Source organism: Notamacropus eugenii, chromosome 5, assembly GCF_028372415.1.
Source record: "Notamacropus eugenii isolate mMacEug1 chromosome 5, mMacEug1.pri_v2, whole genome shotgun sequence".
Taxonomy (NCBI): Eukaryota; Metazoa; Chordata; class Mammalia; order Diprotodontia; family Macropodidae; genus Notamacropus; species Notamacropus eugenii.
The window spans coordinates 335842156-335914244 of NC_092876.1; the positions used below are offsets into that span (position 1 = coordinate 335842156).

The 72089-nt window shown below is 38.8% G+C and overlaps 1 protein-coding gene across 2 annotated transcripts; it reads left to right on the top strand.

The window, feature by feature from the left end:
• Positions 1–6768: 6768 nt before the first annotated feature.
• Positions 6769–31597, top strand: RNF168 (ring finger protein 168). Of its 2 annotated transcripts, XM_072613661.1 has the most exons (8): positions 6774–7064; positions 7256–7380; positions 7600–7933; positions 14481–14557; positions 22876–23052; positions 24875–24996; positions 27508–27595; positions 28461–31597. In XM_072613661.1, the coding sequence occupies exons 2-8, from the start codon at positions 7318–7320 to the stop codon at positions 29403–29405; spliced, it is 1806 nt and encodes a 601-aa protein (XP_072469762.1). In that variant the 5' UTR covers positions 6774–7064; positions 7256–7317; the 3' UTR covers positions 29406–31597. The 2 variants fall into 2 exon arrangements, with proteins under 2 accessions (XP_072469763.1, XP_072469762.1); XM_072613662.1 differs by lacking the exon at positions 7256–7380 and having other exon boundaries at positions 6769–7064.
• The last annotated feature ends 40492 nt before the right edge of the window (positions 31598–72089 follow it).

The window sequence follows — 72089 nt, forward strand, 5'->3', positions numbered from 1 at the left end:
TGCTCATAGCTCCACCAACAATGAATTAGTGTTCCAACTCTCCCACATCTTCTCCAACATTTATCATTTTCCTGTTTTGTCATGTTAGCCAAAGAATGTTTTTTTAAAGAGCAAAAAACAAAATTATTTTAAAAACCCAATGAGAGCAGTAGAAGAAAAAAATCAGAAAAAAGAACTATATGGAAAAATTATGAAAAGAGAATTGACAGCTTGGTAAAAATGATAGGAAAAAACCTTACTGAAGAAAATAACTCCTTGAAAATTGGTATTGGCCAAAGAGAAGCTAATGACTCCATGAGACATCAAGAAACAATAAAACAAAATGAAATGACTGAAAAAAATAGAAGAAAAATATAAAATATCTCATGGGGAAAACAATTGACCTGAAAACAGATTGAGGAGAACTAATTTGAGTATCACTGCACTACTGAAAGCCATGAACATAAAAAAGAACCGAGATATCATAGTTCAAGAACTTGTAAAAGAAAACTGCCCCAATATCTTAGTACCAGAGGGCAAAGTAGAAATTGAAAGAATCTACTAGTAACCTACTGAAAGAAATTTTAAAATGAAAACTCTGAGAAATATATTATAGGTAAAATCTAGAGCTCCTAGGCCAAGGAAAAAATATCAGAAGCAGCCAGAAAGAAATTATTAAAATATTAAGGAGTCACTGTCAGGATCACACAATTTAGCAGGCAATACTATAAAAAGGTGGAGAACTTGGAATAGGTTATTCCAAAAGGTAAATGATCTAGGATTACAACTAAGAATAACTAAGAGCAACGCTGAGGGGAAAAAAATAGATCTCTAATGAAATAGAGGACTTTTAAGCATTCCTGATGAAAAGACAAGAGCTGAGTAGAAAAGCTGACAATCAAACGCAGGATTTGAGAAACATAAAAGAAATAAACATAAGTGAGAAATCACAAGAGACTAAACAAGATTAAACTTTTTAGATTCTTATATGAGAAGATGATGCATATAAGTCCTTAGAAATTTGTCATCACTAAGGTTCTTAGAGGGTATTTAATTAAACAGAAAGCCTGGGTATAATTCTGTTGTATGTGGATGACCTAAAAAGGAGAGTAGATGGGTGGGGAGGTAGAATGCTCTGGGAAAGGGGGGAAAGGAGGGGAAGAATGGAGAAAATTGTCTCATATAAATGGGATGAATGAACAAGAGTTATACAATAGAAGGGACAAAAGGGGAAGAACTGATGACACTCAAACCTTATTCTTATCTGATTTGGCTAACAGATGTAAGAAGATACATATACACACAGTTGAATACAAAAATTCATTTTACCCAACAGGAAAGTAGAAGGGAAAGGGGTTAAGTGAAAGAAAGCAGTTAGACTATGGTAGATAACTGTCAGAAGCAAAAAAGACTTTTAAAGAGGGGTCAGGGAAAAAAGAGAATAAAAAATACAAAAGAATAGGATGGAGAGAAATATACAGTTTAACAAACATAATTCTGAATGTGAATGAAATGAACTAACCTATAAAACAGAAGGATAGCAGAACTGATTAGAAACTAGAATCCAACAATATGTTATTTATAAGCACACTTCAACAGATACACAGAAAAATAAAGTTAAAATAAAAGGCTGAAACAGAATCAATTATGCTTTGCTTGAAGTAAAAAGAAGGGTAGCAAACATGATCTCAGACAAAACAAGAATGAAAACAGACATAATTTTAAAAATTGAACAGGAAACTACACTGTGCTAAAAGGTACCATAGATAATGAATTCATATCAATACTGAACATATATGTATGGCATAGCATCTAAATTAATAAAGGAAAAGCAAATGAGTTACAGGAGGAAATAGGTAGAAAAACTATAATAATGGGGGACCTCAATTTACCCCCATCAGGCCTAGATAAATCTAACCACAAGGTATACAAGAAGTTAAAGAGAGGAAGAAAACTGAATGGAAATAGAAGGGAGTATACTTATTTCTCAGCTTTATGTAGCACCTTCAAAAAACATGGTCATGTATTAGGGAATAAAAACCTCATAAAGAAATGCAGAAAAGCAGAGATATTAAGTGCATTCTTTTCAGACCATAATTCAATGAAGATTATATTCAATAATCTATGCTTTGAAGCATAGATTAAAAATTGGAAACTAAATAACTTACTCCTAAAGAATAGATGGGTGAAAGAACAAATCGTTGAAACAAACAATAATTACACAAAAGGTAATGACAACAATGAGACAAAGTACTAAAATTTGTATTTAGTGGAAAATGTATATCTCTAAGCATTTACATCAATAAAAAAGGACACATCGATGAACTGGACATGCAACTTCAAGAAACTAGAAAACCAACTGTTAAAAATATGCTTGATACACAAAAAAGTATCAAGGAAAATTTATTACAGCAGAGTTCAGAGGAACTGAATGCCTTGGCCAAAAGCGGACTCCTTCCCTCTTCAGGAGGAGGGAGTGCTGGATACAGAAGCTAGAGCATACTTATACTGTTAGTTCATGACAGATCCTCCCATCAGAGGACAGATTGGTCCATTTTCTTTTGGGTCACAATCTTTTGACACACCTATTACATAACCATCTTTGGTGTGTTTCCCCCTCCCAAACATGCCTCAACATACGACCCATGATCAGAGAATGGAAGGATAATTTTATGTGGGGTGCGTCCGCTTATATGCATGAGGTTCATTAAGCAAGTGCAATTGGAACTTTAGGTGTCCTGTCATTAACCCCCAGCTGGTTTAAGGTGGACTAATCCTTATCTTCTTGGATTTTTCTCAAAGCCCTAAGAGTTTTCTGATTGGTCAGGGACACCTGCAGTTTGCTAAATTTCTTATCTGACTTATTCAGCAACCTTAGCAACTAATAACTTTTGTGGACACTTAACTCTTTGCTCTCTCTTACAAGTTTCTGACCTTTTTACCTGACCATGCTAGGTCACAACTCTGATTAACTGCTACCACTCAAGGCTGAGAGAAGTTTTAACTCTGTGGAAACAGAATTCCTCCCTTTGTTTCCCACAACAACAAATTTAAAAAACCAATTAAACATCAAAACAGAAATCTTGAAAACTGAAGAAGATTAACAAAGCTGGAAGTCAAAACAACCATTGAACTAATAAATAAAACTAGAACCTGGCTTTCTAGAAAAGTAAAATAAAATAAACAAGACATTTTCTGATTTAATTTTTAACAAAGGAAGAAAACAAAATGATCATTATCAAAAATGTAAAAGAATTCACAGCCAATGAAGAAATAAAAACAATTATTCAGAGCTATTTTGCCCAGCTATATGCTAATAAAGCTGACAATCTAAATGAAATGCATCAATTTTTTCCAAACAACATAAATTGCCCAAAATAGAACAGGAAATAAAACTCTTAAATAACTCAACCTTAGAGACGGAAACTGAAGAAACCATAAGTAAATTCCTAAAAGGAAAAAAAATAAAAGAACAAGATGAAATTACTAATTCTATCAAACATTTAAAGAAAAATTAATTCTAATACTACATAAACTACTTGAAAAAATAGGTAAAGGACTCATAACAAATTCTTTCTATGGCAAAATATGGTCTTGATACCTAACTCTGAGACAATTGAAATAAAGAATACCATACATGAATTTTTCTAATAAATATTGATGCAAAAATTTTAAATAATATACCAGTAAGGAGATTACAACAATATATCACATAGGTCATATACCATTCTTCTTCTTGTTGCTGTTGCTGTTTGTTCTTCATTCTCCAAGAGGACCATGACATGAAGGAGGTGATACTATGACATGCAAGTGAATTGGGCTGTGGGCTGAGGGAGGGCTGTGCAAAGTCACTAGCCTTACTTTCTCCCCTGGAGTCATCTGGATCCAGTGGCCAGATATAGATCAGGATGAGTGGAAATGGCCCAGAATGCAATGGGAGATCTTGGCCTTTTTAAGCTAAGGTCATTATTTAACAGGTCTCAGTTTGACTGAGGCAACATCCAATCAGTGACTAGTCTAGGTAAGAAATGAGGTAGAGAGTGGCCTCTTTTACCTAGTCAAAAAAAAAAAAAGATTCTATCTGGAAGGGGAAAACTTTCAGATTTCTGGCCAAAACAGAAACAAATGCTATTTGCATTCACTCTAAGTCAATTAGGACCCAAACAATTGACCAAGTGGGGCTTGGAATGAGAGTCAGAGTGATTTGGGTTGTTAAGATGTGGTCCTTCAGAAGGACCTGTTAACCCCAAGCCAACTTCCAAGGTTTTGATGGGATACAGAGTCTGGGAACCTCCTTGAATTTTCCTTGAATCTTCCCACTTAATCTGGCTTTTCATACCCAAATCTGTTACCCTTAACCTAGCCTGGCCCTCCGTTATCTGTAATCTCAGGAATAGTCCCACCTGCTTCCCACTGAAGCCCTCCATTGTCGAATACCTCCCAATTGTCTCCAGCTGTTTCCCACCCTTTATTACATCACGAGTTACCCCAATCTCATCAAGATCCTCCTCAGGCCCTCCTCCCAGATCCTTCCCACAGTTCTTTCTGTATATAAGTTCCACCTCCTTGAAGGTGCTCAGGTTCAATCCATCTGTGATTCTGTCTATCCCAGATTCTATCTGGCCCAGACTAGGGTCACAAATGGTTAGACTTCTTAAGAGGAAGATCTTTAATAAACTTTGTTTTACTTTGGCTGAAAGAAAGCTTGGGTTGAATTCGTTCAGCAGGACGTGGTGTGTTGGTATTTTGGGGTCCTGAGCACCCCAGACCTCAACATTTATGGCTCCCTGACCTCATCAGTTTTAGTGATCAAAATTTACCTTTGTTTATGCAGTGGCAAGACAAAAATCAAGGTCAGAGTTTAGTGGATGACCTTTGCATGTTCCATATCTGACCCTGCTCTCAGTGCTCCACAGACCCTACAGTGACCTTGGCCTTTGGAACAAATCGTTCTCATCTGTTCATTCCACTGGGGAAAGTCTTCACATGCTTGGGGTAGACATGCCCCTAACTCACCAAAAAGTTTGAGGTCCAATACTCCCTCAATAAATGCACGTTGACTTAAGGGGGGGTGTTACAGAAGTAATTTGTGACCCTTTTGAAAATCTCTCAGATCCAAGCCTTTTCTACTTACAACTCAATCAGCAACTAGCACTTACATAATGCTTTTGGACCTGCCAAGTCTTACTTAATGGTACCTCATTTGGTACCTACAGTAACCTTCTGGGGTAAGTGATATTTGTATATCCATTTTACAGATGGGGAAACTGACACTTAAAAGAGTTTAAAGCCTTGCCCAGAGCACCACCATAAGTATCTCAGGCAGGATCTGAACCCAGCTCTCCCTGACCCCAAGCCCAGGGCAGTCTATTATGCCTAAGTACTCTTCCACTTGGTTTCCACAGTACCAAGGGCAGCTTTTACTGGAAACTTAAATATTATCCACACCACTGCTTCCACATATTATTCTAATCTTTAAATGTTGCCACTGTCAAAGTCTGAATAACTGATTACTCAATTTAAAAAAAAAATGGTTAAGCACTCATCAAATGAAAGGTATTATATGCTAAAACTGGTAAAAATCAATCAAAAAAAATTTTTTACGTCCCTAGTCCCTAAAAGACCTTACAGCATATACATATATAAGTAGGGATGTGCTGATCCATTTAACAAGCTGGGTCTCTCTCCAAATGCAGACATTTTATACTTTTCAGTTTAAGATGCATTATTGACCTTTTGTCTGTCATTCATTCAATAAACACTGATTAAGCACTTACTAGGTGCTACCACAGTGTTAAGTACCAGGGACTCAAAAAGGAGGCAAGAGACAGTCAAGGCCCTCTAGCAACTTAGAATCAATTAACATGTATAAAGAACTTACTTTGTGTCAAGCACCAAGTAAAGCATTGGGGGATACAAAAAAAAAGGCAAAACACTGGAGCTTAGTCTAAAGTGAGACAACAAGCAAAAATTAACGTTTCAGTCTCGAGGCCACGTGTGGCCCTCTAGGTCCTCAAGTGAGGCCCTTTGATTGAGCAGGTTCCCCACCCCGGGAGACAATCAACCAAACAATAAATGGAGCCATAATTTGCAGCTTTCATCAATTTCCTAAGTGGAAACTGAATATGCTCAGTAAGAACTAGCTCTAGGACGCCTCCATAAAGTAAATTCTTAGCAACTTGCTGTTCTGCGTGACCCTATTTGGGCTTTCCTTCTCCGGTTCATTTTACAGATCAGGAAACCGAGGCACACAGGGTTCAGTGACTTGCCCAGGGCCACACAACTATTAGTGCCCGAGGTGGCTTTATGAGCTCAGATCTTCCAGACTCCAGGCATGGCGCTCTGCAAAGAGCACCACCTAGCTGCCCACTCAGTAACCACACAATAAATATTTAATTCGTCAATACTTAATAAGCACCTTGAGGAGATCCCGAAAGGAATCTCGTAGTTGGTGGGAGGTGAACTTGAAGGAGGATCGCAGCTTCACTTAACATTCACAACATCCTTCTACAGAAGAACCTGTGCTAGTTTAACGCGGAAGCAGAAGTAATTTTGAAATTGACGGAGGGGGCGGGGCAATGACGTAATGGCGGGAAAGTCTCAGGCGCGGCCCCAGGTATTCTTCCAAGGCGCCCGCTGATTGGCTGGCGGGAATAGGCCTCTTGGAGCGCGAAGAAGGCGGAATCTTCGGAGGGGCAGAGCTTTAGCTCCACCCTGCTAAGCCGCTGCCAGCGAGATGGTTGGAGAATGCTGGGTCCGCAGGACGTGACGTCACATCCACCTGAGACTGCTAAGGCTTATTCCGGGGTGGGGAAGAGAAGGAGAAAAGGCGCGTTGGGCCATGTGGGAGGGGCGCGCGGGACGGCGTCGGCGGCGCCTGCAGCTGCGGCAGAGGCGGTGGCTGGAGGTCCACCGCTGAGCGCGGGCGTCTCCGCGAACGCTGCGGCAGGATTCGGAGAGCGGCCGCTCCGGCTACTGCGCCGCTTTCGCGGGGGAAAGGCGGCTGAAGCCGCGGCTCGGGGCCTCGCTAGCGAGGAGGGAGCAGGAGCCGCCCTGGCCGGGCCGCCGAGGGGACCTCCCGCTGTGTAAGTGCCCGAGCCCGGGCCCGGGCCGGGGGCGGGGGTCGCCGAGCCCTGGGGCTTGGCGGGGAGCCTTCTGCACCCTTCCCGGGAGCTCTCTCCCAGCATCGGTTCGGTTCCGATCCGGATGCCCCTCCTCGGGCCTACAAGCCCCTGCCTGTGGCTGCCACCCGCGACGGGCATTTCATTCATTGCAGGTCTGTCTGTCGCATTCAGTCTGAGACCAAAGCAGTGGCCACATAGATCTAATGACCGGTCCATGCAGGCATCCTCCCAACCGGAGAAGAGCCCGGCTCGGGAGGATGAAACGAGGCGCCCCGTGGTGAGCTTCTGAGGACCAAGCCGTGCGGGCAGGGGCTAGGATCCCCATTACCAGACGCGTCGTTTAGAACTAACATTTTTTTTCAGTTCAATTACCTACATTTGTTGACTGTCTTCGCGGTGTCTGGGGGAGGGGCGCGAAAGAGGAGGAGCGCTTGGAGAACGCGGGCCCGCGTCAGTGTGCTCCCCCGGGTCTAAGGTGTCTCAATGTTCCCTTTAGGCCTCGGAGCTGAGGTCGGCCGTCAGCCCCAGCATGGCCTCGCCGCCGGAGGCCGCGCTGCCCCTGTCCGAGTGCCTGTGCCAGATCTGCACCGACATCCTCATCGAGCCCGTGACGCTGCCCTGCGGCCACACGCTGTGCCACGCCTGCTTCCAGCTGACGGTGGAGAAGGCCAGTCTGTGCTGCCCCTTCTGCCGGCGCAGGGTGTCCTCGTGGGCCCGGCGGCACGCCCGAGAAAACACGCTGGTCAACCTGGAGCTGTGGGAGAGGATCCAGAGGAGTCACCCGGACAAGTGCCGGCGGAGCACGGCCGAGCCGGGCGAGGATGATGACAGTGAGTGGGGCGGGGGGCACGGCCGTCACTGCGCAGGGTCTCTGCTGCCGAAGCAGCCCTGCAGCTCTGGAGAAGGCAGAATACTGCAGGGAAGTGGGGGAGACTCGTGTGGGCTTCCACCTCTGCCCTCCTCCATTTTAGCTGTGCTTTCGTCTCCCTTGATTCTTTAACTCGCTGAACTGACAGGGCTACCTTGTTTCCAGCTCTCAGATACAAAGTATTTCTCTGAGGTTACTTTGTTTTGTTGTGTGTTCTTAAGTCTACTCTGACTCCTCATGACCTCATTGGAAGTTCTCTCGCAGAGATACTGGAATGGTTGCCCTTTCCTTCTCCAGCTCACTTTTACATGTGAGGAACCTTGGGCAAAATGGGATAAGTGACTTGCCCAAAGTCACTTAAATGTCTAGGTCAGATTTTACTTTGGGAATATGAGACATCCTGACTGCAGCACTGTATCCGCTACACCGCCTAGCTGCCTCAGAAAAAGCCCAAGCTCTTCCAAAACATGACAGTGCGCAGTGCTCAAGAAGTGTGGACTAATGAATTACAGGCCCTTCACAGTTTGTACTGAACAATCTAACATTTTCCTCCTGTCCTTCCCAACGTGAAACTCCTTAGTTCGACAGGGCCAGGCATGGTAGAGCACAATACCACCACATAGTAGGCACTATATAAATGCTTATTTCATTCCAGTTCAGGAGATAATCTTTTGCATGAATCCTTCCATTATGATTACAGCCCATACTGCTGTTTTATTGCATGTATTGTCCATGCCAGTGTTAGTAAACCAAAGCACCCACTGCCTATTTTTATGCAACTCCCAACTAAATAGATTTTAAATAAAATTTTGTTGTATTTTAAAATGTAAAAATCATTAGCTAGCAGGCCTGATGGAGAGGACCCCTGGTCTGTGCCACACAGTTTAGCATTTGATTGTATTTTGTCTTCGGTATTCATACATATAACAACAGGGACCCCTTTTGGGAGGGGAATCTTTCACAGCAACTTATCATAACTCATCAACTCAACAAGCATTTAAGTAGCTCCTAAGTATGAGGTACTGTGCTGGATGAAGATAAAGACAAAAGGAAAGGGCTTCTCAAGGAAATTAAAACTATAAAATTGAGAAGGGAGAATTATAACTAAGGAAATTAAGAAAAATGTATCTTGTGAGTTAGAGGCAGTTTAAAAAAAAAAGACTTGTTTTGAAGACTTGCAACTCTCATCATTCAGCCTTTAATTCAGTTCAATAAACATTAAGTGCCTACAGTATGCAAACTTTGAAGTTTACAATAAAATGTAGAAGGGGAGGTTGAACCATTCCTAGATTAAAAAGTGCAGTACCATATGATAATGATGACTTGGAAAGAAAGAATATCAGTGGAAAAATCCTTAGCATTTAAAAAAAATTTTAATTCTGCACTTAACACTGAAGAGGAAGAAAATTAGTGTATCCATATACACAGAGGAACTGAAAAAAAATGGTTGTATGTGAGTATGAATCCCTACTAACTACATCTTGCTTTTTTAAGATATATAGTAAGTGTACTATTTCAAATCTATTATCTTTTTCCTTCCATCCTCTTTTAAGTGCTGTCATGAACTTTTTTTTCCCCCTTTTTGAGTGGGCAACATTATCCCTAACTCCTCCAAAAAATTTTAAAGAAAATCAAAATTCTTCAAGCAAATAAGCATAATCAGGAAAAAGTTAATTCATGAATTGGCCAAATCCAAAGTGTCTCTCACACTGAATCTGTCACCTGTCTGTCCAGGTGATGATTAGCTTGGTCTATCACTGTATATTCTCAAGTCGTGACTGGTCATTCATTAAATTGATCAGAGTTCTTAAGTCTTTTAGATTTGTTTCTCTGTACAGTGGTGGTATTGTGGAAATTGTTCTCCAGGTTTTTTTCCTTTACTCATTTTTTAGGAGATGATATTCCATTGCATACATATACCATGATGTATTCAGCCATTTTCCAATTGTTAGGCATCTAATTTGTTTCCATTTCTTTCCTACAACAAAAATAGCTGCTGTAAATATTTTTGTACATATGGATCTTTTTCCTCCTTTAATTTCTTTTTGGTATAAGCATAGTAGTATAGCTGGATCAAAGGGTATATATGGTTTAGTGACTCATTGGCAGAGTTCCAATTGCTTTCCATCATGGTTGCACTATTTTATAGTTCCACCAATAGTACATTAGTATTCATCTGATAGGCATGAGGTAGAACCTCAGAGTTCTTTCATATTGAGTTGGATTGATAGTTTAGAGATTTCACTCTTCATAGACTTTGACCTATTGGAGAATGGTTCATCTTCTGGATTTCAGTAAGCTCTCTCTATATCTTTATCAAAGAAATTTGTTGGAAACCTGCTGCAAAGATTTTTCCCTTTAACTATTTCCCTTCTGATTTTAATTGCATTGATTTTGTTTGTGCCAAAACTTTAAAATTTTATGTAATCAAAATTGTTCATTTTTTCTTGTGTGATCCTCTCTATCCCGTGGTTTGTCTCAAACTCTTCCTCTATTTGTATTTGTGAAAGGTAATTCCTCCCAGGCTTCCCTGACTTTTCTATCTGGTTCAGTTTTCCCTCTGAAGTTTGTGATAGGAGATAATCCAAACCCAATTTTATGCCAGCCTGCTGTTCAGCTTTCCCAGCAGTTATTGTCAGATAGTAAATCATTACCCCAGTAGTTGGATCCCTGGCCTTTTCCAGGGCACAATATCTAAGAAACGGAGTAATAAAGCTTGCGTTCACATCCCTCAGAGTACAAATGAGTGGGAAAAGCATTTATTACTGTTGTTCCTGACCTTCCTTTTCTCGGAGGCAAGTCTGGACTTGCCCATGAAGCAGATTTCACTAAGTCTTCAGCCTCACTTTCTCTTCCAAAGTTATCAGAGTTTAAAGGCAAAACGAGTCAGGACAACTGGCTGTGGCCCAGAATGCATTCGGTGAGTGACCTTGTGTTTGTGGATATAAATACAAAAGCAGAGATGGTCCCTGGCCGCTTGAGTGTTCCCATTGCTGGGATGAGGTGACTAACTCTTTAACTTCTGGTGTGAGAGAGGACCAGCAGGCCTCGTCACATGGCCTGCATATACGCTGTCCAGATCCCTGATTATTTTTATCTAATGCAAAGATTCTTATTTTTTTTTTAATCATATAGACCACTATGGTAATTAAAGCCTATGGATCCCTTCTCCAAATAATATTTTTAAATGCATACATTAAAATATATAGGATTACAAAGGAAGCTAATTATTTTGAAATGCAGTTACAAAAGTGTTTTTTTAAAAAACAATTTCATAGACCTCAGGTTAAAAAACCCTGAACTAATTAATACAGATTAAGAACTCTTGAACTTTGCTACCAAGAACTTTGATCAATCAACTGAATCAACTAGCCATATTTCCAGAGCACCTCTGATCATCATGTTTTTACCTACCTCATGCCAGAAAGATAAAGACAAGGTACAGAAAGAGAAAAATATGTTTTTGAGTTTCTTTCTGTCTTTGAATTTGAGAGGATTGTAGGGAAAGAGGGATGTCCAGAAAAGTGTTGTTGAAACTTTCAGTGCACAGGAGAATAAAAGGAAGTTCAAGAGGAAGGACAGTAATGGTGTGGGATTTTTCTTTTTTTTTTTTGCACTTTGAAAAGAGCAAGAAGTATGAATTGGAAATTCATGATTTCATATAGAATTGTTTTGTGTTCCGTATCTGGGCAGTTTTCTTTTGTGACTTGCTGAAATATGATGCCTAGGCTTTTTGAAGCTTTTGAACCTTGTTTTATTATTTCTTGTTGTCTCATGTTATACGGGTCCGTTCTAATTGTCAGGAAGTTTGCCACACAGTTCAGATTTTGTACCTTTTGAGCCAAGTTGTTGATTCTCTTTCTATTTCTTTTCTTCCATAACTCATTTCTTTTTAAACTCTTCCTTTATAAATTTTTTTTTCTTCAGGACTTCTAGTTGAACTTGTGTCCAAGCTGTGTTTTCCTTTGAGGCTTTGCTTATAGATGTTAAGAATCTTACCTTTCTTCAAGGTTTGTCTTGGTGTTCCTGTCACCATAATAGTTCTTTATGATGAGTTCCCTTTTTGTTTGCTCATTCTTTCACCCTCCTTTCTAACTTCTGACTTTGTATTAGGACCAGGCTGTGAATACTTCTGGATGCAACCTCTAGGCTGTCCTTTTTTTGTCCTTTTGGATTATGCTGCTGTTTTTTCAGGGTATTGTGTATTGTGTTAATCCAAGATCTCAGGGACAGTTCCGACTGGGGACCTGAAAACTTTCATTGTTCCCAAAGTCTTCTGATCCTGATCCAGGGCAAAGTCTGATTGCTTTGCCCCTGGTCTGTCTGATGTCTCTGAGTTCCTGGCCTGTGTCTGGGTCTAAGGAACATGTTTGTGGGCTTCCCGTTGGTTGGTGCTGTGATCAGCCAATGTCAGCCAAGTGGAAAGCTGTGTAGGTTCAAAGTGACAGATCTATAAGTTATCTTTTGGTCTCGAATTCCTGCTTATTCTGCTTCTGGCTTAGGGGTCAGAACTGAGTTTCTCAGTTCCAGGTTCAGAGCCTCAAAGCTTCTGCTTGCTCAGTACATAGCCTGTGGCCTGGCAAAGGTCTCCTGCTCAGTCCACCCTGGATCTGGATGGTGAGCATCAGAGCTGCCACTTGATACGTTTTCCTGCTCTCTGCACAAAGTCAGAACTCTGTTTGCCTTGGTGCACAGCCTTGGGCAGATCTTGGTTAAGTCCTCACGTTAAAGGACTGTCTGCATCTGGCAACCCTTATCCCCAGGGTCAGCAGAACCCTCTCCCTGTCTTTCTTGACCTTGGTTGGAAAAATGATTTGCTGTGATTTTTTTTTTTTTTCTCTTGGGTTCCTAGTTAGGACTCCATTTGGTACCTTACACACACACACACACACACACACACACACACACACACACACACACACACACACACACACACACACACACACACACACTTCAGTCACCCCATGTCTCTCTAATATCTAGTATGCGTCCTTGTACTGGTTCACCACTAGGTTTGACCATCTTCTCAAACAATTGTCTCATGTCTCTCCTCCCTTTCTCAGCTGAAAACCCAGAAAGTATTATTCATACTCATTGCCTCCATTTCTTACCTCCCAACTACTGCTCAACTCTTTGCAATCTGACTTCATCAGTTCTGCCCTCGGACCACATCAGTTCTTTGAAACCACTGTCTGCAGTTACCATCAGTCTCTTAATTGGCACATCTGAAGGTCTTTTTCTTGGCCCTCATCCTTCTAGACTTCTCTGCTACTTGTGACCAGTTGACCCCCCCCACTACCACTCTGTCAGTTTCCTTGGGGTTTCCTGCACAGTGTTCTCTAGTTTTCCTATCTGTCTGTCCAGCTGTTCCTCCTCCATCTGCCTCTCTCTATATATCCATCACACACACACCCTAATTGTGTGTGTTCCCCAGGTTTATGTCCTGGGCCTTATTTTTCCCCCTACAATTTGTAACCTCATCAGTCCCTCTGAGTTATTGTGCTCTCTATTCAAATGACTCCCACACCAACACTTCCAGCTTCATCTCTCCTTTGAGCTGCAGGCCTACAGTACCAGTTACCTGTTAGACATTCAGACTGAATGTCCTGTGTCGCTCAAATTCAGCACGACCAAAGCAAACCTCATCATCTTCTGTCTTCTGGCCTTCCTTTTTCTATTAAAGGTGCCTCTATTTTCCCAATATTTTAGGTTTGTAACCTTGTCTACTCATTTTCCTTTATCCCACAGAGCCAACCCATTGCCAAACCTTGCTTTGTTTTATTCCTTTCACAGCATTTCTCCTCTCAAGACCCCTCTGTACTCACATGCTGATGTACAGATCTGACCGTGTTGCTGCTCAACTTATTTAACTCCAGTGGCTCCCTCCTGCCTCTGGGATCAAATATAAACTTGGTTTAGCTTTTAAAGCCCTTCACCACCTGACCCCAGCCTGTTTTCCCATACTCCCTTGGCTAATCCAGGCAAGCTGTCCTTTTCTCTGTTTGTTGCACGTGTGCCATCTGCTCTTTCTAAGCCTTTGCAGTAGGGGTGTGTGTGGTGTGTGTGTCTGTGTGTTTGTGTGTGTGTGTTTCCTCTCTGTCTCATGGCTGAAGCACTACATTCTTCTATTTGATGCACCTCTCAACTCTTGGTGCCCTCTCTTCTTCTAACTACCTTTTATTTATTTTGTGTGTTCTGTATATATTTATGTCTGTCAAGTGTCTGAGGATGGATTTGAACTCAGGTCCTCCTGACTCCTGAGCCAGTGCTGTATTCATTGGGTCACCTAGCTGCCCCGTGTCTAATTCTTGCAAATGATGTTACCATTGCCTGTGAGAGAGGTGGTTCTGAAGACATACATTGTCATGGTTCTTTGTGTAAAATCATTATGTTGACATGTGAAATTAGTTGTGTATTTCATTATCTTTTTTTGTTTTATACTGATAGATGAGTTAGCCAAAATTTGTGTTCTCTATAGTAAATATATTTTGTCTTTTAATCTGAAACAGTTGATGTATATAAGCCACATCACCTGCTGAGCCAGCCTGGGGAATTGAGACGTGAATATGAAGAGGAGATTAGCAAAGTAGGTGCAAATATTAATTCCTTTACTTTCTAAATAATGTCTGTTATTATTAAAAAGCATATGCTTTTTAACATTTTGTTTGTACTCTGTAAGTCAGCAAGGTAGTGCAGTGGAGTGCTGGGCCTGAAGTTAGGAAGACTCATCTTTCTGAGTTCAGATCCAACCTCAGACACTAGCTTTGTGACCCTGGACAAGTCATTTAACCGTTTGCCTCAGCTTCCTCATCTGTAAAATGAGCTGGAAAAGGAAATGGCAGAACATACCAGTCTCTCTGCCCAGAAAACCCTAGATGGGGTCATGAAGAGTCGGGCATGACTAAAACAACTGAATAATAACATACTGTGTAAAGCTGACATACAAATAATGACTATATTTCTAATAAAGCAGTTTTCTTTCTTTTAAAAATATATCCAAGATAACTCGTTTTGATGTGCCCAAAATAATACAGAACTAGACTTTTAGTAATCAGTGGCTTTTTACAATGCTGGGAAGAGGTCCTTGACCTTTTTTTGAAGGAAGAGTTATTTTTCAGTTCACTATTATCTTAAGAGAACCATGGAGTAGGGTAAAGAAGAGAGGGTTATCTTGCCTGAGGTATTTAAATAGGAGACAGGAGATCTTTCTAGGCCCTTCAAGATGTGAATTCATCTCTAAAGAGTTGTACTTATTCCTTCTCCATCTCATTTTACAGATGAGGAAACTGAGGCAAACATTAAGTGACTTGCCGTGGGTCACACAGCTAGGAAGTGTCTGAGGCCAGATTTGAACTCGGGAAGATGAGTCTTCCTGACTTCAGACCCGGCCCTCTGCACCGTACCACCTACCTGCCCCTGTATCTATTCTACCAAAGTCTGAATAATGACTTTTTTTGGAAAAAGTAGAGACAATTGAAGACATCTGTGCTAAAAATTCAATCCATTTTCCATGTTGTATCGCATAAAGTTTTAAAGTTGTTATTATTCAATAGTTTGACTTTTTGTTTCTTGGTTTTGTTTTGTTTGCATTCAGTATTCAGGATTTTTAATCTGTTAGTCTTACAGGATAGCTATAATTATTAACTTATCTCTGCTTATCCTATCTTCAAGGTTGGTCCCTCTGACTTGACCAAGATTCAAGTATTCTTTTAATATTTGGGAGCTTTTGCTTCTCTTCTGCTAATTTAATTATTTGTGTTTTAATTTATTATTCTTTGTGTTCAATATTGGTTATATCTTTAGAGAAATTTTCCATTATGAAACCAGTTTTTTTTTCTATTTAAAACTTTTGTTGAAAGGTCACATTACTGACCTAATTATGGATTGTATTTCTCTTTAGTTTTTGTTTAAAGACAGCTAGTAGCATAGAGGATAGAGCACTGGGCCTATGTTTCAGAAAGACCTTGGTACAAATGCAGCCAAACGTTTAATAGCTATGTGACCTTGGGCAAATAATTTAAACTTTTTGCATTAGTTTCCTCAACTGCAAAATAGGGTAATAATAGCACCTACCTTTATTTTTTTTATCTTTTAATTTATTATTTATTTTTAGCATTCTTTTTTTTAAAATTTTGAGTTCCCAGTTCACTCTTTCCCTCACTCATTCATAAGGCAAGCAATAAGATATCACTTATTCATGTGAAATCCTGTAAAATATTTTCATATTAGCCATGTTGCAACCCCCAAAAAAATATTATAATAAAATGAGAGAGGAGGAAATAGGCTTCAGTTTGTACTCAGTTCATCAGTTCTCTCTGGAAGTGGAGAGCATTTTTTCATCCTGAGTCCTTTGAAATTCCCAGAGTTGTTATAAGTATCAAATGAAATGACATTTGTAAAAAGCACTTGGCACAGCACCAACAAATAACAGACATTATATAAATGCCTATTTCTTTCCCCCTTTTTAATACCAATCTTGCTTTTTTTTTTCTAATTGCATGTTTTGTGGGAATTTACAGAATTCTGTCTTTCCAGGGATGATTCCACTTTTTTAATGCTATTTGTTAGAGCTTTGTATTCCCTATGAGATTTTACTTGTTTGGGGCATCCCTTGTATTGTTTTATCTGACTTTTATTGAGGCTTTTTTTTTTTTTTAATAACTTTGGTGTTTTAGCCTTCTGACTGCCCCTATCACTTGCTTTCTGGTCCCTCTCCGCTGGTGAGCAGGCTGCACTATCCTTTCGTACTTTCCTCCCTTCTTATTTTTGACCATATAAATAACTAATTCAACATTACGCTGTTCTCTACTTTCAAATTCTTTGCTTTTGTTGATCTTATACTTACTACTCATACTTTGCCAGACCTCAGCCATGCATCGCTCCCCGCTCCTGTTCAGCTGCTTCTAGGCTGAGTGTTGCTGCAGGGCTGCCGCTACTGTGGACCTGAGCCCTGTCTTTCTGTGCTCTGGTCACAATAGACAAGAGCTCTCACCTACCTCTCCCTGGAAGTCCTAGAGGAAAAGAGAGTTTACAGGAGGGAATAGAAACTTTTCTTTCAATCTGATGCTTCCCATCTCCCCTTCGGCAACCAGTCATATTTGTCCATATCCCCAATTCAAGAAAGTTTTCCAGACTCCTTGCTCTCAAGCATTGTCTTCTCAGTTACCTTTCCTAGTGCCTTACACCAAAATGCCTCAACGGAATCCGCATGACACAGTTTCTATTGGCTTACTGTCACATGAATTCTGAGTAATACAGTTAGCATGGTTCTTTTTTAGGGAGGGCTAAGACCTATCCCAGCTAGTGGATCTGGAGATCACTGTCATCCCCAATACAAAAATGATGTAAATTTAACACAATGTTGTTGATTCTTTAGCATTTCTCAGTGGGGTTAAGACGTAATCCTTGCAGTTTCAGTATTCTAAAGAATAACCTATCCTTTTACACATAATAGGCAATGTGGAGCTATAGAAACAGGACATTGTGGAAAACATCATAGCACTTAAAGTTTTTAATTTATGGAATAAAACAAACATTTCCATAACATAGTACAATAAAAAAAGAAGATTGTACATGAAACCGCAAATCCGTTATTGTATTCCTTTTAAATATACAGCAGAGTTATCCTGTAAATTTTCTTCCCCTCTTTTATTTCTCCCTCCCACCACACTGCCCGAAAGAGAAGGCTGCCATTTGACACAAATAGGAAATATATTTATGTGTACGCAAAATTATTCTATACATCCATCAGTTTTTTTGTCTGGATGCAGATAGGATCTTTCTTCATATGCCCTTTATAATTAATTTAGGTATTTATAGTAGTCAAAATGGCTTATTCCTTCAGAGTCATTCTTATAACAATATTGTGGTTCTTGATTCTGCTCATTTCATTCTTCATTATTTCATTTTAGTCTGCATATTTTTCTGGGATCATTGAGCTCATCATTTCCTGTAGCATGGTAGTATTCGATCACAGTCACATACCACAACTTGTTCAGCCATTCCGCAATCAATGGGCAGCCCTACGATTTCCAGTCCTTTGCCATCCCAAAGAGAACTGCTATAAATGTTTTAGAGCATAGAGGGGTTTTTTTCCTAATCGTCTTTGAAAATAGACCTAGTCGGTATTGCTGGGGCAGGGGTATAAGCACTTTAATAACTCTTTGCACATAACTCCAGATTGGTCTCTAAAATAGTTAGATCAGTTCACAATTCCACCAACAATGAATCAGTGTTCCAGTTTTTCCCCATCTATTCCAACATTTGTCATTTTCCCCTTCAATCATTTTAGCCAGTCTAATAGGTATAAAAATGATACCTCATGGTTGTTTTAATTTGCATTTCTCAAGTCAATGATTTAGAGAATTTTTTCATATGACTATAAATTATTTTGATTTCTTCATTGGAAAACTGCCTGTTCATATCCTTTGAACATTTATCAGTTGGGAAATGACTTATATTCTTAAAGATTATACAAAGTTCTTCATATATTTGAAATATGAGACTTTTCTCTGAGAAACCATCTATAAAATTTTCCCCCAATTTTCTGCTTTTCTTCTGATCTTGACTACATATATTATATTTGTACACATCCTTTTTAATTGAATGTAATAGAAATTACCATTTTAAGCCTAATTTTGCTCATTGTTCACCTATCCATAAGTGTGATAAGTAATATGTCCCATGTTCTTCAAATTTTCTTGGAGTAAATCTCAATATCTAGGTCATGTATCCATTTTGACTTCATCTTGATTAATCTGCTGTTGTAAATTATGTGTCTGCTCTGTTTCATTAATCTACCTTTCTGTTTCTCAACTAGCATCAGATAGTTTTGATAATTGTTGCCTTACAATATAGTTTAAAATCTGGTACTGCTAAACCTCCTTCTTTTACATTTTTTTCATTAGTTCTTTTGATATTCTTGATTTTTTTTTTATTCTTCCAAATGAATTTCATCATTTTTTCTAATTCAGCAAAATTTTTTTTTTTTTTTTTGGTAATTTAATTGGGATGGCATTGAATTAAATTAAAGTTACACATAATACATATTAATCTGTATTTATATGTTACACTTCTTATATACACTTAAAGTTTTGATGGCCTCAGCAGTTTCCATGAGTTTAGTTTTCTTCTCTGAGCAGATGTTGCCCAGATCTTTATACCAGCTCCACTCATTCCTGACCTCTTGCTCCTCCTCATCAAATGCCTATTGCACATGGCCAACTAAATGTTCCACTGACATCTCAAAATCATTTTCCTCAAAAAAAAAAAATCACCCCTTTTCCAAACTTTATATTTTTGTCAAGGACTTCACCATTCTACCAGTCACCCAGGTTTGCTTCCTTGGATTTATTTCAACTCCTTGCTCTCCTTTACCCCACACATTCAATCAATTGTTAAATTTTACCAGTCTTAGATCCACCATACCTCTTAATAGTCCCCTTCTCTTTGCTCAAAGTTTGGCACCCTAATTCACTTGCTCCTTACCTCTCACCTGGAGTATTACAATAATCTCCTAATTGGTTTTTCTACCTTTGGTCTCCCCATTCACATCCATCCTTCATATCATGTCAAAGTGTGCTAAAGCACAGATCTGATGATATCACTCTTTTTGGGTCAACGCTGGTGCTTCTCTATTTCCCCCAATGTCATATGCTCTTTTGTTTGGCATAGAAAGCCCTTCAGAACCTGGCCTGACCTCCCTTTCCTGCCTTGGTATGCATTACTCCCCTTCTCTTGTCAACCATGCAGCCAAAATGACTTGCTATTACTCAGCCACTACTTCCCATTTCCTTTGTACAGGCTTTCCCCCTTGCCTAGAAAGCACTGGCTTTTCATCTCTCCCTGTTAGCATCCCTAGGTTCCATCTTCTACATGAAATCTTTCCTGATCTGATTACCTGAATTACTTGTACTTCCACCTTCTTCTCCTTAAGGCAATTTGATACTCACAACAACTCTTTGGGGTAGGTGCTGTTATAACACTTTACAACTGAGGGAACTGGGGCAAGCACAGGTTAAGTGGCTTGCCCAAGATCACACAACTGTTAAGTGTCTGAGGGTAGATTTGAACTCATACCTTCCTAACTCAGGCCCAGCTCTCTCTCTCTCTCTCTCAATACCCAGCTTGAGGCAAGGGTATTAACCAGGAGACTATTGGAATGGTCCAAGTGGGAGAGTAGGATGTATGGGACCGAAGTTGTGAGGGTATAAAGCAAGACTTGGTAACCAATTTGATGTGAGGGGTGAGTCAGGAGTCAAAGATGACACCAAGGTTGTGAGCCTTACATGACTGGGAAGATAGAGAAGATGGAGGCAGGAATAGAGAAGTGGGTTTGGGGGGGAGGAAGATAATGTACTCTCTTTCAAATCTGTAGAATTTATGATGTCTACTGGACATCTGCCTTATGTCCAAAAGGCAGTTAATGATGAGGCTAAAACTCAGAAGAGGTTAGGACTGGATCCATTGATCTGGAGATCCCCTGCCAAGGGATGCTGATGAGATCAACAAGTTGGGGAGAAGAGGGCCCAGGACAGAGCCTTAGGGAACACTGAGTGTGTTCCTTGAAGATCCAACAAAGGAAACTGAGGTAGGAGGAGAGCCAGGAGAGAGCAATCTTAGAAAACTCTTCATATCTCTGTTCCTGAAGAATGTGTTGAGAATGTGGAGGTGTGAGGAGTTTCAAAAAGTCTAGCTCTGATGTGAAATAGTTTTACAATGTCTTTAGCCCATATCTTAAACTCAAATCATATTTTCCAGCACAGTTTTCACTTACCTTCCTTTACCTAACTTCACATTGAAGTCACAAAGTAACAAGGTAAACGTTGACTTTGATTTGAAGGCCTAAATAGAACTTTTCTGTTACTTCATTGTTTGCTGTATCTGTCATCATATAATCTATAACTGTCTTCGTAGTGAACTTTAAATACATAATGAACATTTCAAGGTAGGAAGTCCATGTGGCCTGTGAAATTGTTGCCTTTTAGGTATACCATGAAAAACAATTCTTCCAACTTCCCTATTTCCTCTTCTGAAGATAATTTGTGAGCTGCTCTTTTGTTTAGCTACAGATTTTTTCTTCAGGTTTCATGTAAAGCAAAGTGTCAGTATGATTATAGGCTGGTTCCTCCAGTAGGAATTCATTGGTTGTTGGACAGTGATCACAATCTCAATGGTTAAACTGCTGGTTTAGACTTAAGAACAGACACCAATCATCCACTGTCTCTCCTTTGGAGGGGTGAGGGTGTGGAGGGCCTTACTCTACTCTCTGAAGAACAGAAAGGGCTCATTAAGGCCCCAAGTCTTTTATATCCATACCTTTGGTGTGGATCATTGTACTCTCCTTCATCTTAAATGACAAGAAATGAGCTTCTCCATAACTTTTAGCTAGATGGTTCTTGAATGGCAGAAGCAGTCTATTTGTCTAGGATCGCACTTTAGATATGTGACAAAGTGTCATTACATCTTATTGATGGAATCGAACCAAGATAGAAATGTTTCAGTCATTTTGGTTTGGCATACAAAATTTGTAATATAGTTGTAATAAATATAACCTTCATATATTGGAAATCAATTTATAAAAAATGTGTATTTCTTCAAAGTTTTAGGCAGAGTTGTCAGCAACCTGAAAAGCCCAGTGAGACAAAACCAGATTAAAATGTAATTGAGAAATGTTTAACAAAACAAATAAAAATATGATATAGCATAGACATTAATTTGAGGTTTCCTAAGTCAGAATGTGACCTGCAGGAATCTGTTTCTATTTGAGTTTGACATGTGAGAGACAGCAGCAGAGTTAAGTTTCCACAGAGTTGCTACTTACTGAAGTCACTGAAAATAAGTCAGGTAATAAGAAAGCTAGCAGACTGCAGGTGGGTCCAACCAATCAAGAGACAGTTATGGCCTTCAGAAAACCACAAAGTTCTTTATAAAGGGGACCACATCTAAAACCGGCCTGAACCATTTGGGGAATATGACTGGGAATAACCGGGAGAAACCTTTTCTTCCTTGCCCTTGCTTAATAAGCTACTTGAATATTAACTTCTCCTCCCAGTGGGGAGAGATAGCACAAAATTAGGTACAATTTATATGTTGGGAGGACATAGTAAGGAGATATGTAGTAGGCATGTAGAGAAGATGGTGACCTAATGGAGAACAGACCAATCTATCTCCTGGTAGAAGGATCTGTCTTGAACTAATGGTATATAGCTCATCTCCTCATCTTGCTTCTGTACTCAGTACTCTTCCTTCCTAAGAGAGGGGGATGAGGAGGGTTGAGCCCGCTTTGACCAAGGTATTCAATTCCTCTGAACTCTGCTGCAATAAGTTTTTCTTGGTACCTTATTAGTGTCAAGAGTGTTTCTAACAGATATCACTGCTTTAAAGCAATAAGCCCATTTTAGGTTGTTCTTTAAGATTCTTCTTTCTTTTACCAGCACCTAACATTTAAAATTTCAGTCAGGTAAAGGATTGTGTCGAGGGAAATGTAAACAGTTACAAAATGTCCTAAAAGATCAGTTGACTGTTGAAACCATGAAAGCTTCTGAGTTACCTGTGAAAAGTGCAATTTTGTAAATTTTTAAAAATTCAGCAAATATTTGAGCACTCACCTATATATTCAGAATCCTTGGTCTTGGGTTTTAATGTGTGTAAATGTGAAGTAATAAGATATTTAAAGTTTTTTCTACCCTGTTCTTTTCTCTGCCTCCTTTTTCATCTCTTTCCTTTTTACTCTTTCCCCCAGAGTACTTATTCATTTCCCCTGTGTATCTATATCCAGAAAGTGTAATTTTGGAGCCTTTTAATGTTATGTTACCTTTTTTGTTGTGATAGATGAGTCTAACATCTGTGTTAGTCTGTTCATATATTGTATCATTTTTTATTTTTTGAATAAATAATTTTAAGGTGGAGGCTGAACGAAGGGCCTATGAGGAGGAAGAAAGCAAAGCAAGTGAAGAATATATTCAGAAATTATTAGCAGAGGAGGAAGAGGAGCACAGGCAAGCAGAAAAGAGGCAGAGGGAGATGGAGGAACAACTGAGAAGAGATGAAGAACTGGCCAGAGAAATCAGTATCAATCTGGTAAGTTCAAGTTGGGGGCTGAACCTGGATACATGAGGAAATGGGAAATATATCACACCTACTGTATCCTGATACCGTTTAATAAAGGGAAGCGATTTAAATTTGTAAGAGCTCCAGAATTTATATTTTCTTTGCCTCAGTTAAAATATATGTATATATATGTTTATCTTTTATCCCATGTGGTAATTTAAATTAAAATTTGCAAAATGAACCAGACATTGTGTCACTCTGAAAGTAAAGGCAATGAGGAAGGTGAGATGCATCACCAAATACTGGAAAGGACGTTGAACATCTGGTCAAAACCCTGCATTTTTACAGATGAGAAAATTGAGGTTAAGTAGTTTGCCCAAGGTTACACAACATATTACAATCAGGATTAAGATTAGAGATTCCAGGTCTTCTGTCCTTAGAACTTGGATTTTTTTTTAAGTATACAACTCATAGTAAGTTGAAGTCATGTTTTACTGTATTTTTAGTGTATTCACAAAGCACAGTCAAGAAAAAGTGAAGAAAAACCCGTCTGGGACATGTTGTATCATATTTTCCTGTCTCTTCAGATGCTGTTTTTCTGACTTTTATTGTCTTTTCACTTAGGTTAAAGTAGTTGTTATATTGATGGTTTATTTGGTTTATTTATAGTTCAGTTCTCCATTAGAGAAACAAAGTTGCGATTGGATGTGTTTTCCTACTTTGTTCTGAAGAACTTACGGGTGATTGTTAAATTTGCATCCTAAAACACAAAATGATTAACTGTACGAACATTTTTGCGTTGAATGCACAAAAAGTTGGGATTTATAGATTACTTTTCATTTTTTAATTTATAAATTTTGGCTTAACATAGCTAATAAAGATTCAAATCACCAAGTATACTTTCCTAAAAGACCTATTAAAAGTTCCACAAAATAGGTCTTGTGACTGACAGTTATGCAGTCATCCACTTATCTTTTGGTAAAAGAAAGAGAAGCTTTGTGTTCTATACAGGGTGATGTCTTTTATTTACTTGATTATAAGTGTAGATAGTCTGTTATCTCTTGGCCTATTCAGGTACTCACTTAGTGAGGTATTGCCCATTCTGTGAATAGGCCTCTTTAAGAAGTAAACAGGGGATGGCCCATTTAATGAGCAAAAGAAAGAAAAAAATTAAGTAAATGGAGCTGAGAGGGCAAGAGCAACAGTTACTATTGATAATCATTCTGAAGCCTGCTGTGTCCCAAAGTGGAGTTTGGGCAGGGACCTATCGTTGTACAATGTATGGGCTTCAAAGTGCACTGAGTTTAAAGTTTTATCAAAGACAAGGGAGGGAGGGGGGATAGAGGGTGGGGTAGGGAAAAATCCAGGAATCGAGGAAGTTAACTGGGCATCCTCTGGCCAAGGTCTCCCAGTACATCCTGGGCCTTCTCCAGCGATCCTGATGAATATCCGGTCACTGAATCCAGATGGCCCAGGAGGGGAAGTAAGGCTGGTGACCAGCACAGCCCTCCCTCACTCAAAACAATGTCAAGTGCGAGTCATGTCATCATTTCTCTGATGTCATGGTCTTCTTCGAAAACGAAGGATGAACACAGACACCTGTGAGTAGACCAAGCTGCCCTGCTGGGTAACTCAGCTCATCTGCTCCCTTCTGTCCCCCCCACCCTCTCCTTCTCTCCAGAGGAAGGTAAATTTGGATGGCCAGAGGATGCCCAGTTTACTATGGAGAGTAAACTGTAGCCCAACCCTTATTATTATAATTTTCTCAAATTCTTAATTATAAAAAGTTTTGTACATAGATATAATCATATAAAAGTCTCTGGTGTTTTCTGAATATTTTCTTTTGTTCAAGAACAAACTAAGTGAGGGAAGTGTGTTTAGCTCTCCTTCAAATGCTAAGCTATCTTCGCCAGTTACCAGCAAGTCACAAAAGAAGATTAATAACAAATTAAGTGTCGTTGGAACTATTCAAAAGTAAGTCACTATGATTGTGTTAAATTAATAAGTATTTAAGAAACTGCTATATTCCTCTTGTATAATGTGCTTTTTTAACTTCTACCTTAAGATTCCTCACCTGAGATCTGGGGTCTTTTTAAAATACTTTGTTTATTTCTATTTCAATATAATTGGTTTTCTTTGTATTTTACTTTATATACTTACATTTACTTTATATATTTAAACATTCTGAGTCCATGGGGACCAGCCTGTGAGGTTCATAGACTTCAGCAGACTTCAGAAGAGATGATACAAAAAAAGACTGAAGAGCTCCTGTTCTGTACCAGTCAGTGCTAGTCAAAATTTGATGCCAGGACTGCTATTATAATTCTCCAGGTGGTTCAAGGTTGATATATGATGAAAAGAACAGAGATTCTGGTATTTAAGATATTTAACTTCTGATATATATATATTTTCACCTTATTTTTATAAGTGGTGTTTATTTTTATTATTTTATGATATCCAATACTTCCTATTGGCACTTTTTGACTGATGACTTTATTGACTGGGAACCTATATTTAAAGTTCGTGTTCTGAAATAAAGATTAGGCTTGTGTCCTGAAAAACCCCTATAATGCAAGATAGATGATGCTAATTTGTGGTTTTCTAAGTCAGTATGCAGCCTTATATGCACATGAACAACTAGGTGGTGCAGTGGATAGAGTGCCAGGTCTGGAATCAGGAAATCTCAACTTACTGAGTTCAAACCCAGCCTCAGATACTTACTAGCTGTGTGACCATGGGCACATCAAAGTGGAGATAGAATCCAGGCCTTAGATCCCAAGTAAAATCAAGTAACCAGGAAAGGTATTAGTCACAATAACAAGGTTTTAGAGTTAATATTATCTAGTTTGAGAATGATTATGGGAGGTTGGAGTACACAGGCTTTTAATAGTGAGCTGGTTATCCTTATTTTTTTTCTTAATATAATTTGCAAAAATTCATCTTTTTCCTCCCTACCATGCATTGAGAATTGAGAGGAAAAACAAAACCTCTGTTACAAATATGTACAGTCAAGCAGATTTCTGAATTGACCATATTGAAAGGAAAATACAGATTTTTTTAAACATATCGCTAGATATCTAGATAGAGGTAGACACACACACGTACACACACACACGTATTTATATGCACCTGTATTAGAAGATGAGTAGCATGTTTTACCATTGGTTCCCTGAAATCCTTGTTGATCATGACACTAATCAGTCTCTATATCCTTTGAAGTTTTTTGTTTTTACCTTATTGTTGGAACTGTATAAATTGTTCTCCTAGTTCTGTACGCTTCACTCTCCATCAGTTCATACGAGTCTTTCCAGTTTCTCTGAATCCATCTTTTTCATAATTTCTTACAGCATGACGATGGTCTGTCGTATTCACATATCGTCACCTGTTTGGCCATGCTCTGTCTGATGAATACCCCTTACATTCCCGTTCTTCATTATCTCAAAAAGAACTACAAATATTTTCATACATCCTTAGTTAGGAGTTTGTTTTGATTAGAACTAATGCTTCCTTAGTTTGTCATCCCTCTAATTCCCCTTCTTACTTTCCCCTGTTGAGTAAAATACGTTTCTCTAACTCTGTTGTTGAATGTCCTTCCTTTCTTTGACTAGTTCAAATGAGAAGGAGGTTTATGTTTCAGCTGCTGCCCCTATTCATTGTTTGTATAGACTGTCTGATTTTCCTTCCCCCGCCACCACAGCCAGCATTATTCCTCTTCATCCTCTTCATTCTTCTTTTAATATTATCCCAACCAGGTAGAATCACTCCCAGACCATCTGTCTAGACTCTCTATATAAAAGACTCCTAGTGATGGGGATCCAAGGGACACGTGTCATATTCCCATATTGGAATGGAAGCACTTTATTCATTTTTGGTCCCATAAGAGTATTCATTTGCATTTAACTTTTTTGGGGGGGTGGGAGAGAAGGAAGGCAAGGCAATTGGGGTTAAGTGATGTGCCCAAGGTCACACAACTAGTAAGTGTGTCAAGTGTCTGAGGCTGGATTTGAATTCAGGTCCTCCTGACTCCAGGGTCAGTGCTATACTCACTGCACCACCTAGCTGCCCCCATTTACTTTTTTATGTTGCTCTTTATTCTTGTATTTGAACTTCAGAATTTCTATGCAGGTCTGTTCTTTTCATCAGGAATACTTGGAAGTCCTCTATTTCATTTAAGGTCCATTTTCCCTCACTTCTTTGATTATACTCACTTTTGCTGGTTAAGTTAATCTTGGTTATAAAAGTATATCTTTTGCTTTCTGGAATATAATATTCTAAACTCTCTGTTCCTTCAGAATAATGGCTCCTAAATCACATCCTCATTGTCTACCAGCCCATATTACTTGTGACTTTTTCTTGGGTTTTCCTATAAAGATTTGGTCTGGTACATTTTCTAGATCTCTTTGGAGGAGGTGGGTGGGGTGGGGAAGAAGTATTAAGTATCTTTCTCTCAAAACAGTTGTTTTAATATACATTTTCTTTTTAAAGGTATTTGTCACCAAAATCCCAGTTTGCCTCAGTACAAGTATCTCAACTTGAATTTGCAGCAGAAGATAACAGAAATTCTGTATCTAAGGTATTTTCATGACAAGGAAATTCTTATAACAGTTTATTAATTGTTTAGCTTCTTTAGAAGATTTTGGGCAGTGTACGAATGAAAATATATAAATGTTTCTCTTAAAATTGTTAACATTTTTTCCTCAGTTTGTCAGTCATTGATGAGGACATGTGGCATAAAACTGGAGGGAGCATAAATTTAGGTTTCTTCTTAGGGTCTGGAGCCAGGGAATATATAAATGCAATAGGTTAGACCAAACCAGGAAACCCACGAGGTCTCAAAAGGCACAAAAAACATATTCAGGGAGGCAGCTCCCAGATAGGTTCTGCTATAAGCAAAAATTTCTTACTTGAAGTAAGCTTAGCTCTGTTTGCTTCAATCTGTAGGCTCTAGGAAATGGGCAGAGAGAGATAGACAAGTGTGTGGGCAAAAAAAAAGGAAAAGTCTGACACTATTAAGTATGTTGAGTGTAAGTAATAATTTGATGATTTTTTTTCTTTGGAAAAATGAACTTTCAACATTAGTTTTAATAGAAGCAAAAATGAAGTAGTGATATCCCATTCTGACTAAAAAGCACTTTCTTTCTGCATGGAAAGAGGAATTACGAAGTGAATTGTTTGGGCTGCTTATTGCTCAAGATATATTTGCACAGATAGCTAGCTTCTCAAATTTTTGTTTAATTCCTAAAGCGTAAGTGATTTTTGCCTATATTTGTTTTGGTTTGATCATTATCTCCTAAGAGCATTATCATAATATTCAGTGCCTCCTTCTAAGTGGAAGTCATGCTTCCTGTTTAGCATTTGGCCATAGCCTGTATAAGACTAATATTTGACTTTTTGCTGGTTTTGCTGAATATTACTTTATCTTTTTTTTTTTCCTGCAGGGTGTTAGTGGCAATAATGTAAAAATTCCTGCGTGGCCAGAAGAAGATGAGGATATGCCAACATTATCTCCTCAAGTATTCCTCGAGAGTCAGAGCAGAATTGCAAAGGGTTCAATTACAGTTTCACCTATGCCTCATTTAAGTGCCATTAGTGTGGAAGAAGAATGTCTTGGGAAAGAAACTAAATCACAGATGAGTAGTCCAAATAAAGTTACACATGAACATTTTTGTACAAATCATGAAGTGCAAACCAGATTTCTCTGTTCTGCTGAGACTGTAGCCAAGTCCCCTGGCAAGCCAGAGAATGGATACCTTTCATCTAATTCAGCAGAAATGAGCAGAAAGAGCATTGTTGATACAGAAAATGAAGGAAAAAGTCTGCTGGTTGATAAAGAAATTCCCACAAGAAAAGATGAGGAATTTTCTTCTGGAATAGTCAGTGATTCAAGTAGCTCTGCAAAGCGAAGGAAAGTCTGTATGGATACTTCTCCAGAACAAGAAGAAACAGACAGTAACATTGCACAGAAACTGATAGACTTGGAACACTTGCTCTTTGAGAGGCACAAGCAGGAAGAGCAAGACAGGTTATTGGCCTTACAGCTTCAGAGAGAGGAGAATAAAGAGCACATGAAACCAAATCGGCAGAAAGGGTCCCCAGATGCTTATCTCCTGCGCACTAAAGTCTCCGTGCAGCCAGACGAATCTCCAAATGGATGGAGAAGGTATTCCAAGGAAAAGAACTGCAAAAAGCAACCTGAAACAGAGCTTTCAAAACCTCGAAAAAGCTCAAAAGATGAAAACTGGCAGCCTTCTCCTATGACCCAAAAGAAAATTTCAGCCAATAAAGGAGGAAAGGCACCCAACTCTTCCAAAAAAGCACGTTCTCTACAGCCTAGTAATACTCAAAAAAGTATTTTTCAGATGTTTCAGCAGGCTGCAAAATAGCAAACAGGGAAGGGGAAGAAATAAAGGAGTAAGAAATGATTGTAATGTTCACATTCAATAGTAGTCCTGTTGGTAAGTGCTTTTCAGTGCATTTCATCATGCAGATGTACCTATTACCTATAGTTCCTCTGTCAAATATCAGATTATAGGAAACGTTAAGGCTCTGCTGTAAAACTTCTCTTCAGACAAACTTCCGGCAGTCAGTAAAGAGATTGGTGTTCTGTATTGGCTGTCACCAAAATACTTTGAGATGGGGGATGCAGCTGTCTAGAAGATGCTTTAGACCATCTCCATGAAACCTTCAAATCTACCCGTTGTGGTTGATAATTTGTTTGTTCAATTCTGTCTCAACAAAAATAAAGCAAAAACTTTTCTGTTCTCAGGCATTTAAAGAATGAAGATAGACTTCCATATTAAAAGGAGGATGAAGGTATTGACCTTCCCAATCTCCTTGCTACCTCCCTAAATATTTTTTAAAGAAGCACTTAAAAAGTCATGGTTTCTTATCACTAAATAATATAAATTACAATCATCCTCCTAATTAGGTTTTAAATACTATAATAAAATTTGTTTTTCTAGAATGGATCAGAATCAATGTTAGTCCAGGGAAAGAAAAGCAAATTTTTGGAAAACTTGAAAATGGAATCTTGACAAGGAAAAGTAGCTGCAACTTGGAAGCAGAAAAGTCCAGGAGTCCAAGACAGATTAAGCTTAATGGGGAAGGAAATGTGAGGCTAAGCAAACGAAGTCTGGACAGGTCAACGAGATATCCTTCGTTTGGCTTTGGTCATTGATTTTTCCCTATGAGTCATCTCAATACCTGGGTTTCTGACAGTTTTGAAATTAAGTGACCTTTTTTTTTTACTTTTTTTTTTTTAACCAGGTAGTTTGATTTTGGAAGCTCCTGTTTCTGTTTAAATTGCTATTCTGAAAAAAAAATTAAGGTGGGTTGGGTTTTGGTTTGTGGAGATTTTTTGGTTTTTTATTTTTATTTTTTTATTGATTAGATAACAATGTCCTATGTCATGTTATAATCAGGACTTTAGTGCTAGGATAGCTTTGACCAAGAAACACCAGGTAGTCCATCTCCTTGTTACAGAGCTCATTGAATGTTGTAGATTTTTACATGAAAGATTAAAAAGTTGGGAAAAGTATGGTTAAGACCATATCTTAAGTGGCTTCACTGAGGCTTTCTAATACTAGTTACTATTGTTAACAAAAGTTGAAAATGACAGTTGAATGTCTCAAAGTTGATTTTTGGTTGTTGGGGGAACTTACCAAATTTCATAATTGAAATTTTTGTCCAGTTGGCATTTGTACTTGCTGGAGTGTATGTTGATTGGAAAACTAGGTCAAACTACTAAGTTGTTTTTGTTTTTTTTTTTTTAAACATCAATCAAATTAAAGCCTTTTAACCCTGATACAAATTTATTTTATTTGCCTTAAGGTAGTTAACGTGGTGATCCCCTTTTCTTAACAGAAGACTGGCCCAGGCAAAATCTTGAAATAACTGTTTCTTTGATACTTTCCCCTTATTTCTGTATTCTTCCCTTAATTCTTAGTAACCCTCTTCATTGCTCTAAATCTATATAATAGGATGCCAACCAAGGCCTAGCTCTCTTCTCCAAAATAATTGTAATCCCTTTCTCTCCAGTTGAAACCCCTTGTTAGTGAAGGTGATATAGCTATATGTCATAAGGAAAAGTCTGAATATTTTGAATAGAGTGTACAGGTGACTATTTGAGTCAATCTGCCCCAAAGTATTTATATTATTATATGGAATCTTGTATTCTAAATGTGTCTTAATTTCTTGTGGAAGTCAGAAAAACCTATTTCACTAGGAACATTGTTATCGCCATTTGAATAGACTATCCTTGCTTTGGATTCTGCCCTCAAAATCAATTTCTCTAAAATACTCCTGCCTTCCAAAGGATCCTCCTCTTCAGTTTCTCAATCCAGAGTTTTTCTGGAAAGTGTTGAGGTTTTTCACTGTGCCAGGAAGAAGTCTTGGGTGTACAGAACAGTGTATATATCTGTTAAGGCAAGGACTATCTGTTATGATATGGTTTCTGGTAATGTTATGTAAAATTTCAGAAATAACCAAATTTATCTCTTAAGTTCCCTGCTCCTACTGCCAAATGGAGAGTCTGTTTGGAATGGATAAGTCATTAAAGATCAACTTTATACTTAAATGTCTAGATTGATTTCAATTTCTTTAGACAATGTCAGGTTCAAATTATTGCATAGTCATTCAGTTGTGTCTGACCCTTCATCTCCCCATTTGAGATTTTCTTGCAAAAGCTACTGGAGTGGTTTGCCATTTCCTTTTATAGCTCATTTTACAGATAAGGAAACTGAGGCAAACAGGGTTAAGTAATTTGCCCAGAATCACACAGCTTGTAAATGTCTGAGGCTGGATTTGAACACAAAGATGAGTTTTCCTGACTCCATGGGGCCACCTAGCTGCTGCCCCATAAGCAATGTATAATCCTTTTATGCTAAATGTTACAGCACATCTCAGATTGCTGTTTTCCATATCATTATCCAACATGGATGTACTTGATTTGAAACGTTTATACAATAATGTCTACGGTTTATATAGCACTTTGATATATATTTTCTCATTCGATCCACCATGTGAGTTTAGAAATTACCTTAGAGGTCATGTCAAATACCTGCCCTCCTTCCCTAACCACTTTTTAAAAATTAATGGGGGGAAAATAGTCCAGGCAAAGATATAACTTGCCTAAAGGCAAGATAGTAAATGGGAAGAGTCAGGCTTTTGGTTATCTTTCCATTTGTTGCAAGTGGAAGGATGGCTTACTTAAATCTCTTCTAGATGGTTGTTAGCAACCAGAGAGAAAAAACAACTGCAGTAGACTGCATTAAGGAGCTAGACACCAACAGTGTACATTCACTGGGGTCTTTTCATACCCTCTGGACCTCTGCATTGCTACAAGAGAAAATTCTCTAACCTGGAATGGAATCAATAATCAATTTCCTTTGTGAAGTTTACAAGAATAAGAATTTGCAGACATCCTAAGACCTCAGTTGACTGATTATTGTTATGGAGACATGATAGAAATACATTCCATTATCGTTTCAAACAAAATGGGAAAATATCTACTGAGTACCATCAGCCTTCAGGGAGGAAATGTGTAGGGTCTTTTATGGTTAGAGAGGACCTTAGATATAGGGTTTTATTGTTTTGGTTTTTTTGTCATGATATGCCCCCTTTTGGCTACTCCTAACTGAACAAAATTAAGCAAAACAAATCAACACTTAACTTGGAACAGTTCTTATCTAAAATAATGTATCTATTTTCTGCCTTCTGCTTCCATGACACTTATATTGTTCATTAGCTTCTCTTATTTAGATGCCTTTGCACATGCTTGTGCTTCTGGTGCTTTCAGACACCTTGTTTTCTTTGGAGGATATTTCATCTTTCTAACTCCAATACAGATTACTTCTAAACTTTGCTAATAGGAATAGGCAGTTTTCAAAGGAAGGCGTTCAAGCAATCAGTTGTTTAGTCTTGTCTCACTCTTCGTGACCCTGTTTGGAGTTTTCTTGCCAAAGATACCACAGTGGTTTGCCGTTTCCTTCTCCAGCTTTTTTTACAGATGAGGAAGCTGAAGCAAATAAAATTAAGTGACTGGCCCAGGGTCATATGGCTAGTGTTTGAGGCTCATCTTTGTGAGTTCAAAAACATCCACTGGGTCACCTAGCTGCATGACCACATGAAATAATGCTCAAAGTCGCTAATATGGAAATTCAAATTAATGCAACTCTGAAGTTCCATCTCACATCAGAATGGTAAAGATCACAAAAAAGGGAAATGACATGGGAATACTATAGAAAAATTACATTAATGCACTTTTGGTGGAACTGTGAAATGGTTCTGCCAGTCTGGAAAGCATTTTGTTACTATGCCCAAAAAATAAAATGCATACCCTTTGACCCATCAATATTACCTAAAAAAATAAAGGAAAAGGACCCATAGGTACAGAAACAGTAGCTTTTTGTAGTGATAACTGGAAACTGGATAACTGCCTATCAGTTGGAGAATGGCTGAATACATTATGGTATATAAATAATAGGATACTGTTATACTGTAAGAAATAATGAAAGGGATGGTTGCAGAGAAATGTGGGGAGATATTTATGAACTGATGCAAAGTGAAGTGAACAGTCAATAATACATTAAATTTCCACTATGTTCCAGGCACTTGCCATAAAAAGAGGCAAAAGACAATCCCTGCCTTCAAGGGTAGGAGACAGAATGAAAACTTGTTCGTTGAAAAAAATTAGAAAAAACAATTTTAGATTCCCCAATGCGGTGGTCCAGGGGGAATAGCCATACTTTTTGTTTCTTCATGCAACATAGAAAAACTCCCTGTGTTGTCTCCTTTTGAGACTCACTCCATCCCATCATTACCTCTATGTCCAGATCCTTACGGCTGCATGCTGACTTCAAATAAGCAACTACATTCACACCGATATCCCCTCGTACTGTGGCCTGGGTCCCCATACGTCAATCATTTTATCTCTAATAACCTTTTCTGCTACCTCAAGTACCTTCGGGGATAGTCACACCTTAGACATTCTCAAATCTGTACCAGCTTGGGGAAGATGTAGTCACAGATTTCTTATGTGTGACTTATGACATGTCAAATAATGCAAATTAAAATTCCTGAAGTTTAGAAAACTTAACCAATGGCAGGAAGAAAATAAAATAACACACTACAAGCTAATTAAAATAAATAGAGCAATTCATCATCAAGACGTTGTTCTGGGTACTTCTATACCACCACAAAAACAAGCATACTAAAATGAAGATTTAGACTTGAAGAGAAAATCTAATGATTATAGGTATGAAAAACCAGAATACCTTACTTTCCCCCACTCCACCCACAGAAATAAATGGCCATTGCTCTAAATGAAGTTGAATAGGACCAAGGCATTAAAATCCAAGCATATCAATTTATTAGCAAGATTAACAATTGCATAACCAATTGAGTCCAAAACCTCAGTAAGTACAAGGATGGCATTTGGGAGTAAACAGCATTCTTATAAGCAATAATGAACCAATCAATTTACACAGTCTTGGGAGTCAAGATGGCGGAGTAGAAAGATGTATATACTCTAGCGCTTCCCCCGCAGCCCACAAAATACCTATAAAAATGACTCAACAAAGTCTAGAGCAGCGGAAGCCACAGAACAACAGAGCGAAAGAGGTTTTCAGCCAAAGGTAACCCAAAAGGCCAACAGGAAAGGTCTGTCTCACAGGACGCTGAGCTGAGCCAAGCACAGCCCTGGCCACGTGGCACTGGAAGGAACAGGACCTGAACAGACCTCTGGGCAGAGCTCCTAGCAGGGAAAGCCCTAGACACTTCAACCCACAAGCAACAAAGAAAGCTCCAAAGGTCAGTGGGGGAGAGCTTTCCCAGCTGGGCAAGAGGGAATGGGGTTTCTCCAGCAATAGCCCCAGGTGAAGGCAGAGGCCACAGCAGCAGACTGCAGGCAGCTACAGAGGCCGGGAAGCAACCTGGGTCCATTGTTTAGGCAGCTCACCTTAAAGCCTCTGGCAGTAGGGAGCAGCTGATCTAAACCCCAGCCCTCAGTGATGGCCCTGTTCCCACCCAAAGCCCAGGGGAACCCAGCAGCTGAGTCTAATCTCTTGACAAAGGATTCAGAAGTCAAGTAACTGACTGGGAAAATGCCCAAAAAAGGGGAAAAAATAAGACCGTAGAAGGTTACTTTCTTGGTGAACAGGTATCTCCTCCCATCCTTTCAGATAAGGAAGAACAAGGCTTACTGTCACAGGAAGTTAAGACCCCTGCCTCCAGGGCCTCCAAAGTGAACTTAAACTGGTGTCAGGCAATAGAAAAGCTTGAAAAGTGAGTTAGCAGCTTGCTAATATAGAACCAAAAAAATGCTGAAAAAAGTAACACCTTTAAAAAGAGGCTAACTCAATTGGAAAAAGAGGTCCAAAAAGCCAATGAGGAGGAGACATTAAAAAGCAGAATTAGCTGAATGGAGAAGAAGGTTCAAAATAGTTCTCTGAGAGAACTGAGTTCAGGGAAATGAATGACTATGAGATAAACCAAGCAGTTAGAAAACAAAATTTGCACACTCTTGAGTACATGGGCATTCTCTCTTCTGAATGGTCAGAGTTTTACAAATGTGGTTATTTCCAGAACATCCTGGTACATTTTGCAGTCATTACCAAGCATCCTGGAACATTCTTGTAATAACTCCAGAATGTTCCAGGAAGAAACTCCAAGTTTAAGTCATTGAAAAATCAAATTTCAGAACAAGTCTTAGAAAATAAATTTTAAGAAATAAAAATATATATCTAATAGTATATATAATATAGATAAAATAAATAAATGAATTTCAGGATGCCTCAGAATGGTACAATTCTACTGTTACACAAAGTCAATGGAAAAATTGGAATATGGTATTACAAAGATAAGGAGATTAACTTGCACCTAAAAAATAACATCCTGAAAAACTCAAACCTCAAAGAAAATAACTGAAGGTTAAGTAAAGAGAAAGAATTTGAATCATTCATTCAAAATAACCTGGAATGTGTGCAAATAATCAGTTTACATATCGACAAAGCAGAAAATCAAGTACTTTCAGATATGGTCAAGGCTAGATAAGGACATGAATTCAAAATGTGGGGAATATTTTGTTTCATTTTCTTTACAACTACATTGGCAGTGAGAAGGCAGAGTATCATCATGGCGAAGAACTTAAGTATAATGGAAAATAATAGTTGGGGAAGGGAATTGTCTTTCCCCCATACCCCATTAATGAATCAGTGTTGGCTAGATAATGAAGAGATTTGCTTCTGTAATGGGGACAGGATTAATTAAAAGGTAAGAGAAGGGGGAGTTACTGCTCAAGACTAAAGAGTAAAGAAGCTTTCAGTCTCTTCCCCTGCCTTAAATGGTAGGGTGATAAAGATAGGACACTACAGGGCAGAACACAGGGAGAAGGGAAAGTTGGTGATAGCCATAAGAAAGTGAACAATCTGACAAAAACCCTAAGCTAGCCCATGAAGATTGGAGGGGTGAGAAAAGAGTATGAAACAAATGTGGAGGTGGGGGTGGAAATGGGGTGACTCCTCCAAGACTAGCTCCTACCGTAGAAGGCTGTGTATCAGTAAAGGCACAGCTTAGAGAGGGGTAGAACAAGGTAAACAAAATTCACAGGGATGATGACATTGAAAGAGATAAGTGATAAGGAAAAAGCAAACAATCACCCCCAAAATGAGGGGTCCCAACAATTTCTACTCCACAGTAATTCTGAGAGTATTCTTGGGAATAAATTCTATGGAATCCTAGAAGACATAGGGGATTACAAAGGGAGTAGAAGGAAAACATTTTTGAAAGGGACACCACAAATTAATATCACTGAAATAGAGTGAATGCAGTGGGGCGAGGAGGTGGGGAGGATTACGTACTGCATTCTGAAATGGAAAAGGAAAGTTTTTTTAAAAGGACAAAAAAATATAATGAGTTTGGGTTTCGGCATTTGTATAAATAAAACAGAAACTTAAGGTGGAATTCAAAAAGTTAGTGTTATGTATTCCTTCCTCACCTCTATTTTAGTATTCCTAATTTCCTTTTAAAAATTAATTAAATTTCCATTTAAGCATAGCTCAAATGACCTTTCTACATGAATCTTTTCCTTTTCTCTAATCCTATTCTCTCTGCCTGTCCCCTCTGCCTGGAACACTATCCCTCTTTGACCCCACTGGCTTCCTTTATGACCCAACTAAAATCCTACCTTCCACAGGAAGCTTCCTTAACGCCTCTTAATTCCAGTGCCTTTCCTCTGTTGACTATTTCCTATTTATCCTACATACATTTTTTGTTGTTGTTCAGTCATATCTAACTCTTTGTGACCCCATTTGGGGTTTTCTTGACAAAGACACTGAGGCAAATAGGATTAAGTGACTTGTCCAGTGTCGCACAGCTGGTTGGTAAATATCTGAAGATGAATCCTGACTCCAGACCCAGCACTGTATCCACAGCATCACCTCGCAGCCTATGTCAAGCTTGCTTTGTATTTATTTTTGCACAGGTTGTGTTCCCCATTAGATTGTAAGCTCTCTGAGAGGAGGGACTGTCTTTTGCTTTATTTTGTATCTTCAGTGCTTAGCACAGCGTCTGGCACATAATAGGCACTTAATAAATGGTGAATGATTGATTCTTATGCCCTAATTATTACTACCTTCCTCCCTAGTTACTTTTTAATTATCTTGCATATGTATGTATATCTGTGAGTGTACATGTACATACACATGCGTATGTGTGTGTTTCCCTTATAGAATAAGTTTGTCGAGGGCAAGAACTTTCATTTTTTAACTTGTATTCCTATGATGTAACCCAGTGTATGTCACATAGTAGGTGATTAACAAATGCTTGTTGGTGGATTCATTAGGTTTTTTAAAAGCACAAGAACAAAAATATAAAACAAAAACATGACATTGGATAAATTATATTTGACTGACCTATTAGACTGACCTACAAACTAATTCTGGATGGGAAGGTAAAGTAGTACATTTTTCTTAGTATCCTTTACAAAAATTGTTCATGTGCTGAGGCATAAAGGAATCATGAATGTAAGAAAAAGCAGATATAATAAATACCTTTTTGCATACTGTTTTCTAGTCTAGACCTGTGATTTCATTGTTAAAGGGAGTTTCCCTCTACCAGTGCAAATTAGTAGCTGCTCAGCAAATGAAAACCTTAGAGGTACACTGAGTACACTGAGTTGTTAAATGACTTGTATTCACACAGACTATATATACCAGAGATTGGCCTTTAACCCATGTTTTCCTGACTCTGAAGCCAACTCTTCCTCTGATATATACCATGGGGCTTTGGAGTAAAGGAAAAACTACAAACCTAAAGAGAGCTAATGATATCCTGAATAATGACTGAGTCAAAGAATGAATCCTAGAAATAATAACAATTAATGATGATGAAATAGCATACTAAAACATTTTGATACAACTAAAGCAGTCCTGAGAGACAAATTTATAATTCCAAAAACACATTTAGCCAAATAGGAAAAAAGCATCAATGGACTAAGCATGTGATTTTTAAAAATAGAAAACAAATTAGCAAACCTAAAATAAGTACAAAAGAAAAATCTTAAACTGGAAAAATAAAGAAACTTGAAGATTAAAAGATTACAGAACTGATAAAATTAACAGCTGTTTAAAAAAAGCTACAAAATCTATAAACCATTATTCAACTAGATTGAGAAAAAGAGAAAGGAAGTTCAAGATACCAAATAAAAAATGAACAATGTGAATTCTTGGCAGAGAACAGCAGGAATCATCCAAGGAGTCTCAGAAAGATGATACACTGATGGGTTATTTGGAGGAGTTGTATTACTGTACTGGTCCAAGTATTTTGGAAAGTGATTTGGAATCTTGCTAAAAAGTGAGTAAAATGTTCATATCCTTTGATTCAGAGATCCCACTGCTAGGCATACATATACCCAAAGGAAGTCAAAAGCTGCCAAAATATCAATAGGAGTATCTTTTTGTGATAGCAAAGAACTGAAATGAAATAGATGCCCATTAACTGGAGAACAGTTAAATTAAAAGTGGCATATAAGATCATGAATTTAGAGTTGGAAAGCACCTTTGAAAGCACCTAGTCCGTGCTTTCATTTTATAAATGAGGAACTGAGACCAAAGAGGTTGAAACTTTCCTAAGGAAGGTCACAGGTAGTAAAAGGAAGAGCTGGGATTTAAATGTAAGTTCAAACCAGGAGTTCTCCTACCTCCAGAGGCAATACTTTTTCCACTGAGTCTTACTATGTCATAAGAAAAACTGAATATGAAGGACTCAGAAAAGCATGGGTTGTCTTATGCAGATTAATACAGAGTTAAAGGAAGCAGAACACAGAAACCTACACATACCAAAAGTTAAATGTTGTATAAATAAAATTATCAAGCTTGGAGCCCAGAGAAGAAGTGAAAAGGGCATTTCTCTCCTTTTTGTAAAGGAATATTATTTGGGCTGATTTATTGAATATTATATCAGACTTTACTAAGGTGCTGTTTAGTTTGAATGAACTTCTCATTTTTTCTCTTCCTTTTTTATTCTTTACTATGAGGGAAAACTTTCTGCAAGAAGAGGTATGTTTTTGAAAATGGAGGTGATGGGGGGGTGGAGCCAAGATGGCGGAGTAGAAAGAGACACATACGTGTCTCCCAACACAGCCCATAAAATACCTGTAGAGAGGCACTCTCAACAAATTCTGGAGCAGCAGAAGTGGAGAACAACAGAGTGGAGATTTCCAGCCCAGGGTGACCTGAAAGGAATCACAGGAAACGTCTGTTGCACTGGACGCGGAGCAGAGCGAGGACCCCAGCCCAGCCTTGGCCACATGCACAGCTCGTGAACAGCCCTTGGGGATGGAATCTCCAGTCTCGGAATCCCCAGTCCCAGTAGCAGCAGTTCCCAGGTCCCTCAACCCACAGGCACTAAAGGTCAGTGACGGGGTTTTTTCAGCTGGCCAGGAAGGGAGAAGGACCTTCCCATAGCTCTGGCAGCAGGCAGCAGCCACAGAGGCTGCACAATAGCCCATATGGACTGCTCCATTATTGGAACGTAAAAACCCCTAGGGGCACTGAAAAGCTGAGTCTTACCTCAGCCCTGTGTGGGGGCCCTGGGCTAGCTGGTCTTTGTCTCACACTGAATGGCAGCCCTGCCCATCCAGCTTATCTGAAAATCAGCCCCCATTGCTGACTTGGTGGAACTGGAGGCCAGGTGGCTGTGGAGAGGAAACTGCTAAGATTCTGGGTACAAAAATCCCTTTCTGCGTCCAGACCAGTACACGCTTGATCATGCCACCTTGGAGGAACTGAGATCTCACAGATTCCCAGAGTATACCCTACTCTTGACAAAGGACCCAAAAGTCAAGTAACTGGTTGGGGAAAATGCCCAAAAGAGGGAAAAAAAATAAGACTATAAAAGGTTACTTTCTTGGTGAACAGAGATCTTCTCCCATCCTTTTGGATGAGGAAGAACAATGCTTACTATCAGGGAAAGACATAAAAGTCAAGATTTCTGTATCCCAAACATCCAAAATAAATATTCAATGGCTCAGGCCATGAAAGAGCTCAAAAAGGATTTTGAAAATCAATAAGAGAGGCGGAGGAAAAATTGGGAAGAGAAATGAGAGAGATGCAAGAAAATCATGAAAAGAGGGTCAACACCTTCCTAAAGGAGACCCAAAAAAATGCTGAAGAAAATAACACCTTGAAAAATAGGCTAACTCAATTGGCAAAAGAGGTTCAAAAAGCCGAGGAGAAGAAGGCTTTAAAAAGCAAAATTAGCCAAATAGAAAAGGAGATTCAAAAGCTCACTGAAGAAAATAGTTCTTTCAAAATTAGAATGGAACAGATGGAGGCTAATGACTTTATAAGAAACCAAGAAGTCACAATACAAAACCAAAAGAATGAAAAAATGGAAGATAATGTGAGATATCTCACTGGAAAAACAACTGACCTGGAAAATAGATCCAGGAGAGACAATTTAAAAATTATGGGACTACCTGAAAACCTTGATCAAAAAAAGAGCCTAGACATCATCTTTCATGAAATTATCAAGGAAAACTGCCCTGATATGCTAGAACCAGGGGGCAAAATAAATATTGAAAGACTCCACCAATCCCCTTCTGAAAGAGATCCAAAAAGAGAAACTCCTAGGAACACTGTGGCCAAATTCCAGAGTTCCCTGGTCAAGGAGAAAATATTGCAAGCAGCTAGAAAGAAACAATTCAAGTACTGTGGAAATACAATCAGGATAACACAAGATCTAGCAGCTTCTACATTAAGGGATAGAAGGGAGTGGAATATGATATTCCAGAAGTCAAAGGAACTAGGACTAAAACCAAGAATCACCTACTCAGCAAAACTGAGTGTAGTACTTCAGGGGAAAAAAATAGTCTTTCAATGAAATAGAGGACTTTCAAGCATTCTTGATGAAAAGACCAGAGCTGAAAAGAAAATTTGACTTTCAAACACAAGAATGAAGAGAAGCATGAAAAGGTAAACAGCAAAGAGAAGTCATAAGGGACTTTACTAAAGTTGAACTGTTTACATTCCTACATGGAAAGACAATATTTGTAACTCTTGAAACTTTTTTCAGTATCTGGGTAGTTGGTGGGATTACACACACACACACACACACACACACACACACACACACACACACATACAAAGACAGAGAGCACAGGGTGAATTGAATAGGATGGGATCATATCTTAAAATAATGAAATTAAGCAGTGAAAGAGAAATATATTGGGAGAAGAAAGGGAGAAATGGAATGGGGCAAATTTTCTCTCATAAAAGAGGCAAGTAAAAGACTTTCCAGTGGAGGGAAAAAGGGGGGAGGTGAGAGAAAAAACATGAAGCTTACTCTCATCACGTTTAACTAAAGGAAGGAATAAAATGCACACTCATTTTGGTATGAAAACTTATCTTACAATACAGGATAGTGGGGGAGAAGGGGATGAGCAGGGTGGGAGGGATAATGGAAGGGAGGGCAGTAGGAAGAGGGAGCACTCTTGGGGAGGGATAGGATCAAAAGAGAGAATAGAAGAAATGGGGGGCAGGATAGGTTGGAGGGAAATATAGTTAGTCTTACACAACATGACTATTATGGAAGTCATTTGCAAAACTACACAGATATGGCCTATGTTGAATTGCTTGCCTTCCCAAAGGGAATAGATGGGGAGGGAGGGATGAAGAGAAGCTGGAACTCAAAGTTTTAGGAACAACTGTTGAGTATTGTTCTTGCAACTAGGAAATAAGAAATACAGGTAATGGGGTATAGAAATTTATCTTGCCCTTCAGGACAAAAGAGAAGATGAGGATAAGGAAAGGGAGGGATATTAGAAGGAAGGACAGATTGGTGATAGGTGTGATTAGAATGCTTGGTGTTTTGGGGTGGGGGGAGGGGAGAAATGGGGAGAAAATTTGAAACCCAAAATTTTGTGGAAATGAATGTTGAAAACTTAAATAAATTTAAATACAAAATGAAAAAAAAAAGAAAATGAAAGTGATATACAAACAAAATATAGCAACATAAATCAAAAGTGGAAGAAAGGGTCTCATTTTAAAACAGAAAGTGTTATCTTACTAACCAAACTAGCCAAAAATGAATTATCAAGAACTACATGAGATAGGCCAGTAAAACCAAGAATTCAAAGATATTGGATTTAGCTGTTCTGATCAAGGACCCATGATGAAGAGTGCTATCCACCTCCAGAGAGAGTACTGATGAACTCTGGGTGCAGATTGAAACACACCTTTTTCACTTTTTCTTGTGATTTTTTTGTATTTTCTTTTACGATGTGGCTAATATAGAGTATGACCTCACATGTACAATCAATATACTGCTTGCCTTCTCATTGATGAGGGAAGGGGCAGGAGAGAGGGAGAGAATTTGAAACTCAAAATTTTTTCAAGTGAATGTTTAAAAAAAGTTAATGTGATTGGGAAATATTTAACAAAGCAAATAAAAATATTTTTAAAAACAACAACAAAGGACACTGAAGAATATCTGCAACAATAAAAAATACCAAAGCTAACCAAAAAGAGTTTAAAAAGCCCAATCTCAGAAAAAGAAATGTGGGGTTGCTGAAGAAAACAACTTGGAACAAAGTGGGGTGTGGGAAAGAGGGGTTTCAAAGAATATGAACTGGCAGTCTTCAAAGAAGAAATGCAAGACACCAACAATCATATGAAAAAGGGCTCCAAATCACTAATAAAAGAAATGTGAATTAAAACAACTCTGAGGTTCAACCTCACACCCATCAGATCAGCAAGAATGACAAAAAAGGCAAATGACTGTTGCTGGGAGATCAGGCACTACTGAGTAAGCTTTGAATGGATCTAATCACCCTGGAAAACAATTTGGACTGATAGCCACAGTATCACTAAACTCTTCATGCTCTTTGATCTAGCAATGCCAATACTAGTCTTACCCCAAAAAGATCAAAGAAGAGAAGGATCTTTATGTACAAAAATATGGCAATGCTTTATATTGTAACAAAGATGGAAGCAAGTGGATGCTCATAATTTGAGGAATGACTGAACAATTTATGAGATGTGAGCACAGTAGAATATTAGTGTGCTTGGAAAAATGATAAAAGGGATGGAAAGACATATGTGGACTACAATCATGTATGAGAAAACAGCTTTGAAAGAAGAACTTCATTCAATGACCAGCTATGACTCTAGAAGTTTAGGTTACTTCCTCAGTCCACCCTGGATCTGTGCCCCTGAACTAGTAGTGCCAGTTGTCACATTTTCCTTATTTTATACAAGTTTAGGCCCTTCTGTGATGGATCTTGGACATCTTCTTACCCTATCACACAGACTCTCCCTGTACTGGAATGCTTCATATGGTAGGCCTTGGCCGTACTCAGTCCCCATTGGCTGGAAAAAGACTCACGGTGATTTTTTTTTTCTTGGATTTCCTAATCAGAATTGAGTTTGTTTTTTCTTTTTTTTTTTTTTATTTAACTTTTAACATTTATTTTCACAAAATTTTGGGTTACAAATTTTCTCCCCTTTTATCCCCTCCCCCCCCCCAAACCCAAGCATTCTTATTGTCCCTGTGACCAATCTGCTCTCTCCTCTATCCTCCCTCCCTGCCCTTGTCTCCGTCTTCTCTTTTGTCCTGTAGGGCCCGATAGCTTTCTTGACCCCTTAACCTGTATTTCTTATTTCCCAGTGGTAGGAACATTACATTTGATCCTAACACTTTGAGTTCCAACTTCTTTAGCTCCCTCCTTCTCCACCCCTTCCCCTTGGAAGACAAGCAATTCCATATAGGCCAAATCTGTGTAGTTTTGCAAATGATTTCCATACTAGTTGTGTTGTATAGGACTAACTATATTTCCCTCCATCCTATCCTGTCCCCCATTACTTCTATTCTCTTATGATCCTTTCCCTCCCCATGAGAGTCAACCTCGGATTGCATTCTCCTCCCCATGCCCTCCCCTCCATCCTCCCCCCTACCCTACTTGTGCCCCTGTCCCCCACTCTCCTGTATTATGAGATAGGTTTTCCTATCAAAATGAGTGTGCATTTTATTCTTTCCTTTAGTGGAATGTGATGAGATAGACCTCATGTTTTTCTCTTGCCTCCCCTCTTTATCTCTCCACTAATAAGTCTTTTGCTTGCCTCTTTTATGAGAGATAATTTGCCCCATTCAACTTCTCCCTTTCTCCTCCCAATATTTCTCTCTCACTGCTTGATTTCTTTTTTTTTTTAAGATATGATCCCATCCTCTTCAATTCACTCTGTGCACTCTGTCTCTATGTATGTGTGCGTGTGTGCATGTGTGTGTGTGTGCATGTGTGTGTGTGTGTACTTCCACCCAGTACCCAGATACTGAAATGTTTCAAGAGTTACAAATATTGTCTTTCCATGTAGGAATGTAAACAGTTCAACTTTAGTAAGTCCCTTATGACTTCTCTTTGCTGTTCACCTTTTCATGGTTCTCTTCATTCTTGTGTTAGAAAGTCAAATTTTCTTTTCAGCTCTGGTCTTTTCATCAAGAAAATTTGAAAATCCTCTATTTCATTGAAAGACCATTTTTTCTCCCGAAGTATTATACTCAGTTTTGCTGGGTAGGTGATTCTTGGTTTTAGTCCTAGTTCCTTTGACTTCTGGAATATCCTATTCCATTCCCTTCGATCCCTTAATGTAGAGGGTGCTAGATCTTGTGTTATCCTGATTGTATTTCCACAATACTTGAATTGTTTCTTTCTAGCTGCTTGCAATATTTTCTCTTTCACCTGGGAATTCTGGAATTTGGCCACAATGTTCCTAGGAGTTTCTCTTTTTGGATCTCTTTCATGTGGTGTTCTGTGGATTCCTTGAATATTTATTTTGCCCTCTGGTTCTAGAATCTCAGGGCAGTTTTCCTTGATAATTTCAGGGAAGATGATGTCTAGGCTCTTCCTTTGATCATGGTTTTCAGGTAGTCCCAGAATTTTTACATTGTCTCTCCTGATTCTATTTTCCAGGTCAGTTGTTTTTCCAATAAGATATTTCACATTATCTTCCATTTTTCGAATCTTCTCGCTATGTTCTGTGATATCTGTCTTTCTCATAAAGTCCTTAGCGTCCATCTGTGCCATTCCAGTTTTGAAAGATCTATTTTCTTCAGTGAGCTTTTGAATCTCCTTTTCCATTTGGCTAATTCTGTTTTTGAAAGCATTCTTCTCCTCATTGGCCTTTTGAACCTCTTTTGCCAATTGAGTTAGGCTAGTTTTCAAGGTGTTAATTTCTTCAACATTTTTTTGGTTCTCCTTTAGCAGGGAGCTGATCTGCTTTTCATGCTTCTCTTTCATCCCTCTCATTTCTCTTCCCAGCTTTTCCTCCACCTCTCTAACTTGATTTTCAAAATTCTTTTTGAGCTCTTTCATGGCCTGAGCCCATTGGGTGGGCTGGGACACAGAATCCTTGATTTCTGTGTCTTTGCCTGATGGTAAGCATTGTTCTTCCTCGTCAGAAAGGAAGGGAGGAAGTGTCTTTTCTCCGAGAAAGTACCCTTCAATAGTTTTATTTCTTTTCCCTTTTCTGGGCATTCTCCCCAGCCAGTGGCTTGACCTCTGAATATTCTCCTCACACCCACCTTGCCTCCTGGTCCTCCCAGCCAGCATTTGGGGACTGAGATTCAAATGCTGCTTCCCGCCTTAGGGCTTTTGGCGGGGGCAGGGCTGCTATTCAGTGTGAGAATTAAGTTCAGATGGTCAGGTCGGGGCAGGGCTGCCTCTCAGGCACAGTTCCCTCAGGGGGTTTATGCACAGACCTTCCACAATGGATCCAGGCTCCCGCCCACTTGGGGAGTCCCTGTCTGCAGCCGCCTCTCAGCTTCTATCTCCCGGGGGGGCCCGAGCCATGGGGGCACCCCACTCCCCTCTCGACCCGCCAAAGAGACTCTCTCACCGACTCTCGTCATCTGTGGGTGGAGGGGCTTGTGCTGCCGCTGGAGATCCCGTCTCTGAAGCCTGCTCGGATCTGTACCTCTCGGAGCCGCGGCCACCACAGGTCTGGGCTGGGCTCCGCGTCTGCAGCGTGACGGACCTTTTGCGAGAGGTTTGCAGGTCCCTCTGTGGGTGGAGGGACCCGCGTGGCCACAGGATATCCCGTCCCCATAGCCCGCTTGGATCTTTTCCTCACAGTGTCGCGGCCACTGCAGGGCTGCACTCAGCTCCCAGTCCCGGCGCCCAGTTCACAGCGCGAAGGACCCCCCGCGAGAGGTTTGCAGGTCTCTCCGGAACAGAAATCTCCCTCGCTCCAATATTCCGTGGCCTCTGGGTGCAGAATTCACCGTGAGTTGGTCCCCTCTAGCCGTTCTGTGGGTTGTGGGTTCGGAGCTATGTGTATGTGTGTCTTTCTACTCCACCATCTTGGCTCCGCCCCGAGTTTGTTTTTTCTAAATCTGTTTGGTGAAGTAGGGAGTGGGGCACAGAGTTTGCTATATTTTTTCTCTGATCTCTTGATTCCCTCAATACCAATGATATAGGTGGTATATCTGTACTTTATCCTTTGCTGTTTATTTTTTTTCAGTGACTTGAATAAAGGTATAGATGATATGTTTATCAAATTTGCAGATGATACAAATCTGATAGGGATAGAGTCAGGATCCAAAAGCACCTTGATAGGCTAGAGACTATTGAGCTGAGTACGATAAGATGAAATTCAATCAGGGTGAAGATGATGTCTTACACTTGGGTACAAAAAATGAAAACTAACTCTACAGTATGAAAGATAGGGAAAGTATGAAGGAAACAGACAACAATTGTCCTGAAAAGGATCAGGAGATTTTCATGAAATGCAACACTAGTAAGTCAGCACTAATATGATGTAACCTCCAAAAAAGCTAGCGTGAACTTTAGCTGCAGGACCAGGAATAATAATGGATGGAATGTTGCAAAGAGGCAAATTTATCCTTGATTTCAGGAAAACACCTTAACCATTAGGAATTGCCCAGCATTAAGGAATAGAGAGGGAATAATGCCACTGTACTCTACCCCTGTCAGATTTTTTTGGAGTCTTCTGTTCAGTTCTGGGTGCCACAGCTTAAGAACAATATCTATACATTGAAGTGTAACTCCTGTCCCACAGCCTACTAGTATGGGACTCATTACTCATTGGTGGAGATGAAGGCCCTCCATTGCATGAAGGATGGGGTGGATCTGGTACGAGATAAGAGAGTTCCAGACTTTATCAATCCCTTTTAGTACTTTCCAAGCAATAGTTTCCTTTGAGTCCTCCTTTGAGGACTCTTCCAGTGGGAGTCCCCCTTCAGGTCTCCTGAGGGCTGGTCCCCTTTGGGACTTTTGGAGTGCGAGCTCCTTCAAGACTATTCCAGTGTCTAGTTACTGCACGTACTCTTGGCTTCCAGCTTCAAGAGAGAAGTCTGAAGAGACTAACCTCACTTTAAGCTGCTAAAGGAAAAGATCATGGGAAGACATGAGAAGAGCTGACATCCTCCATCATTTCTCTATTCCCAGCTTGCTACACTAGAGACTTTGGGGAGTTTCTCCATGGGTGAGATCCAGGATACTCTCCCTCTCCTCTCTCTCTCTCTCTCTCTCTCTCTCCGTCTCTCTCATAGCTGAGCTGAGTTACCTTACTCCCAATGGGAGAGTTTCTTCACTCTGTACATATTCTCCTATATATACTTTCTCTGATTTGTTTTGCTGTTTATGGATAAAAATATATTTGGATAAAAATTGGATTTCTTTGCTACTTGCTATGTGTATTCATCGTGGAACTGGTATTTAGTGGGAAAGGTGTCAAACCTTGAATGTAGAATTTGGAGTCCTCTTCCCCCGAAAATGACAGTGATCAGAAGTTAGATAGAACTCAATTATATCACCTAGACTAATAATATTTAAGAGAGCAGATTGATATATGTCAAGCCTTGTACTTCTCTCTGAGGAGAACAAAGTGGTGACCTCTGGCCCCAAACTCCTACTTCCTCTCCTGGAAGGAATGAAAATCTTCCTTGGAGAATGGTGTGGAGAGATGAAGCAAAAAATGTCTTTTCAGCCTCCCTTTGAATTACATGACAACAAGCTCCCTCACCATCCATCCATGGGCCTCGCAACACACACAGCGAACCACTACCTACTCCCTCACACTCCTTACAAGAGAGTTTACAGAGGAAGACAACCAGTGTGGTAAAGGGCTTTGGGATCATGTCATATGAGGACGGGTTAAAGAAACTGGGGATATTGATCCTAGAGGAGAGAAGACTCAGTGGGGATGTGATATATGTATGTTAAAGCATTTGAAGGGGCTAATATTTGGAGGAAAGTCTGATCTTTGTTCTGCTTGGCTACAGAAGACAGGACCAGGAATAATGATGCTGATATGGTGGAAGTTACAAAGAGGCAGATTTAGCTTTGATATCAGGAAAAGTCCCTAGCCATTAGAGGTGTCCAAAAGTAGAATGTGATGCCTTTCAAGGAGGTAGGTTGCCCCTCCTTGGAGGTCTTCAAGCAGAGTCCATATAGCCCAGGGTAGCTAGGTGATTCAGTGGATAGAGCACTGGCCCTAGAGTCAAGAGGGCCTAAGTTCATATCCAGTCTTAGACACTTGCTAGTTGTGTGACCCTGGGTAAGTCACTTAATTCTGATTGCTTTGCTTCTTCCTCCCCAAAAAAAGAGGGGGAAAAAGAAGATCGATAACCCCTTTGTGTGATATTTTAGAGTAGGGATTCTTTGAAGGAATGGATTAAATTAGAAGGCCAGTGAGGTCACTTTCAATTCAAATTCTATGATCCTGTCACTGATTCCAGCACCCCTATTCTACCTGAGAATGCTGATTCATTGAAGACCCCTAATTCTCTTCCAATCTGTGTCAATCAAATTGATTCCATCATGATTATAATTGGTCCCAGAGGTATTACTTATAGATTGTAAGGTCACTTATTTAATCATGGGAAGTTAACTAAAAGTCCTCCACCCTTGTTTTCTTCTTGTCATGGTGACCAAACCCAGTGTGGAGGAGGTGACTCAACTGTAGGAAAGTCCTCCAATTTATTTTTGTAGGAGCTGCTAAATCTTGTGTTGTCCTGATTGTATTTCCACAATACTTGAATTATTTCTTTCTGGCTGCTTGCAATATCTCTCCTTGACCTGGAAACTCTGGAATTTGGCTACGATATTCCTAGGAGTTTTCCTTGTGGAATCCCTTTCAGGAGGTGATTGGTGGATTTTTTTCCATTTCTATTTTATCCTCTGGTTCTAGGATATCAGGGCAGTTTTCCTTGATAATTTCTTGAAAGATGATGTCTAGGATCTTCTTTGATCATGGCTTTCAGTAAATCCAATAATTTGGCCAATTCTGTTATGTAAAGCATTCTTTTCCTCATTGGCTTTTTGAACCTCTTTTGCCATTTGAGTTAGTCTATTTTGGGGGGGTCTCCTTTAGCAAGTTGTTGATTTGTTTTTCATTATTTTCTTGCATCATTCTCATTTCTCTTCCCAATTTTTCCTCTGCTTCTCTTACTTGATTTCCAAAATCCTTTTTGAGCTATTCCATGACCTGTGATCAATTCATATTTTTCTTGGAGGCTTTGGATGTAGGAGTTAGGATTTTGTTGTTTTCTTCTGGTTGTGTATTTTGATCTTCCTTGTCACCAAAGTAAGATTCTATAGCCTGATTTTTTTTTTCCACTTGACTTTTTAGCTCTTTGTTAAGGTAGGACTCTACTTCCAGAGTTTGAAGAGTGCACTGTCCCAAGCTTCAGGGATTTTGTGTAGCTGTTTTCAGAGATATGTCCAGGGACTTGTAAATTTTAGTTCTTCCAAGATTGTATGATCAAAGGAGAAGTGTTTACTCCTCTTCTGGACTGTGCTGTAGTCTGTGAGTGCCCACAAGCACTCTTTTCTGCCTTGGATCTGTGAGGAGGATTTCCTCTCCACTGCTGCCACAAATTCCACCATGACAACCCTCCTTCTTGCCCCAGGACTGCGACCCAAATCCAAGCAAGGGCAAAGCAAGAGAATCCTGCTTCAATGCCAGCAAAGAGATCCGGGCAATCCCCCTCTGATCAGTCACTTGATTCCCCCCACCATCTGTAGGCCACGAACTCCTGAAGCAGCTGCTGTCATTGCTACCACTGCCACTGCCCTGGGGCTGGGACTGGGGCCAGATCGTGCTCCTCTCTCACAAAGGCCCCCAGACCTTCCCTACTGACCTTCTTAGTTGTCTTTAGCATTTGCAAATTGAGAAGTCTGGAAACCACCACAGCTGCCAGTGATTCATTCAGTCCCCTGAAGCCTGCTCCGGGTGTTGCTACGACCTGTTCTGTGCCAGCACCACCCATTACATTCCTCTCTCAGAAAGGTGCAACAGACCTTTCCTGTCAACCTTTCAGGTTGTCTTAGGCTAGAAATATATTTCATTTTGTGGGTTTTACTGCTCTAGAATTTGTTTAGAGTCATTTTTTACAGATATTTGCAGCAGTTTGGGGGAGTCCACCATCTTGGCTCCACCACCACCCCCAATTTATTTTTGTACCTCCAGATCATTCTCTTTTGTCGAACACAAACAGGTGATCATCTTATGAACTCTTAGTCAGTGGAGATGCCTTATGCTTCCCCCAATCCATGACCTTGCTGATATATTATATTGCTTATTTAAGCCTATGCTTCATACATCAACCAATGGAATTATTCTGTATTTACTATAGCTGTTCTTGAATGTCTAGATATCTAGCTCTACAAAAATAGGGCCCTGGAAGGAGAGGGCATCTCAGATCATGGGGAAGATCTGAGATCCACTTCATTTTTTTATTAATTTATTTGTTTTCAGTTTTCTACAATCACTTCCATATATCTTAGATTTTCTCCCCCTCCTTCCCTCTCCTTCCCTCTTCCTTCCCCCTGCCCTCCCCAAGACTGCATATAGTTTTATATAGGTTCTACACATACATTTCTATTAAATACATTTTCAACTTAGTCATGTTGCATAGAAGAATTACAATCAGTGAGAGAAACCATAAAACAAAACATAATACAAAAGAAAATGGTCTGCTTCATTCTGTGATCCAATTCCATAGTTATTTTTCTGGATGTGGAAGGCATTTTGCCTTGAGTCCTTAGGGAATTTTTTAAGTCCTTGCATTGCAATGAAGGGCTAAGTCTACCAGAAAAATTCCTCATTCACTGTGATTGTTACTGTGTACAAAGTTCTCCTGGTTCTGCTCCTTTCACTCAGCATCAGTTCATATAAGTCCTTCCAGGCCTTTCTGAAGACTTCCTGTTCATCATTTCTTATAGCACAATAGTATACCATTACATTCATATACCACAATTTGTTCAGCCATTCCCCAACTGATGGGTATCCCCTTGATTTCCAGTTCTTGGCTACCACAAAGAGAGTTGCCAGAAATATTTTTGTATGTGTGGACCCCTTTCCCATTTTTATGATCTCTTAGGGATACAGTCCTAGAAGCGATATTGCTGGGTCAAAGGGTATGCACATTTTTTTATAGACCTTTGGGCATAGTTCCAAATTGCTCTTGGTTAGATCAGCTCACAGCTCTACCAACAATGAATTAGTATTCCAACTCTCCCACATTTTCTCCAGTATTTATCATCTTCCTGTTTTGTCTTGTTAGCCAATCTGATAGGTGTGATGTGGTATCTCAGAGTTGTTTTGATTTGCATCTCTCTAATCAATAATGATTTAAAGCATTTTTTCATGTGACTATAGATAGCGATAATTTCTTCCTCTGAAAACTGTCTGTTCATATCCTTTGGCCATTTACCATTTGGGGAATGAGATCCACTTCATTACAGGGGACCATGAACCCTTTAATAAAGCACAATGGCTCAGAGCTTTGCTTCAGTCTCTCTTGTCATAGGTTGGACAATTCTAATCCCCATATACCCTCACTTTCCTCACTTGTGATCTTTATCTTGCAACTAACCAGTTCAACTATGCATTGTCCTTCACTTCTTGAGTCCCTAACCTCTCCTCCACTATTAGCCTTGGATCATCACCACTGTGTATCTTCTTTGCTTTTGCTCCCAAGTTGCTTAATATAGATGGAAATTATACAATTATGCTAATGGGGTCTACTGCAGATTCATGTTATCTGATCTAAATTGTTACTGCAGAGTGATTAGTTTATTCCCTGATTGACTCATTATCCCCCAAGTGACTGTTCCAAAGTTCTCTCTTCAAAGTCCCAAACCCTTGTCTTATCAGACAAGCTTGTCTCCTACTTTACTGAGGAAATGAAGGTCATCTATGATGAGGTTCATTATCTCTCTATGCTGAACTTCAAAACCTCCCTACATTTTCTCTCTTTTTTACAATGGTCATCAAAGAGGAGGTGGTCCTCCTGACCACGGCTAGTTTCTCTAATCGACCCCTTGATCTTATCTTCTTCTTGACATTGCCTTATTGGTTAACACTGTTCCTCCTACTCCAATGCTCCTCAAATCTTTCAATTATCCCTGTCTACCAGCTACTTCCCCTATGCCTACAAACATCCTGGACTTCATTCTTAAAAACCTCTATTTCGTCTCAAGTATCCTCTCAAGTTTCACTCTATATCTCTTCAGTTTTTCATTGCCAAACTCCTAGAAAGATTCATCCATACTCACTGCCCTTATTTTCTTACCATCCTTCACTTAATAATCTCTTAATTTTGCTGAATCTGCTTTATCAATAACTTTTAAATAATTTCCCTCACTTATCAAGCATTCATTTTCTCTCCCTTCCTCTTCCCTCCTCCCCCTACTGGAAAAATAAAAATAAAACCCTGTAACAAATATTCATAGTTAAACAAAACAAATTCCCATACTGTCTATGTTCAGACATAGGTTTCAAATTCTGCATATTAGTCCATCACTTCTCTGTCAGGGAGGTGGGTAACATCCTTCATCATTGCTCTTCTGGAATCATGGTTGATCATTGCATTTATAAGAATTCTTCAGTCTTTCAAAAAAATTTTTTTTACCATGTTGTTATTATAGAATACATTTTTTTCTCCTGGTTTTGCTCACTTCACTTTCCATTATTAGTTCATGCCAAAGTTCTCAGGTTTCTCTGAAACTATCTCTTTAATATTCACATACCATAAGTCATTCAGCTATATTCCTTTAAAGCTCTGAGACTTTTTTGTTTTTATATCACCCCTTTTCCCCTTGGTGAGCATCTCCTTGTAGGAAGAAGACCCCAAAACTAAGCAACCAATGAACACCATCTAATAGTGTATGTAGCTTTCCACACCCAGAGCCCCCAGTGACTCCATTGAAAGAAAGGTGCCTTTCCTCATACTTTTTGAGGGACCAAGGTTGATTATTATAATTAAGTGGTGGTCAGCTTCATTTACTTTCCCTTATTTTTTAATGTTTTATTAACGTATTTGTCTTTTTTCAAATCAGTCTTGCTTCCCAGTGATTCTCCCCTTCCCCATAAAACTTCCCTCCCCCTTAACAAATAAGTATGGTCAAACAAAATAAATTAAAATATTGACCATATCTGAAAATTTTTGCCTCATTCCATATCTAGAATTTTCTTGTCTCTCTGCCAAGAGACAAGAAGCATGTTTCACTGTTAGTACCTCTAAAATCTCAATTGGTTACTGTATTGATCAGTATTCTCAAGTCTTGCAACATTATTTTTCTTATATAAGTCTCTCTGAGACTACTTCAACCACTCTTACTCCCACTCAATAGTTGGGTCCTCTAGAAGGTCAATTAAGGCCTCTTAGGATTTTAGTGGAAAGCCTGAAGGGCTCAGATTTCCAGTACTGCAGCTTATACACCCCCATGAGTGTGCTTCCCATTGGTTATCAGCCAGTAGCCTCAATTAACCTTTAGCAAAAGTATTAAGAACAGTTGGCACAAAACATTCCCTCCAAACTGGAGACATATTCTTACCCTGCGTGTACAAGATTCTTAGGCAGGATGAGATAAAATTTCAAGCTCAAAGGTAGTAAGGCAGACATACAATAAACATGCATTAGCAAATAGGTACCTCTCAAATCCTGACACTATCTAATCCAATCTAATATGCATTCATTAAACACCTACTATGTGCCAGGCAATATGCTAAATGCTGGACATACAATCTAATGGGATAGACACACAAAAAGAAGCAGGAGAAAGGAGGGGATGGATTTGGGAGCACCTGGAACAAGGCATCTTGTTTTATGGAGTTAAAACCAGGCAGAACAGCAGATGCAGAATGGAATGAACCAAAGTCCAATTTCTGCCCTATGTAAAAGAAGACATGGGAAGACTAGAAGTCTTTTACTTTCTTTGTGAATTTTTCTTAAAGTTCCCTCTCGGTGTAACTCTGTTGGGCTGTAAGGATCTATGTCTTCTCTGTTGTGAGGGGCTACACTTCCTGAAGCTGCTTCCTCTGGAACTCAAAATTAGAAGAAAAAAAATATTAAAAATAAACTAATTAATGAAATTTTAAAAAGCTGCTTTCTCCCTCAGGTGGATATCATGGAGTGAAGGCACCTGGACCCCTAAAAGGAAAAGACTATATTTTTGGAAGCAACCCAGTCCCTGAATTTTCCCATACATTTCAGTAGCCCAGAGCACTGGCCTCCACCCGAGGCAACTGACCCACCCTAGCCCCCTCAGATCACTTAATTAGCTTACTTAACAGTCCTTTCACTGTCACTCTTTGCCCACCCCAGACTACTTTATCCAGTTTCTTTCATTGTCCTTCTTGTATGTAAGCATTAGCAACATCCTCATCAAACTGCAAATTCTTAGAATCTTGCCCATTCCTATTGGCTATAATAAGCCTTGCTACTTTGACTGAAAGAAGGCTTGAGTGCTTGGATTCTTTCCAGGCAGACTTGCCCTGTACTTTATATCAGGGTTCCCAGCAATCCCAAACCATGTCATTGGGGTTCCTGGCAACCCTAAACTGCATCAGATATCCTGTATCTTTTTGGAACTATCTTTGTTCTTTGAACATCATTATTTGCTCCCAGATTCTTGATCCAATCAAAGAGGTTCTTACCTCTTACCTCATAAAGTAAACAATCTTGTTTACATATCAATCCACTGATTTCCTGATTCCTTAATTCAATCAAAGCCATTATCATCTAATAAAGGTATGAGGGCATAAAACACCTTTTTAATTGAGGCGGGACTGGAACTCTATTCTTTACATTTAAATTATTAGAATCATCATGCCTAGTGACTGCTGAGGGGTACAATGGCCCAGAGTCAGAAAGATCTGAATTCAGATATGGCCCTAGACATTTACTGTGTGACACTGGGAAAGTCATTTAACTCCTACATGCCTTAGTTTCCCCATCTCTAAAATAGGGATAATACGACCTTCTTCCCAAGGTTGTTGTGAGGATCAAATGAGATAATAATCACAAAGCATATTAGTGTTCTATAAATTATTACCATTAAACTGCTTCTGCTTTTTTCATTCTGCATCCCTTCCTTCAATTCTTCCCAAATTTTTTCTGATTTCTTTGTTTGTTGTTTCTTACAATATAATAACATTCCATCATATTGACTTACCACAATCTATTTTAAGCTTTGTTTTTTTCCAAAGATCTCTTTACTAAATCAGATAGCTTTTTCTCAGTCCTTACTTCCTTTGACCCCTTTGCAAGTTTTGATATGATTGATCATGCTCTCTTTTTGGATAAATTCACCTCTCTTGGCTTCTATGATGTTGCCTTTTCTGAGCTTCTTCTCCTAGCTGTCTTTTCACTTGTTCTCAATTTTCTTTGTTAGAATATCATCCATAGCCTGACTCCTAAGCATGGATATACACCAAAGCTCTGTCTTCAGTTATTTTCCCTTCTCACTCTACATTCTTTCCCTTCATAATTTGATCTGTTCCAATGAATTTAATCATTATCTCTCTGCAGATGACTCTCAAATCCATATATCCATCCTTATTCTCTCTTCTGAATTTCAGTCCCATATGGCCAACTGCCTGCTAGAATCTCCACTGGTATGTCTTGTCAGCACCTCACATTCATCATATCCAAAATGGAGGCCATTATATTTGCCCTTCTCCATGATCATCACTTCCAAAGTTCCCTGTTTCTGTTGTGGGCCCCATTAGCCTCCCAGTCATTCAAGTTTGTAATCTCAGATACATCATGAATTCTTCCTTATTCATCACTCCACTCTGACTTACTCAGTTAGTTACCATGACCTGACAATTCAACTTCCATAACATCTCGCATACATTCTCTTCTCTACACAAATATAACCATCAATCTAATTCATTCCTCAGCCTCTTAATTGGTATCTTCCTCCTCTCCTGTCTCCCCCTTCAATTTGTCCTCCATAAAACTGCTAAAATAATATTCATAAGGGAGAGATCCTGCACAAAAACTAGTAGCCCCCTAGAGACTTTAGGATGAAATTCATTTACTTAACTGGGAAATTGAAGGCCTGTTTGAAACAAAAAAATCTGTTTTTTCATACAGTTTGACTCCTACCTACTTTTCCAGTCTAATTTAATATTACTCCTCTTTTCTGTACTCTTAAACTCCAGGAAAATTGTACTGCAATCTACACTCCATTGCCTACATTCACTCATTTGCATAAACCTCCCATGCCTAGAATTCACTCCCTTCTCATCTATGCTGTTCAGTCCTTGCCTTTCTTCTAGGATCAGCTCAGGTGCTACCTTCTCCATGAAACATTCCCCAAACCTCCCAGATTTTAGTATTCTGCCTCATGTTATACTAGCTTATATTTACTTGACTGTGTATAAGTTGTAAATCCCTGCCCAGCAGGATATAAGAACTGTTTCTTCATTTCTGCTTTTGTATTTCCAATACCTGGAACAATGCCTTGCATATATTGGGCATCTAACAAATGTTTTTTGAATGGAATGGAAATATTTTTTCACCTAAAAGATGGAAAGATGAAAAAGACAGACAAATAAAATTAAGCTAGAAGATATGTACACATACACACACACACACACACACACACACACACACACAAAGACTAAAATTATATAGAAAGGAGAGCAAAAAGCATGAGAAGAGTAAAGGTGAATTTGTAGTTTTTGCTCTGTGGCCTGGATGGAGTTTCCCATCCCTGTAGTACAGCTTTTGAACATCTCGCTAAATTGGATTATTAAAATGACTGAACTTTACTTTTTCATGGAACTAGTACAGTATTGGATTTACATGAATTAGTACCTTCAAAATAATTAAGGGAAGTAATACTACCAAATACCAGCAGTTCTTTCAACTTTCCTCATTAGTAGATCATTTATTAACAATTGTGAAACTTCTCAAGTTACAGGATACAAAGGCATTAAAATGATATATGTTAGTGTAAAGTAGAAGGGGAGGAAGATTATTTATTTATAATTAGGATCATAAACTTAGAGCTGAGAGATATCTTGGACACCATCTAGTCCAACCCCTAATTTTATAGATAAGGAAACTGAGACCTAGTGACTTGCCAAGGTCACACAAATAGTACAGGTAAGAGATAGGATTTTAACCTAGATCCTTTGACACTAGAAAAAGAGGCTGCTCTTTTTATGTGTCACACTTCCCCAAGCTGTATTCATGAAAACAACTTACTTTAAGAACGTAATGGATCCTTGACTGACAAATGGTCAAAAGATATGAACAGGCAATTTTCAGATGAAGAAATCAATGCTACTGATTAGAGAAATATAAATTAAGACAACTCTAAGGTACCACATCACACCTATCAGATTGGTTAACATGACAAAACAGAAAAATGATATATGCTGGAGAAGATGTAGGAAAATTGGAACACATACATTGTTGGTGGAGTTGTGAAGTGATCTAATCATTCTGGAGAGCAATTTGGAACTATGCCTAAAGGGCTATAAAACTGTGTATACCCTTTTATCCAGCAATACCACTACTAGGTTTGTATCTCAAAGAGACCATAAAAAAGGACCCACATGTACAAAAATATTTATAGCAGTTCTTTTTGTGGTGGCAAAGAATCGTAAATTGAGGGGATGCCCATCAATTGAGGAATGGCTGAACAAGTTGTGATATATGAATGTAAAGGACTATTCTTGTTCTATAAGAAATGGTGAGCAGGTAGATTTCAGAAAAACCAAGAAAGACTTACATGAACTGATGCTGAATGAAGTGAGCAGAACCGGGAGAACACTGTACACAGAAACAGCAACATTGTTCAATGATCAACTGTGATAGACTTACCTCTTCTCAGAAATCCAAGTCAATTCCAAAAGACTGATAATAGAAAATACTATCCTCATCCAGAGAAAGAAGTGATAGACTCTGAATGAAGATCGAAGCATATTATTTTCACATTTTTGTTTTTTCTTTCTCATGTTTCTTCTGATTCTTCCTTCAAAACATGACTGGAAATACGTTTAACATGATTGTACACGTATAACCTTTATCAGATTGCTTATTTTCTTAGGGAGGGGGAAGAGGAGGAAGGGAGAAAATCATTGGAATTCAAAATCTCATAAAAGTGAACGTTGAAAACTATCTTTACATGTAATTGGAAAAAATAAAACACTATTAAGTGGGAGAGAGGAAAAACAATGGAAAAACAACTGTGTAAAATTGAGTTTAACTTGGGTATGATTGTATAATTATCAAAAGATTATATTTTACAGAGAGTACTGAACTACAAGGACATTAAGGTACAGATGAGGAGCTTGAGAAAATTAGGAGACCGACTAATTGCCTATCAATCAAAAATGATACATTTCGGAAATTTTGTGGGGAAATTGTTGGAATAACAAAAATTTGGTGTACATACTTTTTCAGCTACATATATTGTTTAAAGTGAAAAGTAGGTCAATATGAACTGGGCAAGGAGAACTCAACAATTCAGTCCTCCATTGAAACTCTTACCTGTCATAGCCATTCCCTTTGCTGTTCAGAGAAAAACTAATGTCAACTTTATCCAGACTAGCTCTTGCTATGGTGACTGATGATCACCCATATCCTTTGCTTGTACTTATTTTCCCCCAACACAGTCCTGCTATAATGATTTATGTTTATCCTTTTTTTACACCTGTGTCTCCCTTAACACAAACTCATAGAAATATAGATCCAGTAGGAGTTCATTACTATGGTACAATTCGAGAGTTGAGCATCTGGAGGAATTCATGGATGACAGGGAATAAAAAAGGACAGAGAGGGGGGAAAAGGGATGTTTAAGGATAGCACTAATAAAATTCTAACTTGAAACATATCTGAAAATAGAGGAAAGGGTCCATAGGTCTACATGAAACTATGAAATTAATATAGCATATTATGAAGGGATACAAGTGTCCTGCTTTTTGCACCTAGATACTACCCCAGGGGGGCAGCTGGGTGGTTCAGTGGATAGAGTTCTGGGCTTGGAATCAGGAATTCATGAGTTCAAATCTGACCTCAGACACTTGCTAGCTGTATGAACTTGTGCAAGACATTTTACCTGATTTGTCTCAGTTTCCTCCTCCTCAACTCATAAAATCCTCATCCTCATAAAATGAGCTGGAGAAGTAAATGGCAAACCAATCCAGTATCTTTGCCAAGAAAACCCCAAAATGAGGTCATGAAAAGTTGGACACGACTGAAATAACTGAACAACAAGAACCTCACCCTGAGACAAATGCTAAGAAAGCATCACCACAGTTCCTAAAAAGCAGTCATTTGTCAGAGTCTAAGAAAAAAATAAAAACCTCCTGGAAGTAATCAAGATAACTTATGTAATAGGACAGGCTGGCCTAGGGGAGGGAGCCATCATTAGAGCACGGGCAGATATTTGCTTCCCAGTGAAGGACACTTGTAGTGTGTTTCCAGCTATGTAGGAGGCTGATATTGTGGAAGGACAAAGAGTCTCTAATTTGCTGTGGATGGGTCAGAGGTTGCTGATCTGGAACTGAGTGGATATAACAAAAGAGATGATCTGCTCCTTTACTGTTTCCTTTCTGTCTTTGAGTGATGCATGACTACTTTGAGATAGGACTGAGGGTCTAGTGGGGAGAAGATGCAGCTCTGTCTGTTTATTCATTCCCGATCTCAGGTGAATGAATATTCCAAGAAAGAAATGTTAGAAGACCTTATGACTTTGAGAGATCCAGAGGTCTGATTACAGGTGACATGGGTGTTTGGAGTTGAATGCAGTAGCAGTGACCACTGGAACACAGGAGGCTGAAGCTAATGGAAGTATCTGCAGCTTGACAGAAAAAGGCATCTCGCGAGTGGAGGCAGCTTCCAAAAGGATGACTCCTTTCACCAATGAAGAAAGCCAATTATGGGTCCTTGGAGACCAACAGAGAGCTACACCTAAGGGAAAGCTCATGAGGGTTCCATGGAGGAAGCAAAAGACCTGCAATCCTTTGCCACATTTGCATTCTTAGCACATGTGCCTCACTGTCATTCTACTTTAAGTTTAAAGGGAGTTTAAACTCTCCAGGGATCCTGTGTATATAAGGTGAGAGCATGGCCCAGATTTGAGGAAATATTTCATACCATCTGTTCTTCCTGTATACCTTCTCAGGAAATCCCTTTTCTAAAACATAATGACTTCTAGTCAACTAACTGTTGATGTGGAACACAGCAGTAGGGGCTTGTGAATGATAGTAATAAAAAGAATCCAGCTCCTAGGGTAGCTTTAAAATCTCCAGAGAGTATAATACTCATCAACTCTCAGGGGATCCTAACCTAAAAGTAGGTATGTGCAAATTGGAGGAGTGAGCACCAGAGTGGTGCTACACATGTTGTTATTACTGTTGTTAAGCTGCTTCATCATGACCCCATTTAGAGTTTTCTTTGCAAAGACAGTGGAGTGGTTTACTTTTTCCTTTCTCAGCTCATTTTAGGGATGAGGAAACTTCGGCAAACAGGGTTAAGTGACTTACATGGGATCATATAGCTAATAAGTGTCTGAAGTCAAATTTGAACTCAGATCTTCCTGACTCCAAGTCTAGTGCTCTACCCAATGTATTACCTAGTTGCCCATTCATATGTGCAGATATAATCAATATAATTATTTATGTTGATATAATCAATAAACTGACAGTTGCTTGCCATACGAAGGTATAATAAGTACTCTGCCCTTAAAGAGATTATGGTCTTGTTGGACTTCAAGACAAAATTTTAAAAGACAAATAATGATACATAAAAACCTTAGATATCTAGAGACTAGACTTCCAGAACCCTCAGTCTTCTGGGAGTATGAGAGTTGGCCAAGATATTTAAATTTCAGCTTCAGTATTTGACCTTAAGGGGCTTACACTCTAATGGGGGAAGACACACAAAAGAAAGCTAGTAGAAAGCTGTGGGTGGATCAGGAGAGATGAAAAGGGAAGAAGGAAGAGCAGAGTTGGGAATGAAGTGAGCATGAACTGGGGTATCTCATGAAATGCTGGTTCGGGTCAGGGACTCACCAATTAGAAGACTCATTTTTTGTAGGAAGGTGTTCCCTCAGCCACAAATAACATATCTTTTATTATCTTTGTCAATAACTGTAAATAACTGTAATGGTAAGGGAATTTGAAGATCTTCCCTGCCCCTTAATAGGCCCATGTGGCCTGCTTTGAGCTTCTGCCCAGCCCATAGCCTGAGTCACTTGGAGCTGATGGTAGGGGGAGCTTACTGAATGGGTGGGGCAGGAAGGGTGCAACAGTATGAGAGAGTGGGGTGGAGCTGAGAGAGCGAGCAGGCAGAGCAGAGCTGAGCAGCTAGAGTGAGTGAGAGAGGGAGTGATTTTGCCTAAGGGAGCTTGTTTGTGGGGAGGCCTGACAGAGGGAAGGCTTGGGGATAACTATACTCCCTGCACTAATAATATGTATAGATTTCTTTGTTACTATGATGGATTTGGCTTTCTGGTGTTTGAATAAATGTCTTAGTTTTGTCTTTGAGGAAGAGAGTTGATATTTTGCAAATTTACCCCAGAAATATGCATGTATATCCATAGCAGCTGCTATAAGTATCACATTAGCGTTACAATAACTCAATTAATTTCTGTAAGTATTGGCTTATTTGATCTCTTTGCTATTCAAAGGACTCTCAAAAGTCTTGTCCAGCATCACAATTTGAAAGTTTAGATTCTGTGGCACTCAGCCCTCCAAATAACCCAACTCTCATAACCATACATTGCTACTAGAAAAACCATAATTTTGACTATATGGACTTTAGTGGCAAGGTGATATCTCTGTTTTTTAGTAAGCTGTCCAGATTTGTCATAGCTTTCCTTCCAAAGAGCAAGGGTCTTTTAATTCCATGGCTGTAGTCACCATCTGCAATAATTTTTGAGGCTAAGAATGTAAAATCTGACATAGCTTCCATTTCTTCTCCCTCTATTTGCTAGGAAGTAATGAGACCAGCTGCCAATATCTTAGTTTCTTTGATGTTAAGCTTCAAGCCAGCTTTTACACTTTCCTTTTTCAATCTCATCAAGAGGCTTCCTAATTCTTCTTCACTTTCGGCCATCAGAGTGGTATAGTCTGCATATCTGAAATTGTTGATATTTCTCCCAGCAATCTCCAGGGCTGGCACTTTATCCACTTCACCACTTGCCCTGCAAAAGAGGATAGCAATAACAAAAAAGGAAAAAATGTCAAGAGAAAAGGGAAGCAAGTGAGCAGAAGTGGTGCTAATCATTAGAGGAAATAAGAAGTTGGGGGGATGGGTAGAAAGCAGCAGTCACTGACAGTGGAGGAGACAAAACATGACAAAAGTACAGAAGATAGAAAAGCTGGGCAATATGAGAGATTAAATAACCTTTTGCATTACAATATTTGTAACCGTTAAAGCCATAAGACTCTGGCAACCTAGGATGAAGAAAGGGGCCAACAACCATTTATACTTCCCTTTGGTATAGTAAATTAGTGCTTTCCTGTCATGATAAGCCATAAGATGATAGAGTGATCTAGGCTAGTAAAATATGTCAGCAGAACATCAGAACTGTAGGTCCTAGTCTTTATTTAGTAAAAGGCAAAGAATAGAAGCTCAGCAAAGTTGTTCTAAGTTTAAAGAAATAACAAGACAAATGTAAAACAAAACAACTCAAATTTCCCCTCACACCCAGCAAATTGACAAAGATAATAAAAGATATGTTACTTGTGCCTGGGGGAACCCCTTCCTACAAAAGGCTACTGCTCTGGACTCACAACAAGCCTTCTAATTGGTGAGTCCCTGGCCTGGACCACCATTTTATGAGATACTCATGCTCACTTCATTCCCAACTCTGCTCTTGCTTCTTCCCTTTTCATCTCTCCTGACCCACCCACAGCTTTCCACTAGCTTCCCTTTGTGTCTTCCCCCATTAGAGTGTAAGCTCCTTGAAGTATCAACTCTGTTTTTTTGTTTGAATTCATATCCCCAACACTTAGTACAAGGACCTGACAAATTGTAAGCACTTAATAAATGCTCTATTATCTATCTCTCTATCTCTCTATCTATCTCTCTATCTCTCTATCTCTCTATCTCTCTATCTATCTATCTATCTATCTATCTATCTATCTATCTATCTATCTATCTATCATCTACCTATCTATCTATTTGTCTGTCTGTCTCTGTCTGTCTGTCTGTCTATCTATCTATCTATCTATCATCTTATCTAGATTTATCCTGGGGGCAGCTTGATCCCAGAAGGGATCTTGCTCCCTATGGCTCATTATATCTCTACCCTAGAATATGGTTCCAGGGAAAATCTCTTAATCAAAGCTTAAGAATGGTTTATGTGTTATATCTGTTATTATCCTTCACTCTTGAAGAGGACCATGATATCAAGAAGCTGATGCCATGACTTGCAAGTGAATTGGATTTAAGTGAGAGAGTGCTGTGCAAAGTCACCAGCTTCACTTTATATCCTAATGTCTTCCCAAAAGAGATTAACAAAATCCCTTCATGGACATACATTGTACACAATGTACAAAATAGTTATCAGTTACAGGATAGCTATCTATTTTCTCCACCACAAAAAAATGCTTAAAACACAAATGACTCATAAGTATATATTAACAATTTTTTTTAAGAAGGTCAGTAATTTATCACATCAATTATACTTTCCTGGGAGGCAAGTGAAATTTGTAGAACTATTGAACAGATATTCCACATTCACCTTAGAACACTGTCTAGGCATTGTCTGGGCAATTCTCAATGTGAAGCTCTTCTGTCTGGTCAGACATTGTTCTTTCATCCTTTTGAGGTCAGGATCATCTTGTAAGTGGTAATCTTCTTCTCCAAGTATTCATGTAGTTGTAGGAAGCACCTCTGGATGTACCAGCTATATAGACTCAGGTACTCTTGAAATCAAGAGATGGTTACTAAGACTGAAAATATCCCTGTCTCAGAATTATTGGTTCCTGGCTGCAGACTTGTCTTCTGAGAAGAAATACAAGAGCAAAAGAACACAGCCAGGGATTCAGCCTTACTTAGGAAAATATTAACAGCCATGTGATTGAGCTTCAGGTTGTCATTGCTGAGGGGCTGGGGAAGGGAGAGAAATACTCTTCTCCCATCTCTGGAAATCTGAAGGAGAGTTGAAAAAGTCTCCAAATGACATGCTCAATAGAGGGTAGGTACTTTCTGCAGGTTTTTCTAATAACCTACTGAGGGGAGAGTTTCTTTCTGACTCTGTGGCAAATGATTGCCAGTTGGGGGATCCAAGGAGATCAGGAGTTATTTATTATGCATATTGTTTGACAAGGGGCTAGAACACATGATATGAATGAATACCCAGCTGCATCATTATACTACAGGCTACCCCCTCTAGAGATGGAAGTAGTCTGTGTTAGAAGGGTTGTGGGTCACCTGGCATAGTAATACACTGTCAGTAGAGCTGTGATTGGTCCAAACATTTTGGACATCAATTTGGAACTGTGCTTCTAAAAAATGACCAAAATATTGATAGCCTTTCATCCAGACATTCCACTCCAAGGAATGTATCACAAGAAGATTAATGCAGATCACATATATACAAAAATATTAATTGTAATACTTTTAATGGGTACATGATTTAAACATAAAAGGTGATATCATGAGCAAATTAGGAGAGTTCATGATCAAACAAAAGGTAGAGAAGATGAGAGGAGGTAAAATGGATAATGTTAATTACATTAAATTGAAAGGTTTTTACACAAACAAAACCAAGCAGCAAAAATCAGAAGGAAAACAGGAAACTGGGAAAAATTTTATAGCAAGTTTCCCATATAAAGGTATTATTTCCTAAACATATAAGGAACTGAGCCAAATTCATAAAAATAAGAACCATTCCCCAATTGATGAATGATCAAAGGATATGAATAGGCAGTTTTCAGAAGAAGAAATTGAAGCTACGAATAGTCATATGAAAAAATGCTCTAAGTTACTAAGAATTAAAGAAATGCAAATTAAAATAGCTTTTAGGTACCACCTCACACCCATCACATTGGTTAGGGTGAAAAAAAATTAAAATGATAAACGTTGGAAGAGATGTGGAAAAATAAGTACATTGTTAGTGGAGCTGTGAACTGATCGAACATTTCTGGTGAACAATTTGGAACTATGCCCAAAATTCTACAAAACTATGTATACCATACATACCCAGGATACCACTACTAGGTGTAAAGAGAACAAAGAAATGGGGAAAAGGACCTATTTGTACAAAAATATTTATAGCAGCTCTTTTTGTGGTGGCAAAGAATTGGAAATTAAGGGGATGCTCATCAGTTGGGGAATGGCTGAACATGCTGTGGTATATGTGGTATATGATTGTGATGGAGTACAATTGTGCTTTAAGAAATGACTAGAGGAGCAGTTTTAGAAAAACCTGGGAAGACTTATATGAACCAGTGTAAAGTGAAGTGAGCTGAATTAAGAGAACATTGCATGGAGTCACAGTAACACTGTGTAATGATCAACTATGAACAGCTTAGCTATTCTCAGCAATACAATGATCCAAGACAATTCCAAAGGACTAATGAGGAAAAATGCTATTCACACCTGAGAAAGTACTGATGGAGTATAAATGCAGATCGAAGCATACTATTTTCACTTTATTATTTTTGTTTTTATTTTTATTTTGGTCTATTTCTTCTTTCATAACATATGTAATACATAAATATGTTTTACATGATTGCACTATATAACCTGTATCAACTTGCTTACTGTCTTAGTGAGGGGAAACTGAGGGAGAGGCAGAAAATTTGGAACTCAAAAATGTTTAAAAAGTAATTGTTATCATTGGTCTTTACATGTAATTGAAAAAAATAATTTACTGTTAAAAATCTTGTTAGAAGGGAAAGCTCATTGGGTAGTACAAAGGGTTGCATTTGCCAATAAATATGATATAAAATGGAAAAGAATCAATTAAAATGCATAATAGAAATGGAAGGGTTTTGCTTTTTTTTCTGATTGCTACAGAGAGTATCCCAATAGTCTTGGAAGGTATTAAAGTTTCAGGTTGCACCAAAACTTTTGAAATACTCTGTATAGTCTACTTTCCTACAGTAAATTGAGGGATTTTTGTTTTACTTGGAAGCCAAAATAATACTTCTTGACAAGATACATATGTACATACATACATACATACATACATACATACATACATACATATATATATATATTTCGGTTTGATTTACCAAGTGTGCTACTTTGTAAGCTCCTACACGTTCTATTTGTCTGGATTCCTAGCACTTAGCATGCACTGGTTTCCACATGGTAGGAGCTTAATATTTGTTAAATTGAATTTCATTTGGATAAGTCATTTAATCTCAGTTTCATCATAAATGATTATAATCTTATCTAACCTATCTGCTTCACAGGATTGTTGCCAGGATCCAATGAAGTAATGTATGAGAAAGTACTTTATAAATTGTAAAGAATTATATAAATGTAAATTATTATCACTGACATAAATGGAGCTGTTTACATATTTCTGGCAATAACTCAGAGTAGTTATAACCACCTAAGGGATTTTTTAAATGGGTAAAGAAAATTTTCCATTTGAAAACTGTTAAGAAAATAATTCCATAATATTTAATTCATATCAAGAAAATTATTTAGTGCAATATTGCAAAAGAAAGAGATCCAAGGTTGGAATTTGGACTGTCTCTCACCAAAGAGCAAAGTTCAAAGAAATGTTTTTATAGATATAACGTAAGCTCTGAGATATTTATCTTGGTGGCTGATGAGTCACAGAACTTATCTCGTAGGTTCCCTCAGGGTTCTGTGTAACCCCAAGGGGTTTGGAAGTGTAATTTGCAGGCATATTGGCTCAAGTTCCCATTTCTGTAATGTATTTCATATATTATATATTATGAAATATATTTCCTATATTATATGATATTATATCATAGCATATATTAGCTAAAATTAAGTAGCTTTTAGAAAGGAGCATTTACTAAGGTGGTAATTGGTACAAAACATTTCCCCAAAAAGTCTGTGGCAAATTCTCCTACAAGTACATACTGAATCCAGGGGAAAGTGGGTTCAAGCTTACAGTGTATGTGATTAAGGATAACAGAGCTCTTGGTTGCTAGAAGTCTTTCTATCCTCATTGCAAGGTGCTCAAGAAAGATTAAATGATTTGACTTATGCAAAGTGCTTTGTAAACCTTAAAGCTACATAAATGCTAGTTGCTCTAATAGTATATAGCTCAGAGATTCCCAAACTTATTTGGCTTACCACACCCTTTTAAAAAAAATACTCAGTGCCCCCCTGGAAATCTACTTTCTTTAACCCTTTATTGTTTTATTGGGTTTTTAAAAGAAATTTGTATTATTTCAATATATATATTTTTTTAAAATGATGTATCTCAAATTTAATAATTTATTGTAAATTTGTGGATTTTTTTCTGCATTGAAATTTTGATGATGCAATATTGCATCATGTAACTGAACAGTATTGTATTGCAAACAAGTCATTATATACACATATTCTGGCAGAAGCGCACTGGACTTCCCAAAATGCACTATGTGCTTGCCTGCCAACACTTACGTGTTAAGATTTGCGGCAGACTTGGGCCACTGATCAGTTATAACTTGCATTTTCTGTATTTATTTGGAAAATAACGTAATCACTATGACTTTAACTCTGTTATACAACAGATAAGACATGTAAAAATGTTTTTTCAAAAATTTCTTCTCTTCTTTCCATATGCTTTCATTGCCCCTTATTTTTATTCAACACCCCACAATTGTACCCAAGGCTACTAAGGGTATCGCCCACTTTGGGAACCTAATTTCCAGGATTCTTTGTAGAGTTGGGAATTTCCGCTCCTAATATGGACCTGATACTCAGCTGTTCCAGGTTTGCTACCAGAATGCAAAAGGTAAAAGGACCACACATTAGTATTTTCAGTGCATTTCTATGAAAAACATTTACATATGTTGTAGTGGAAAGCCTATTGGACTTGGAGTCAAGAGACTGTGGTTCTCTGCCCCTTATTCATTGTTTGAATCAACCTCTCAGAGCATCAATGTCTTCAATCAAAAAAGGAAATGATAATATTTACACACCTAGCTCACAGGGCTGTGGCAAGGTAAGTGTTTTGTCCACCTGAAAGCACCACACAAATGTGTTATTTCAGTGTATTCATCTTCTCTTTTGGATTTAATGAGGACCTCTATACAGATGGCTCCCAATTCTCTCTCTCAAATCCTGACTCTCTCTCTTAAGCTCCAAATCCTAAATTTTCAACTGCCTTTTAGATATTTCTACCTAGATGCGCTGCAGAACTGAAAATTCAACTTGACCTGAATTAAAGTCCTCACTTCCTCCCCAAAACTACCCTTTTTCCTAGCTTTGATATTTTTGTTGATGCTACCATCTTTCTTCTGAGACAGTGATTCTTTCATCTCTTTCTTTCTATTTATATTGTCACTATCTTAACTGAAGCCTCTGTTATCTCTCCAAGGGAGAAAAATATTTGTAACTTTCCTCCCTATTCTATTTTAAATCATATCAGTGTGATATAGGAGAAAGTGCATTGGAGAACAGTTTAGCTAAATGAGACCTAGAAGACAGAGGTATCAGTAGCCCAGTGTTCAATAAATCCAATAATATAAGTAAACCTGGGCAATGACTGTCTATTTGATAAGAAATGCTGAGAATGCTGAAGTGTTTAGCAGAAATTAAATTTAGATAAACATCTTACATCATATTCCAAAATAAGTTTCAAACAGGTAAATGACCTTCAAAAATAAAGCCATATTATTAAGAAAACTTAAATTTCTTAGATCTGTAAGTCTAGGGAAAATTGGTAACCAAATGAGCAATAGAGGAGAACCCAACAGACACTGATTATATAAAAATTTTAAAATATTTTATGAACAAAAGCAATATAAACAGAATAAGACATTTAATTAGAAAAAAATCAATGTATGAAGTATCTTTGATGAAGGTCTGATATCCATGATACATGGGGAATTTGCATGCATATATAGAACAAGAAATATTCCCCAATAGATGAGTGGTCAAACCATATGATCGAACAGTTTTCAAAAGGAGAAATATAAACTATTAACACCATATGAGAAAATGCTCCAATTCCTATAAGAATCCTAATCAGTGTGAAGTAAGGGAAAAGGCACTGGGGAACAGAGCAGACCAGAAAGACCAAGAAGTAATATAGCACAACACATATTTACACAATGTTGGTGATAAAGAATGTAAGTTCTTGAGAGAAGAGATGATTTCATTTTTATCTTTGTACCCCTGGTGCCAGTCATAGTACCTGGTATATAGCTGGTGCTTAATGAATGCTTGTTGATTAAGTGGTGGGGCTGATTTGATCCCACTTTTCTGGAAAACAGTTTGAAGCTGGGCTAAAAAGGCATCTAAATTGTTCATATCTTTTAATTCCTGGTAGGCATATACTTCTAGAAAGTCAAACACACAAAATATACCAATATATTTAAAACAGAACTTTTATAATAGCAAAATGTTTAAAAAGACACTTAGAAACAAAGTGAGTTGTCATGGATTAGAGAAAGGCTTGTGAGTGTAATAAATTATTGCACAGTAGGAAATAATTGTGGGCAACTATGTGACACCGGAGATGGAGTGCCAGGCTTGATGTCAGGAAGACTCACATTCTTGAGTTCAAATCTGGTCTCAGACACTTGCTAGCTGTGTGACCTTGGGCAAGTCACTTCACTCTGTTTGCCTCAGTTTCCTCATCTGTGAAATGATCTGGAAAAGAAAATGGCAAACCACTCCAATATCTCTGAAGAAAACCTCAAATAGGGACATAAAGAGTTAGACATGACTGAAATAACTGCCCAATAGGAAATAATGAATATGAGGAATTCAGAGAAACTTGGGAAGTCTTGTTTGCCTAATAGAGAATGAAATAAGAATGAAAAGAACAACATACACAATGATCACATTCATATGAAGAAAAAAGCACTAAAATACATCAAAATTCTTTGTTGTGAAACAACAAAGATGATTATTCTTGACCTCAGAACACTGAAGATAAACACATGCCTCTCCTTGGTGGATATGGCAGACTGTGAGTAAAGAATGAGAATTATGGTGTCTGATGGAGTCAGTATCACAGAAAGACCAATTTGACAGCTCAGTAGAGAATGGATTGGAGTGGGGAGAGACTTAAGGGTGAGAGACCAATCAGGAGATTATTGCAATAGACTAGGTTTAAAGTGATGAGACCCTGCAATATGGTGGTTGCAGTATTAGAGGAAAAAGGGGGGCATATGATAGAAGGCACAAGGTAGAAAAGACAGGACATGATCATTGATTAGGGTTGGGTGAGAGAGAGGAGGGTCAAGGAAATCACCTAAGTCTTGATCCTAGGTAACTGGGAGAATGGTAGGACTCATAGTAACAGGGAATTTAGAAAGTGGGGAGGGTTTGGGAGGAAAGATAATGGATTCAGTTCTGGATATGTCGAATTTAAGACGTCAATGAGACATCCAGTTCAATATGTCTAAAAGACTTGAAGATGGACAAGTAGACCTTAGAGTCATTTGCATAGAGATGATAATTCAAACAATTGGAGCTGATGAAATTACCAGGTGAAATAGTATAATGGGAGAAAAGCGACAATGCTTTGGGGGATCCCCACGATTAGTATGTATGGATGAAGATTCAGCAAAGGTGACTGAAAAGGAGAGGGAAGATAGATAGGAAGAGAACTGGCAGAGAGTGATGTAATGGAACCCCAGAAAAAAAGACAGTATTGAGAAGAGGGTGTTTGACACTGTCAAAAGCTACAGAGAGGTAAACGAGGATAAGGAGTGAGAAAAAACCATCGGATTTGTCAAAGGTTGGAAGAGAGACTGCAAAGAGTTAAGAAGAAAGGAAGTAGAAACACCTATTGTAGATGACTTTCTCAAGGAGTTTAGTCACAAAAGGGAGGAAAATATAGTATGATAACTAAAGGGGATGGATGGATCAAGTGAGGTTTTTTTGAGGATGGGGGAGAAATGGACATCTTTTTAGGCCATAGGGAAAAAGCCAGGAGATAAAAACAGGTTGAATATAAATGAGAGGGTGGGGATGACAGAGAGGGCAATCTGTTGGAGAAGATAGGTTAGAACCAGATTACTTGTGCATGATGAGGATTTGCCTGGATGAAGGAGGACTTGTGGCAAATGACATTTGGGTAATGTGAGATGAGGGATGGGGGAGAAGAGGAGATCTCTGTAAATAGTTTTCAGTTTTTCCAGTAA

Coding starts and splice junctions, on each gene's coding strand:
- RNF168 (XM_072613661.1), top strand. CDS start 7,318: ATGCAGGCATCCTCCCAACCGGAGAAGAGCCCGGCTCGGGAGGATGAA. Junction 7,381..7,599: donor ATGAAACGAGGCGCCCCGTG/GTGAGCTTCTGA, acceptor TGTTCCCTTTAG/GCCTCGGAGCTGAGGTCGGC. Junction 7,934..14,480: donor GCCGGGCGAGGATGATGACA/GTGAGTGGGGCG, acceptor AATCTGAAACAG/TTGATGTATATAAGCCACAT.